The 51,379-nt window shown below is 42.6% G+C and overlaps 2 protein-coding genes across 12 annotated transcripts in view; one reads left to right on the top strand and one right to left on the bottom strand.

The window, feature by feature from the left end:
• Positions 1-26,794: 26,794 nt before the first annotated feature.
• On the top strand, positions 26,795-35,181 carry Gjb1 (gap junction protein beta 1). 2 transcript variants are annotated; one of them, XM_046467107.2, is made up of 2 exons: positions 26,795-26,915; positions 33,673-35,181. In XM_046467107.2, exon 2 carries the CDS (start codon positions 33,689-33,691, stop codon positions 34,538-34,540), a length of 852 nt encoding a protein of 283 aa, XP_046323063.1. In that variant the 5' UTR covers positions 26,795-26,915; positions 33,673-33,688; the 3' UTR covers positions 34,541-35,181. The 2 variants fall into 2 exon arrangements, with proteins under 2 accessions (XP_046323063.1, XP_046323064.1); XM_046467108.2 differs by lacking the exon at positions 26,795-26,915 and adding an exon at positions 28,961-29,196.
• Positions 35,182-48,438: 13,257 nt separating this feature from the next.
• The window catches only part of Zmym3 (zinc finger MYM-type containing 3), a 16,595-nt gene continuing 13,654 nt past the window's right edge, over positions 48,439-51,379 (bottom strand). For all 10 annotated transcript variants that reach the window (XM_046467065.2, XM_046467063.1, XM_046467064.2 and 7 more), the window contains 2 exons: positions 50,022-50,139; positions 48,439-49,932 (listed from right to left, as the gene is read on the bottom strand). In XM_046467065.2, coding sequence (XP_046323021.1) covers positions 49,740-49,932; positions 50,022-50,139 — 311 coding nt within the window. In that variant the 3' untranslated portion in view covers positions 48,439-49,739. The remainder of the gene's footprint in view (positions 49,933-50,021; positions 50,140-51,379) is intronic.

Here is a 51,379-nt window from a genome sequence, read left to right as displayed (position 1 = left end):
ATATGGTTTGGTAAAAAGTGGGTGTGGGCACTTGTAACAGTTTTACATCTCTGTAGGCAGATTGGGATCAGTCAAGCCATAGGATCTTAAATACAAAAGGATTCCTAGAAGAGGTGGGATTTAAGAAATAGCTAAGTGACTGAAACAAATGTCCATAAGTTATTTGCATCCTGAGATGGGAGTGGAATTAATGAATTGACTTTGATTGTGGAAACTGAATAACCAGGGATTGTTATTTCTTCTCTTCTTCCCCTTTCAACACACATTTGTTGAGTGCCAATTATGCCCTAGATACTGAAAATGTAAAAGTAATGTAAAATGATAGCAAATAGTTTTTGGATATTTATTATGTGCCAGATACTATGTTAAGACATCACAGACAGTCAGTGACTTATGACAGTTCAATTTAAGGATTTTAGATGGTTCCACTTAAGGATTTTTAAATATATTTTTGAGTTATCATTGGATCTTTATCTATTAATATGTAGCACTGAGAATCAAACCCTGTGCCTCTCACATGCTAGGCAAGCACTGTACCACTGAGCCACAACCTCAGCCCACCACTTAAGGATTTTAAGACAATCCCATGCTGTAAAAGCAATATACATTCAGTGGAAACCATAATCTGAATTTTGACTTTTTCCCAGGTTATCAATATTCTGTATATAGTTCAATACCCTTTCAGGGTGCTAGCAGTGACTCCCAGTCAGTCACATGATCATGAGAGAAGACAACCAGGACTCTACAGTGTACTAACCTATGATGTTCAGTAAGTTAGGTGTAAATACATTTTTACTTGACATATTTCCAATTTATGATGGGTTTTATCAGGATGTAACTCCATCCAGGGGTTGGGGGTGTAGTTCAGTGGTAGAGTGCTTGCCTACCATGCATGACACCCTGGGTTTGATCTCCAGTACTACAAAAATAAATAAATAAATAAATAAATAAATAAATAAATAAATAAAAACAAAATGTTAACAGAATGTAAACCCATCCATAAGTTGAGGAGCATCTGCATCTTATTTAAATCTCTCAGTGAGTTTGAGAGTATAAATTGATGGTGGAGCACTTGCCAAGCATGCGAGAACCTCTGAGTTCCATCCCCAACATTCCCCCAAAATCAATCAGTCAATCAATCTCATAGTGATCTTATGATGTATGTATTATTATCATACCCATTTTTCAGATGAGCCAACTGTGGTTCAAAGAGATGAAGTGACTTGCCCCAAAATCACACAACTGGCTGAAGTGGAAGACCTGAAATTTAAATCTTAGCAGTTAGAGTGCAGAGTCCTTGAATTTAATAAGTTTGTTTTTCCAGTATGCTTCTAGTTGACAGTTATAGAAATGAGACTTGTGTGGTGGCAGAGTGAGGGAGAGTCAGGAATTTAAGAGCACATAGATAGACCAGGGTAAATCACAAGATTCCAGAAGTAGTAGCAGAGGCCCTAGCCAGCTATTTAGATAGGCAGGTAGAGTAGCATCTGGGTAAAAAGGATGCAGCAGAAACTAGGAGAAAGCCCAGACTGGCAGATGGTTGGCAACCAGAGTGTCTGGCAACCAGTGACAGAAGTCCTGAAATGGAACTTGGGCATCCAGAGCAGGATGCCAGGTGTCAAAAGGTCTGGCAAGAGCTTGACAGAGCACTAATCCTGTGAAGACTGAGGTGCCACATAGGGTACCAAGGTAGGAATAGGGAGATGGGGGAATAAGAGCTTAAGGCAGGGTCTTTTATCCAACAAAGCAAAAAAAGCAACCCAGTGATTAGATCTAGGAACCAGTTCATTTATTCCCCCTTTCATTTATTCACTGAGTCTCACTAAGTTGCTGAAGCTGGCCTCGAACTTGAGATCCTCCTGTCTCAGTCTCCAGAATCACTGGGATTACAGGCATACACCACCACACCTGACTTTACAAAGTCCTCTTGAGAAAACCAGCCTGGTATCTGGTTCCCAGCCATATAGGTGACTAACAAGATCACATCATGGAAAGTGCATGAAGCTGGGCTGGGGATGTGGCTCAAGCGGTAGCGCGCTCGCCTGGCATGCGTGCGGCCCGGGTTCGATCCTCAGCACCACGTACAAACAAAGATGTTGTGTCCGCCGAAAACTAAAAAATAAATAAAAAAAAAAAAAAAAGAAAGTGCATGAAGCTTAGCACTTTTTGGAAGGGGGCTTAGGAAGAAAGGAATTCACCCAAATTTATAGGTACTACAGGTGAAATCTGTTGACAAATTCTTGGCTTGGCTTTCCAACCTCCATAAAGCTTTTAAAAAGTCCAATCTAAGATTCTCTGAAAATTGCCAGCAAGCCAGGTACACTGTCACAAGCCTGTGATCCCAGTGGCTCAGGAGGTTGAGGTAGGAAGATTCCAAGTTCAAAGCCAGCCTCAGCAACTTAGCAAGGCCCTAAGCAACTTAGCAAGACCTTTAGCAATTTAATGAGACCCTGTTTAAAAAAATTTTTTTTAAAGGTGGGGGTTGTGGATGTGGCTCAGTTGTTAAGTGCCCCTGGGTTGAATCCTTGGGAAAGAAAGAAAGAGAGAGAGAGAGAGAGAGAGAGAGAGAGAGAGAGAGAGAAAGAGGAGGGAAGGAGGGAAGGGAGGGGGGGAGGGAGGGAAAGAAAGGAAGGAAGGAAGAAAGGAAGAAAAGTACCAGCAAAATAAACTGAAAAGGCCTTTGTGGTCAATTGACATTCTTGCTGCACTTATGTAAACAATCAGGTCAAATCTAATGAGACTAGACTTATTTTGCTAACAAGAATAACCTTACTTTATTTATCTTTGATCAAAAGGGGAGGTGACTGTAGAGAGAAATTTGATGTTTGAATAGAAAACTTTAGCAACACCCTTGTGACTTATTAGATTCTAGTCCTGTTCATTGTCTTTGAGCTATTTTTTACCTCTTGGCAAACCACCATTTAAACTTTCTATTTGGTCTACCTGGACAGAGACTTCTGTCTTGAACATTTTGTCAGTCCTTCCCAAGCTCTTATTTTTTATGATACTGGGGATGAAACCCTAGGGGTGCTCTCCCATTGAACTACATCTCCAGCCCTTTTTCTTTCTAATTTGGGGACAGGATCTGAGAATCTTACTTAACTGCCTCAGCCTCCTGAGTAGCTAGGATTATAGGTCCCACTCCTGGCCAAATTCTCAATTCTTCGAACTTCCTTTAGTATCTAGCTACAACTGCCTAAACTGATGGTTCCAACGTTTTCCCCCACTCTCCTGACTTGATGCCACTGAGAACTAAAACCTGACTTCCCAGATTCTTATTGGGTTTCTAGGTTGTCTTGTAGCTGACTCCCCCCATCCCCAGTATCTAAAGAAGCCTTGTAAGCTGGAGCAAGATGACTTGATAAAAACTTCAAAGGGGTCATCACCACAGAAGATCAAATATGAGCAACCTTTGTTCCTGCTGTATGTGGGCCATTCATGAAGTTCATGGAACAACTGTGTCTTCCATGCTTTGCTCTGGGAAACAATCATGCAAAGCACAAATCAGATGATTCCCCTGGATTGCCACTTTTGTCCTCACTCCATCATCTAAAGATGCTTCAAGATCAATGTGCAAGCCAGGTGTGGTGGTGCATGCCAGTAATCCCAGTGGCTCTGATAAGGCAGGAGGATTGCAAGTTCAAAGCCAGCCTCAGCAACTTATCGAGGCACTAAGCAACTTAGTGAGAACCTGTCTCAAAATGAAAAATAAAAAAGGGCAGGGGATGTGGCTCAGTGGTTGTGCTCCCCTGGGTTCAATCCCTAGTTAAAAAAAAAATCAATGTATAGAAATCTTCGTGGGCTGTGGATGTAGTAGTTCAGTGGCAGAGCACTTACCTAACAGGTAAAAAGGCCTGTGTTGCACCAAACATGGAAGGAAAGAAGGAGGGAGGAAGGAGAGAAAGAAGGAGGGAGGAAGAAATCTTCTTAACTGGTTGCCCTCTGGACTCAGAAATTAGATTTATAGTCTGTTCCAATCATTAATCTTGTTTTTTTGTGTGTGTTCATAGAAGTCTCCATCATTAAATGCCTGGTGGCTTGCACCAACCAGCAAATATATTCTACACCCAACTCTCAATATATGATTCAGCTGGTCCTTAATGAACAAAAGGCAACCAAATGAGAAGTGAACATAAATTGCCGAGAAAAAAGAAGAATATGTCTTCTTTCCTTGAGCATGGGGAGGGACTTAACAAAGCTGCTCTCTTTTGGGGGGCCAGGAGGGCACCCATCAGAGATTGAACCCAGGTACACTTAACCACTGAGCCACATCCCCAGGCTTTTTTTTTAATTCTAAGACAGGGTCTCACCAAGTTGTTTAGGGCCTCGCTAAATTACTGAGACTGGCCTTGAACTTGTGTTCCTCTTGCTTCAGTCTCCCCAGACTGGGGATGATAGGGATGATAGGCCTGCACCATCACACCGGGCTAAGAATCTTTCCTTGATGAAACTTTAGTTAGTCTTCTCTGAGCCCTCTTCAAATTAAACCTCAACTTTGTTCCTTATCCTGTCTTTGGCCTCCCAGCACAATCTTAACAGAGAATACTGCTAAGACATCCCTCCACCCTTCATAGTTGATCACCCTTAATATCTGATCAAGTTCTTCATCCCCCATCTTTGATTTGAAAATCCTTGGCCTGCCTTTAGCTAAGACATTGAGGTCAGTTTAGCAAAAATCCGGCTACTCTGGATGCCTCCTCATTTCCATCCACCAACCCCTCTCACCCTGCTCCTTGACTATTAATCCCCACTTATCTTTGTTATATTCAGAGTTGAGGCCAATCTCTCTGCTATTGTGATAGTCTTGAGTAAAGTCTTTTCTACCAGTAAAAAGATTAACAGTTGGGCACAGTGGTATAGGCCTATAATCCCAGTAACTCGAGAGGCTGAGGCAAAAGGATTGCATGTTTGAGGCCAGCCTCCACAACTTAGCAAGACTCTTTCAAAATAAAAATTAAAAGGGATTGGGATGCTGGGCGCGGTGGTGCACGCCTGTAATCCCAGTGGCTCTGGAGGCCAAGGCAGAAGGATCATGGGTTCAAAACCAGCCTCAGCAAAAGTGGGGCATTAAGCAACTCAGTGAGACCCTGTCTCTAAATAAAATACAAAATAGGGCTGGAAATGTGGCTCAGTGGTTGAGTGTCCCTGAGTTCAATACCCAGTACCAAAAATCAAAATAAAAAAAGGACTGGGGTGTAGCTCAATGGTAAAGCACTCCTGGGTTCAATCCCCAGTACAAAACAAAAAAGTTAATAATCAACTGCCAGTACAAGCTGCCTACAATAGTGGTGCCTAGGAAATATCCAGGAGATGTTTAGGAAGTCCCTAGAGACACAAGTCTAGAGCTACCAAGGTGAGAGCAGCTCTGCCTTTGCCCTCATCCTTGCCCTGCACCACCAGTTCCTCATGCTCTTGCCTTTTTGGAAAAGGCTCCCTCAGCCCCTCTCCTGGAGACTAGCAGGTCAGGATCCAGAATCTGTCCACTCCCCAGTCAGTTGCTTTTTTCTTTCTTTCTTTCTTTCTTTTTTTTTTTTTTTTTTGGTACTGGGAATTGAACTCAAGGGCACTTAACCACTGAGCCACATCCCTAGCCCGTTTTTGTATTTAATTTAGAGTCAGGGTCTCACTGAGTTGCTTAGCACCTCACTAAGTTGCCAAGGCTGGCTTTTGAACTCTCAATCCTCCTGCCTCAGCCTCCTGAGCCACTGGGATTACAGGTTGCTTGTTGAGACTCAATACAACAGCATCTTGCCAAACTCTCCCAGTTCAGTTTAGCTCAGTCCTTACCTGAAGGCTTTTGCAACATTTCCCAACTTTTAGTCATATGAGTGTTACCATTACAATTTTCACTGTATTCATGTGACTATACTATTATTTACTTAACATTGTTCTTTAAATTGCCTTTAAATCAGGTTACTCCCTCCTTTTGTAATTTTGCCTCTTCATAAACAATAAACTCACCTTTTAAATATCTAGGAGGAATATATTACACTAGAGATCAGCATATTTTCTCTTAAGAATTTTATATAGCTTGAAACACATTTTTGTTTCTTGAGTTGAGTCCCTGATGAAGTCAAGAGCATGCAGTTAGGAGCCATGCTGTTGAAAAAAATCCATAAATTCAAATTCTATTTGGTGTCATTAAATTCCCATGGGGCTGGAAATCAATTAGGGGAAACAGTGGATCCACGTTTCCAATGGTATCTCACTACAGGGAACATACATACTGACTGGAAATCATCAGATCCTGGGTGTAGGAGGAGGTTGGGGGAGATGACCTAGACTATTTAAATATTTCTCTCTCAAATTTTTTTTTTTTTTGCACCAGGGATTCAATCCAGGGGAGTTTAACCACTGAGCCACATCCCCAGCCCTTTTTTGTATTTTATTTAGAGACAGGATCTTGCTGAGTTGCTTAGGGCCTTGCTAAACTGCTGAGGCTGGCTTTGAACTTATGATCCTCCTGCCTCAGTCTCCTGAGCTATTGAGATTACAAGTGTGCAACACTGCACCCACCTCTCTCAAAATTTTTAGGTGAGGGCCAGGGCTATAGCTCAGTAGTAGAGCGTTTGCCTAGCATGGGTGAGGCACTGGATTCGATCCTCAGCACCACATAAAAAACAAATAAATAAAAAATAAAGATTCAATTCTTTAAAAATCTTTAGGTGAGTTTATTCATCTCAGTTTAATGTACTTATAATGGATATCACTATATCCATAAGTGGCCACTGTCTGCAAACAAAGAGTGTCCAGCACCTTTGCCCTTCACCAGAAAGAACAGAATACAGATGAATAAAAATCTCTCCAGATGTGAGATGAAAACTAACAAAGAGCCGGGCCCAGTGGAGCATGCCCATAATCCCAGCAGCTCTGGAAGCTGAGACAGGAGGATCACAAGTTCAAAGCCAGCCTCAGCAAAAGCAAGGCACTAAGCAACTCAGTAAGACCCTGTCTCTAAATAAAATGGGCCTGGGAACGTGGCTTAGTAGTTGAGTGCCTCTGAGTTCAATCCGCGGTAACCCTCTCCCCCCAAAAATAAAACAACAACAACTAACAGAAATCCATTGGCTTCCAGGAGAAGAAGGGATGTCTACAGATAAATGGGTGGTCACATTGGGATCATTGGACAGAACTGGATGGGTGGAGATGGGAAGGAAATATAAAACCTGACATAGAGCTGTAGAAGTCATCAGCATACAGATGGTCCTTGAAATCAAGAGTCATGCTAATCAGGTAGTTAGAGCAGTGGGATAAAAAGACAATTGAAGCTGAAACTTGGGAGAAGAACATCTGCAGATGAGGAGAACCAGAGAAATAGAATGAGGAGGAAATCATAGCATATAATGGGAGCCAAAGGAGGAAATTTTTCTGGATGTGAGATTTGTTCATAGAATCAAATAGTACAGAGAAGTTTCCTCTGAAATGCATTTTTAGGCTTTTCCAATATGGTGGTCACTTACTAACATAATTAAAGCACTTTTTGTGGATGATGGGAGCAGAGGCCAGATCACAGTGGCCTGAATTATGACAGGAAGTAAGGAAGTGAAGATATTGAGTGTGGACTACATTTTCTGAAAATATGAATCTGGGCATTTCTTTTAAAAAAAATAGCAAGCCAGCTGGGTGCCATGGTGCACATCTATAATTCCAGCGGCTCAGGAGACTGTGGCAGGAGGATCGCCAAATTCAAAGCCAGCCTCAGCAAAAGCTAGGTGCTAAGGAACTCAGTGAGACCCTGTCTCTAAATAAAATACAAAATAGGGCTGGGGATGTGGCTCAGTGGTAGAGTGCCCCTGAGTTCAATCCCAGGCACCCCAAAATATAAAAGGTAGCAAGCCAGGGCTGGGGATATAGCTCAAATGGTAGACTGCTTGCCTTTCATGCACAAGGCCCTGGGTTCAATCCCCAGCATCACCAAAAGGAAAAAAAAGGTAGCAAGCCAGAGCTGGGCATGGTGGCACACACCAAAATTGTAGCAACTCAGGAGGCTGAGACAGGAGGATCACCCCCAGGTTTGAGGCCAGCCTCTGCTATTTATCAAGACACTCAGCAACTTAGTGAGACCCTATCTCAAAATAAAAAATAAAAAGGACTGGGGGTATAGCTCAATGGTAAAACACCCCTGGGATCAATCTCCAGTATAAAAATATCAATAATAAAATAAAAAGTAGCAAGCTGGAAGTGGTGGTACAGGCCTATAATCCTAGCTATGTAGTCATCTGATGCAGGAGGATTGCAAGTTGGAGGCCAGGCTGGGCAACTTATTATTATTTTGGGTACTAGGGATTTAACCCAGGGGTGTTTTACCACTGAGCTACATGCCCAGGCCTTTTTGTTATTTTTCAAATTTTGAGACAGGGTCTCACTGAGTTGCTTAGGGCTCTTCTAACTTGCTGTGGCTGGCCTTGAACTTGTGATCCTCCTGTCTCAGCCTCCTGAGTCACTGGGATTATGGCATATACCACCATGCCCAGTCAGCCTGGGCAATTTAGCAAGACTCTGTCTCAAAATACAAATAAAAAGGACTGGGGATGTACCTCAGTGTAAAGTGCCCTGGGTTCAATCCTCAGTTCCACAGAAAAAAAAAAGAAGCAATATTAATTGCCTTATGTTAAATAACAAATGTACAGGTAAGTATTAAAATTTATTACAACAAGGGTGTCTTGGCTGTTGGGAATATGAAGAGGTACAAAATGTGGTCATTCCCCACAATGTGCCCAGTATAATAGGAGTCAGATGTTGAGGCCCAGGAATATGGTATAGGGAACAAACTTTCTATTAGAAGAAGCTGGAAATCTGAGAAGTCTTCACAGAGAATGACTTTAGAGCTGAGATTTTAAAATAATAAGTTCTCCTGGTGAAAGTTGGAGAGGGCATTCTAGGTAGATGGACACATGAGCAAAGGCATATAGATATAAATATCTATGTCATGTTTAGGGATGACTAATGGATCAGTGTAGTCAAACTGTGGACTGTTAGGAACTAGGCTGTGAGGAGGTCTTTAGGCCATGTTAAGGAGTTTGGAATTTATTCTGTAATGGATCATGGAAAGACTTCAGGGTTTTGTTTTTTGTTTTTCTTTTCATTTCTTAAGCCAGATTGGTCACATGTCCAGAATTGGAAAGGGAAAACTACAAGAGGGGAGACCATTTGAGAGTCTTCAGTAGTTGTCTGAGCATGAAGGGATATGGGCCTGTTCTAAGACAGTGTGGAAAGATGTTGTGGGGGAGGGAATGAAGCAGAATGAGAGAAGGGAGGCAATCTGATTTAGGAACCAACCATAATGATCTGATTTTAGATCCATAATAGTGAAATTATTAAGCACTCAGGCTCTGTAATCAGGAAAAATACCGGCTCTGCAACATCCCAATTTAGTGATCTTAGACACATTCTTTAACATATCTGAGCCTCTGATTAATTATTTGCAAAATGGGAATAATAAGATAGCTACTTTGAGCCAGTGTGGTGTCACATGCCTGTAATCTCAGGGATTTGGGAGGCTGAAGCAGGAGGATCATAAATTTGAGGCCAGCCTGAGCAATTTAGCAAAACCTTGTCTCCAAATGAAATATAAAAAAGGACTGAGATTGTAGCTCAGTGGTGGAGTGAGTACCACTGGATTAAATGCCCAATATTGAAAAAAAAAAGAAATAGAAAATAAAAATAAGCTACCTATCTGATAGGATTATTGTAAAATGTAAAGGATATATATATGTAATATGCTTAGCACAGAACCCAAAACCGCAAGTTTTCAGTGTTAGTTATTATTATTAAAAATATTAGTTTAAGTGCAAGCTAAATTTCAGTGGTGAGTTGAAATGTCTGTTGAAAATGTGAACTGAGGTACAAAAGGAAGGTATGGGGGCAGTGATTTCTGATTCATCTTATAGAGATAATTGTTGATGTGACAGAATGACTGAGCCTCTATGGAGGGCAGAGAACCTAATTTTGCAGAATGTTCAGTTGGAGGGAGCAAGAGAAAAGTGTACAAAAAATAGTGGTCTGAGAGGGAGGGAAAGGTCCTTATATTGGAAAGGATCTTTAAATTGCTAAATACAGTGGCTTCATCTAATTCCTCAGTCCCTGACACTTCTGTGGCAATGGATGCAAATGACCTCTTAAAACCTTCTTTTAAAAGCTCCTCTTCAGTTTCCATGGTGTTCTGTTCTCTTCGATCTTCTCTGATTATGCATAGATGTCACAGCTGAAAGCCTTATAGTGCTTGCTTACTCCAACCCCCTCATTTTACAAATGAGGCGATTAAAGAGCCAGAAAAATGGAAGTAGCTTTATTAAGGTTTACAGTCAGTTGTTCCTTATTTGTCTCCTCCTTCCCTTTCTGACTTCCCATGATCCTTTGCTCTTTGTTTCCCTACACTCACTTCTTCTTTCTACAAACCCATCTGTTTGCATGGCTTCTAGTATTTCTTTTAGGTCTGATTGCCAAATTAAAATCTTCCACCCTTCCCTTTCTTCAGAGCTGCCAATCCACAATTCTTAGAGGTAGCTAAGTGTTCCACTAACACCTCACACTCAGGATGTCTGAGCATCATCTTTCTCCACAAGGCTGGCTTCCCTCATTGTTATGGTTTGGACCTGTAATGTCCACCAAAGGCTCATGTGTTGAAGTCTTGGTCCTCAATGCAGCAGTGTTCAGAGGTGAGACATTTGGGAACTGAGTGGATCATAAGGTTTTTGACTTTGTGGGTGGATTAATCCATCGATGAATCCATTGTTGATGGCATTATTGGGAGGTGGTGAAAACTATAGGGGATGAAGGTCACTGGGGGCATGCCTTTGAAAGTTATATCTTGTCTCTGGGCCCTTTCTCTCTATCGCTCCTCTTTTTTCTTTCCTTTCCAGCAGCCAAGAGGTGAGTGGCTCTGCTCTACCATGATGTTCTGCTTTATCACAGGCCCATAGGGATGGAATTAGCCAACCATGGAATGAAACCTCTGAAACTGTGAACTAAAATAAAGCTTTCCTCCTTTAAGATGTTTTCTCAGGTATCTTATCACAGTGACAAAAGTATGACTTATTGTCTCCACTATCCTATTAATGGTGCCTCCATTCTTCTAGACTGCTAACTCCTTACCAAATCTGGTCAATTAGTCCTATATAAATGTCCATGCAGTGTGTTGTTTAAGCATACACTGTAGTGGTTAAGTATGACCAAGTTGTAAGAGATTTAAAGATATCTTATTTCTCTAAGATTCCCCTTTTCAAGGAAAAAAAATGATTCCCTAAGAGGTAAAGTCACTCAGCCTGTCAATGAAAATCTAGGCTAGAAAGGAGTGCTGTTAGATCCCTGGTCCAATGCACTGCTTCGTATCACCTCCTGCAATCTTATTGGATCTGCCACTTCTTTTTCATCACTATTGCCACCTCTCTAGATGGAGTCTTTATTAACCCCATTCCTGGCTTGTTGACACAGCCTCCTACCTACCTTTGCAACTCTAGTCTCCTCCAACCCCAGTTCATCCTGCCAAGTTAATCTCGCTAAAGTATCATTTCCATCTTGTCATTCCCCACATTGAAAAGCTTTTAGTGGTTCCTCATTGCCTACTAAATAAAATTTTCATTTCCAAGCCAGGCATTAAAACTCCTCCAAAATCTGGTGCCAGCCCACCTTTTCATGCCTCATTATGCATTCTACCCTTTTGTACTTTTATACCCCATGGCCCAGCCATGCCCAATACTCTGTGTTCCTTAAACAGCTCATGCACTTTCATGCCCTGTGGCCTTTTTACATACTGTTCTCTCAACTCTGAATATTCTTGCTTTGATTTCCCTTCTATTGAATTCTTACTCATTTCTCAAGGTCCAACTCAAATGTCCTAGTACATGAAGACTTTTCAGATTCCCCTAGTCAGAACTAATCTCTGATAATATATGTGACTTTCTGCCATACTTAGGTGTTCAGTAAATGTGAGTTTGAGTTTCCCCTCTCCCTTGATTTTTTTCACCTGTATTGCCACAATATATTGCTCATATCTCTGTTTAACACTTATTTCCCTTTGTATTGGAGCTAGTTGAACAACCAGTGAGACTTGTCTCATTCATGTTTGCATCTTCCACAGCCCCTACAGAGATCCTGGCACACCATAGGTACTTAACAAATATTTATTGAAATGAACACTGTGCAGCCAAGACTTGAAATGTCATCTCATTAGTAATTCAGGAAGACCAACTCCTGTTGCTGAACATGGAGTGACATGAAAAGAGAAGAGAAATCTGGAAAGTCATATTGGCAAATCTCCAAGAATGTGCACAGGCGCAGCCTCAGTAACTTTCAACCTGACATTTTGCTTGAGGGTGATAAGCTAGAAAGGGTGACAGCTCAGATAAGGTCCTTGTCCATGTGTTCTTTAAAACAAACTCAGGTCAATGCAGGCTCGTCATCCTCATCCAATGGGTTACTGGCAGCTGGAGAAATCAGTGGCTGGTGCTGAAGAGGTAAGGAGGTGGGGGCAGAAACTCTAGATCTTTCCATGATCTAGAAATTAATCTTTCCCTGAAAATGGATTACTGACTAAGCTTCCGGGACCATTTCCCTTGGAAGAATGGATAATGGTGATGGATGATGTAGCCAAATGGTTGGAATGTGTGACACACCTTTATGGTCTTCCAGTAGCAGGATCTGTTCCAGGCCAATCTGGACACAACTTTTAGCTCAGGCTGCTGTGCAGACTATTTCAATTCTGGAAGTGCTGCCTGGTACATGGTCAAGATAAAAAGATGAAAAAAAAAAGATAAAAAGATGGTTACAGTCTCCTGCTGACGGCTTAAGGACAGATTAAAAGCTTCAAGTTATTTCTTTGTTGACCACTTACATTCACTAATCAATCATCACTTCTCAGACTTATTCTAAATACCTACTATGTGCCAAATGCATATGTACTAATAGAGTACATATGGTACTCTATAATGGTTTCTGCCCTTAAAAAGTATTTTGTCTAGCCAGGCATGCTGACACACACTTGTAATCCCAGAGGCTCAGGAGGCTGAGGGAGGAGGATTGTGAGTTCAAACCAGCCTCAGCAACTCTGCAAGGACCTAAGCAACTTAGCAATACCCTTATGTATTTTTTATAAATAAAATATATAAAAGGGCTGGAGATGTTGCTCAGTGGTTAAGTGCCCCTGGGGTTCAATCCCTGGTACCAAAAAAAAAAAAAATAGTATTTTTGTCTAATGGAGGAGACACACAAGTAAATAAACAGTATGGTAGAATATGATAATTGCCATCACAGAGATATATAGGGCAGAAGAGATGGAGAGGTCTAGAGGAAGCAGAGGAAATAAAACCTAAACTTCTAAATTTAGCACAAAAGCTTGCTGGCTACCTCATACCTCTCCTTGATTATTATATGTAAAGGGCAGAATATCTGAGATGAGTTTTGAAGGATGAAGAAAAATTAGTAAAGGAACATGGAAATGGTATAATAGGCAAATTTTATCCTAAAGGCCGTGAGAAGTCAAGGAAGGATTTTAAGCAGGGGAGTGACATGAAGCAGATACACATTCTAGAAAGATTACTTAAAAGAAAGTTTAGAGAATGGATTGGAAGAGGCCATGAATGGAGGTAGGGAGACAGTTAGGAAACAGATTTACTAATGCAGTTGGAAGATTACCAGTGTATGCACTAAGGCAGTTGAAGTAGAATAAAAAGGAAGAAAAGGAGTCAAAAGATAGGAGGAGAAGCCAAGCATGGTGGTTCATGTCTTTAGTCCTAGCTATTCAGGAAGCTGAGGCAAGAAGAAAGCTTGAGCCCAGGAGTTTGAGGCCAGCCTGTGTAACAGGGAGACCCCATCTCAAAATAAAACAAAAAGATATGAGGCCATAAGACCTACAGGATTTAGTTGTTTATTGAATATGGAGAAGTAGGAGGATGAAAAGGGGGGAAGCTAATGGTGACTCCCCAGATTCTTGGCTTGGGCAGCTGGGTGGATATGATACTCTTTAATGGGATATGGGAACACTGGAACAGTGGCAAATTTAAGAGCAGAAGAGATGAGATGGACATCATATGTATATTTGGAGAGCAGGAGTAAGGTCTGGCCTAAAAATACAGATTTGATGACTATTAGAAATTGAAGACATCAAGCTGGGGTTGTAGCTCAAGTGGTAGAGTGCTCACCTAGCACGTGTGAGGCACGGGTTTGCTCCTAAGCACCACATAAAAATAAAATAAAGATATTGTGTCCACCTAAAACTAAAAATAAATATTAAAAAAGAAGTTGAAGGCATCATACTGTATCCCATAAATAAGCACAAATATTATGTCAATTAAAATAAAATAATAGGTTAAATTTATATATAATACCTTGGAAATTTGTTCGTAACATATTGTTAAGTAATGAAGCAAAACTACTTTCCAAAATGCATAGATGTAGAAAATGTTGTTGTATATGTATTAAATTGGGTGGGGTAAAATTTAGAGGTGGAGTGCATGCTTAGTGTGTACAAGGCCATGATTCAATCCTCAGCACCTAAAAAAAATATTAAATAAAGTATTAAACTACTGAAAAGTGATAAACCATAAAAAAGGGGTAGAATGGAATGGGTACAGGATAATTATATTTTTATTTGATATAATTTTGAAGACTAAGGTCATGACAATTTCTACTTCTTTGGTTTTTTTCCTTATTTGATTTTTCTTTTTCTTCTCCTTCTCCTCCACCTCCTTCTTCTCCTTCTTTTCCTTCTCCTTCTAAGTACTAGGGATTGAACCCAGAGCCTTATATATGCTAGGCAAGTGCTCTATTGCTGGACTATATTCCTAGCCATTTTTAAATTTTGTTTTGAGGCAAGGTTTCATAAAGTTGCCCAAGCTGGCCTTAAATTCATGATCCTCAAGCCTCAACCTCCCAAGTATAAAGGATTACAGGCATATCCCACCATACCCAGCCTTATTTCATTTTTTTAATTAAAAAATTTAGCCACACACAGCGGCACATGCCTGTAATCCCAGTGGCTGGGGAAGCTGAGGCAGGAGGATCACCTGTTCAAAGCCAGCTTTAGGAAAAAGTGAGGTACTAAGCGACTCAGTGAGACCCTGTCTCTAAATAGGGCTGGGGATGTGGCTCAGTGGTCAAGTGCCCCTGAGTTCAATCTCTGATAATCCCCCCCATATTTAAATTTCAACATTAAATATTTTATACATGTACTGAATTGTCATACTGTTCCCCATAAATGTGTGCAAATATTATGTTTCAATTAAACACATGTATAAATAAACCATAAATATGCATATAATTTTTTAAATTTCAAAATAGCTAGAACAAAGGAATTTGAATGTTCTACCAAAAAGATAAATGGGGCTGGGGCTGTAGCTCAGTGGTAGAGTGCTTGCCTTGCATGCGTGAGGCCCTGGGTTTGATCCTCAGCACCACATAAAAATAAATAAATAAATAAAAATATATTGTGGCTAGGGATATAGCTTATTTGGTAGAGTGCTTGCCTGGCATGTACAAGGCCCTGGGTTCAATCCCCAGCACCACAAAATAAATAAATAAATACAATTTTAAAATAAATAAAGATATTTTGTCCATCTACAACTAAAAAGAATTTTGTTTATTTATTTTTATGTGGTGCTGAGGATCGAACCCAGTGCCTCAGGCCTGCTAGGCAAGTGCTCTGCCACTAAGCTACAGCCCCAGCCCCTTCTAAAACTTTTTTTTAAAAAGGTATGATAAATGTATGAGGTGATAAATGTTAAATACCCTGATTTTATTATTACACAATGTATACATGTGTTGAAACATCACACTGTACCCCATAAATATATGTAATTATTGTATATCTGCTAAGTTTGGTGGGTTTTTTTTTTGGGGGGGTACCAGAGATTGAACTCAGGGACACTCAACCACTGAGCCACATCCCTAGCCCTATTTTTTGTATTTTATTTAGAGACAGGGTCTCACTGAGTTCCTTAGCGCCTTGCTTTTGCTGAGACTAGCTTTGAATTTGTGATCCTCCCTTCTCAGCCTCCAGAGCTGCTGGGATTACAGGCGTGCACCACCGTGCCTGGCTAAATTTGTTTTTTAAATGTCCCCCAAAGGCTCATGTTAAAGGTTTAGTTTCCAGCTTAGCACAATTGGGAAGAGGTGGAAACTTTAAGAGGTGAAGACTTGGGAATGTCCTTGCAGAAAATAGTGGGAACCCTGTCCTACCCACCTCTCTCCTCTTACCATGGGGTAAATGGCTTTACTCTGCCACACACTCCCACCTCCCACCATGATGTGCTACCACAGGCCCAAAGCAATGGAGCCAGTTGGATGAAACTTCCAAAACTGAACTGAATTGATTTATCTCAGGTATTCATTACAGTAGTGGAAAACAGATACAGTGTCAACTACAAACAAAGTAAATTTTAAAAGGGGAAAGAGAAAAGAATTGATGCAAAAAAAAATCAAAAGTAAAGTAATAAAACATTTTTCTCTTAAAAAAGTTTTTTTGTGGGAGCTAGGGTGTGACTCAGCCGTAGAGCACTTGCCTCACATGTATGAAGCACTGGATTCGAACCTCAGCACCACTTAAAAATAAATAAACAAAATAAAGGTATTGTGTCCATCTACAACTAAAAAAAAAATTTTAATGTTTTTGTCCTGGGCGTGATGGCGCAAGCCTGTAATCCCAGTTGCTTGGGTCCCTGAGGCAGGAGAATTGCAAGTTCAAAGCCAGCCTCCATAAAAGCAAGGCCCTAAGGAACTCAGTGAGACCCTGTCTCTAAATAAAATACAAAATAAGGCTGGGGATGTGGCTCAGCGGCCTAGTGCCCCTGAGTTCAATCTTTAGTACCCCCCCAAAAAATGTTTTTGCCAGGCATGGTGATACACATCTATAATCCCAGCTATTTGGGAGTCAGAAGCAGAATCACAAGTTTGAAGTCAGCCTGGGAATGTTAGTGACACCCTGTCTCAAAAATTTAAAAAAGGGCTGGGGATATATCTCAGTTGGTAGAGTGCTTGTCTCGTAGACACAAAGCCCTGGGTTCAATCCCCAGCACCACACACACACACATAATAATAATAATAATAATAATAATAATAATGGGCTTGGGATGTGGCTCAGTGGTAGAGTGCTTGCCTAGAATGTGTGAGGCACTGGGCTTGGTCCCCAGCAAGCAAGCAAGAAAGAAAGCCAGCCATGGTCATAGACGGTACTGCTAAGAAGAGTTTGAAAAGTAAGAACAGAGAATAAATTCCAAGGAACATCAATATTTAAGGTACACAGTAAGAGAAAATCATAGGGCAGTCATAGAGACAAGAGATCAGAAAAGATGTGTAACAAAAGTCATAGGAAAATATGAAGCCCTAAAAGCCATATTTTAGAGAAATATTTAGTGCTATTCTAAAATGGTCATGATGGGCAAGTGAAAAAGCAGAATACAAACTAGCTGGGCATGGTGGCTCATGTAATCCCGGTGGCTTGGGAGGCTGAGGCAGGAGGATCATGAGTTCAAAGCCAGCCTCAGCAAGTTTGCGAGGCTCTAAGCAACTCAGGGGAACCCTGTCTCTAAATAAAATATAGAAAAAATACAAAATAGGGCTAGGAATGTGGCTCAGTGGTCAAGTGCCCCTGAGTTCAATCCCTGGCCCCCCTACAAAAAAAAGCAACTAATATGTATCCATATGATGACAACTATCTTTTTCTTTTCCCCCCCCCAAACCCAGGGCCTGGCTCATGCTAGGCAAGCACTGTGCCACTGAAGTGTACCTACCTTAAAAGTATATGTGTATATTTCTAATTGAAAAATGACTCTAATTTTCACACCTGTTAATAATAGTTATCCTATCTAACAATAGGATTGTTGTTATAGAGTATTTTTATTTTCATTCCCATGAGTTTTTGGATATGATTTTCCTATGAAGAGCCTTCAAACATAAAAATTAACATTAAAAAGTGAGAAATCAAAGGAAGAGAAAGTTTCAAGAAGCTGGGAGTGGTCAAATAAATCTCATTCCAAAAAGTTTCCATTAGATTTAGCAACAGGGTGACTTTGCAGGAAACAATTTCAATAGTGTAGCAAGTGGAGTTGGTAGCCAGGTTGAATAGTAGACATCACATGTGAAAGAGTCTTTCAAAAAAAAAAAAAAAAAACTGGTTAAGAAGAAAAAGAGAAAAGCCCAGCTTAAGATACCATCCAGTTTGGGAACCCTATCGTACTACATATGGTAGCTTTGAACACCCTGAAGAGATATAGGTTATGAAGACTTCTGATATCCAGATGTTCAGTGTAAGGAATACAGCACAGTGTGGAACTGAACATGACAGCTCAGGACATCAACATCAAAAACAGGTCTTTCACACTCAGAGACAATTCATCACCATTAAAACTTAGCAAGCAAGGTCGAGGCCACTGAATTTTGAAATAACCAAATAGCTCAATTATCTTTGTTTTTTGTAAGAGGAAAACCAAAATGGAGGCCATTTTGGAGAGTCCAAAGACCTTACTTTATACCTGGAGCAGGTATAAAATTGAATCCTATTCTGGATGTGCCTTCTTTTGTGGTGAACAAAGGGAAAAAGATCCCAGAGGCATTGAATTAGAAAAGTTTCCCAGTTTAGGGAGACTCTGTCTTCAAGTAAAAAAATAAAAAGGGGCCAGGGATGTAACTCAGTGGTACAGTGCCCCTGGGTTCAAACACCAGCGCTGCTAAATAAATAAATACTGAGCAAAATGCTGCAAGGTTGCATATGCAGACACATAATTTAGAATGAGAGTTATTCCTTGGAAAGAGCACCCCAAAAAGCTTGTGATGGATATAAGGAGTTGTGGAACTACTGTTGACTCATATAATAATAATGAGAGTGTCCTTATCAATGTGTGTAGCTCAGTTCCATGGGTAGTATCATTTCTCTAAGAATGATCCAAACTTCAGAGTATTCTATGGTACAACCCAGCCCCAACACTATGAGATGAATGTCAGCAAAGAGAAGTTTATGTTTATTGTCAAGCAGTAGCTCAGATTAAAAAATCAATAACTGCTTGACATTGTGCAAAGTGCCCTCATGCTGGCAAATCCAATGCCACTGAACACCCATTTCCTAGGAGACAATGAAGTAGCTACATATCCTTTTCTTTTGTAGGAGGAAAACCAAAATGGAGACCTCTTTGGAGGGTCCAAAGCCCTTGCTTTATACCTGAATTAGGGACCTCACATATTGTAGAAATTATATTCTGAATGTGCCTGTTTCTAGGGTGAACAGAAAGAGAATGATCCTAGGGGCATCCAACTACCAGAGGCTTTCGCCTGAGGAGGCCTGAGGCAGCAAACCATAGAGGAAAGCCATAATCTTCAATAAAAGGGCAAGAAAACAATAGATATAGAAGAAAGGAGAAAAAGATTTTGGCTGGGAGGCTTGGGATCAGGATTTTCCCATTCAGGTCAAGGAACAAATTAAGAATAAGTTAGTTATTGGACTGGGGTTGTGGCTCAATGGTAGTGTGCTTGCCTAGCATATGTGAAACACTGAGTTCAATTCTAAGCACTGCATATAAATCAATGAATAAAATAAAGGTCCACCAACAACTAAAAAAATTAATTTTTTTAAATAAGTTAGTTAGAGGTTGATGTGGTGGCACACGTCTAGAATCCCAGCAACTCTGGGAGGCAGGAGGATTACAAGTTCAAGGCCAGCCTAGGCAACTTAGTGAGACCCCCCCCCCATCTCAGAATAAAAAAATAATGAAAAGACTGGGGGTGTAGCTCAATGGCAAATCACTTTTTGGTTCAATCCCCAGTATCAAAAAGGAAAGAATAACTTAGTTAGAAGATGCATTTAAAGGATGAAATATAATAGAGTTACCTTCTTATAGGGTACTCAAAGCCTATAGCAGGGACTGAAGGGACCAAAGGAGGAATACAGAGCTATATTGTATATTCCCCTTGAGTTACCCATCCCTACAATGTGCAAACTGGGCTCTATGGAAAGTACAAAGCCTTTGGATGGGAGTTAAATTTGGACTCAAGCTCTTATGGGTAACTTTCTGGCCCACAATTTTCTCCCTGCACCAGGTGCTAGAATCCACCTTCATGAAGCTGTTCAGGGGACCCTGTAACCACATGCTCTGGCTCCCTATCCCTGATAGGGTAGATAGATGTATATGGACAGGGAGGTGGGCGGTTTCAGGCAGAAGACAATTTAGATCATGATTTCAAATAACTGAATGGGCTTAGGAATTAGTCCTCAAATTTGCAACAGTGCTGACCAAGGCAGGTGTTCCTACCTGGACAGCACACTATACCTCCCATGAGCAGTAATTGTTAACAGAAACCTTGACCTTCAGTGTGTTGTCAGCAGCCTGGCACTCCCTTAGATGTTGACCTGGTAGTACTGATGGTTCATGAACGTAGCAGGGGCAGTGTTTGAAATTAGTGAGGCATGGGAGTCTGGATGAGGCATTCACAGTGATATTGTTGGCTGACAGAGAGAGATCAAGGGAGTCCAAAGATTCTTTCAACAGGAAGGCTGAACACCAGGGCTTCTGTTTAGGGTGTGGTTTACATGTTTTATTAACTCAGTTTGAGGGAATGGGTGATGAACCAATAGATTTCTATTTGGAAGACCTAGAAAAGGAAAAAATCTCTCATATATGTATTAAGATTTCAATAATGAAAACACACTGAGAAAAAAAATTCAAAAATGAATGTGTACATGAAGAAAGAAAACTAGAAGGAAATATCCTTAACTATTAACAACTTAATAGGTAGGACGTCAGCTTATCAGGTTGGTTGGCCAAACTTAAACTATTAGCAGAGCAAGCTAATTCTTCTGTGTCATTTTCGCCTCACCCTTCAAGCTTGACACTTGGCCTCATTTTTCTAGCTCTGACCTGGACTCCTCTCTAATTCCTCACCCCTACCACATTACTTCTAATTCTCTTGGGTAAAAATTTAGGACTGTAGTCTATCTGGAAACTTCATACCCCTGTGTCACTCCATAGGTCCTACCATTCATTATACCCCAAGGGCAAAGAGATCAGAGGATGGTCACTAAGCTATAGGGCTCAATTACAAATATTAGGACAAGAGCCCAAAACTTCCAATTTCCTATTTCTCTTTTTTCACATGGCTACCTGGTCTGATGAAAGGAATTTCCTAGGGTCATTTGCAAGCATAGTTTCTGTTGATCCAGTGATCAAACATCAGTGAAATATAGAATCCTTTTTTGAATCATAGGATTTAGGATTTTTTTTTTTTGATACTAGGGATTGAACCCAGGTGTGCTTAACCACTGAGCCACATCTCCAGCCCTTTTTTGCATTTATTTAGAGACAAGGTCTCGATGAGTTGCTTAAGGCCTTGCTAAATTCCTAAGGCTTGCTTTGAATTTGCAATCCTCCTGCCTCAGCCTCCCGAGTCACTGGATTACAGGCTTGTGCCACTGTGCCTAGCAGGAATTAGGATCTTCATAAAACACAAGAATGGGGGCAAAATCAATTCCAAAGTGGAGGGAAGTGGGGGTATGGAAGTATTTTAGGCCCTTAATCCCAGTAAATCTCTAGCCTCCAAGGAATACCACCTCACTTTTTGGCTTTACTACTGACCATGACTGTGTGGGATTGGTTTTAGGATATTCATGCAATTAAGTTTTGAGGGAGGAGGGCTGAAATAATTTTGCTTTTGTTCCTTGCTTATGTTAGTCAGCTTTATGTCATTGAGACAAAACACCTGAGAAAATCAACTTAGAGGAGAAGATTTATTTTGGCTCAGAATTTCAGAAGTTTTAGTCTGTGGTGGGTTGGCTCTATTGTTTAAGGGCCTGTGATGAGACAGTACTCATGGCAGGAGCACATGGTGAAGCAAAGCTGCACCTCATGGCTGCTGGAAAGTGTAAGACAGGAAGGGACCAGGGTCATAACATCACCTTCAAGGGCACCGCCCCAATAACCTAACTTCCTTCTACTAGAACTCACCTCCTTAAGGTTATGCCACCTCCCAACAGTGCCACAGGCTAATGACCAAGCCTTTGGAGGACATAAAAGATCCAAACCATAATGCTATTCCAAACTGTCCTTAGGGCAAATGATATATGTCTAACTGCCAAATGAATTGGCACACTCTCTCAGTAATTTACTGTAGTTTGGTTCTGAAATTTCCCCAAAGGCCCAGGTTGAGATCTTAGTCCCTAGCCTGTAGCACTATTGGGAGGATGGGACCTTTAGGAGATAGAACCTAGAAGAAGGAAGTTAGGTCATTGGGGGTGTGCCCTTAAAGGGGATATTGGGACCCTGGCCCTTTTCTGCCTCTTTCATTTCTCAGCAGCTATGAGGTGAACAGTTTTACTCCATCATGTGTTCTCCTCACCACAGGGTTCAAAGATCAGGCTAACTGACCATGGACTGAAACCATGAACCAAAATAAACCTTTCCTTCTTATAGGTTGATTTTCTCAGTTTTTTTTTTTTTGTCACAATGATGGAAAGGTGACTTACATACAGTTCCTCAGAAACCCCCTTGGAAAAGATTGATAATTACCTCTTGGGAGAGGGAACAGGGGGAGGGAGGAGGGGAGGGAAAGGGGAAGAACTGGGAACTGAACGAGAGCAAATGATATTCAATGCTTTTATGACTATGCTAAAATGAACCCCAATATTTTGTATAATTATAATGCACTAATGACAAACCAGGTAAATGTGGAAAATTTCTTTTTATAGTCCAAGGACTGGTTTTTCTTTAACTGTATCATGTACATGTCATATAGTTACTTGTTAAATAAAATAGTCTAATGCTAAAAACATTTACCTCCAGTTGGCCTCTTCTGAGAACATGAATTCCTGGGGCACAGATTCATTCATGTAATTATGTGGCCTTTTGAAAAGGATTTGTGAAAAACAATAACCATTATGAATACATGACTGCTTCCATCTTTCCCTAGCAGCCCTTACTGGGAAATTTTGTACAATCTTCCATAGCCTGAGCTGGGGTGGAGACTTTAGAAGTTCTCTGCGTATTTTCCAGGTTAACCATATCCTTGATCCTATGGACTCATTTAGGAAGAGTTTTTGCCTGTGTATCATAAACAGCATTCACACTAGAAGCCATTTCCTTTGATTTCTGAACCATACAGCAATGCTATTTCATTGATCAAAGCCATTCAAATTGCCACATTTTGTTTGGTAATGAGGTCTAGGGACAGGCTGGATGATAGACTCCACACACAAGTCAGAGCTTCTGCCTATCATCAGAGAAAGCCTCAAGATTGCTGTGGCTGAGGCAGCTGGCACTGCTCCTATGATGTCACAAGTAGAATCTCTCACTAGGCTGCTGATTCTGTTTATGAAGTCCAAAACTCTGAACTATGATGACGTCACTGGTAAGAAATACTCCCAAATAATGTGATTCATCTCCTTGATCCACTGTCCTAGTCTCAGGTAGAACAGGAATGGGGAAAACCCTTGTTTGGACTGATGTTTGAACTGTGCCAGAGATGACAGACTTATTATGTTTGGGGTCTCTTACCTTGTATGTCTCAAGACCTAATGAAGATTTCTTTGAGTGATTTCCAGGAAATAAGCAGGCTGACATAAAATGTTTAGACATTTTCTCAAGCCAGGCACAGCTTTGCACACCTGTAACCCTAGCAACTTGGGAGGCTGAGGCAGGAGGATCACAAGTTGAAGACCAGCCTGGGTAACTTAGTGAGACATAGAAAATAGAAGAAACCAGGGATATGGCTCAGTAGCAGAGTGTCCTTGGGTTCAATGGCCAGTACCACACACACACACACACACACATAAAAAAAAAAGAATGGTCTACTCTGCTTAGGACTCAAGGGACCATGTATGTATAATATGTCAAAATATACTCTACTGGCATGATTATCTAAAAAGACAACAACAAAACAGGAGTCAAGGGAGCAGCTGAATTGAGCTGCTTAGCAGGAGCAAATGCATTGACATTGCTCACTGTAGTCATTTTCCTCTTCTCTCCATTTTCCTACCCTTGTCTCCCTCCTCTCCCCTCCCTTCTCTCTCCCTGCTTTACCTCTCTAGCAGCAGCAGCACCCAGCCAGAAGATGTACTCAAGTAGCAGTAAACAGGCCAAGGACAAGTCGATTCTAGTAACATATCTTTTGTACAGCTACAAACTACTCAAAGAGACTTCCTGTGGCCTAGAACTACAAGCACCTCAAAGAAACCCTGCCAGAACTCCCAGGAACAATGAGTACATACTAATATTGACCTGGACTTTCCTTCCCAGGAGTTCTGCTATAGGAGCTCTCTCTTCTGGTCAAACAGGTCTGCCCACCATTCCCTAAACACATCTCACAGTTTCCTGTCACCTGGAATGTTGGGCCCCCTCCATATCCTTTATTATCCAAGTCCAATCCTGCCTGTTCCATGAAACTTACCCTTTTCTCCTATCTCTGAACTCCTTCTAGCATATCATATCTTCATATGGCACTGATGAACTACTCCCTTGTAGTGACTCAGGTGCATGTTTCATCTCTCCTATTAACTCAGAAACTTCTGAAGTCAGCAGTCAGGGATCACTTTTTTTTTTCCAGTATTGGGGATTGAAACTACATTGTTCTACCACTGAGCTAAGCTACATTCCCAGTCCTTTTTATTTTTGAGACAGAGTCTCACTAAGTTGCTGAGACTGACCTCAAACTTTCAATCTTCCTGCTTCAGCCTCCTGAGTTGCAGGGGTTACAGGTGTGCACCACCACACCCAGCCAGGGACCACTCTATACACAAATTCTCAATGGAGAGCTTATCAGCTGTGATGTAGTGATAAAGATGTTCTAGAGCCAGACTGTCTAGGTTCAGATCTAGTTTTGTTATTACTAGCCAGGTGACCTAAGTTATGTCAGTTAACCTCTGTGTGCCTTAATTCCTCCACAATGTGGTAATATTAATACTGCCTACTTCATAGGGTTATTTTGAGGCTCAAAGTAGTACTTGCAAAGCACTTTGAACATTGCCTATGATGCATTAAATACTCAAGAAATGCTAGTCCTCTTTATTCACTCCAACTTGTGCTCAACAGGAATCATCAATTACTAAAGAATGGCATTCAGCTTGGTCTCCCCTACCATACACACACTGGGGTCTGGCTCAGTTTTGCCTTATATCAATTTTACCAAATCCTATCTAACTTTAAAGGTCTTCCATGCTCTGAGTTCTGTTGATGACCAATGGTTTCTTCCACAGCCACTCAATGGAGTGCCTCCTTTCTATCCCTAAGCATGCCTTACTCACTCCAATTCTCTTTTACTCATACTGTGCCTCCTCCATTGAATGCTAGTCCCACCTTTTGCCTTTCCTTCTGTTATCCATCCTTTACTTCTCTACTCAAACTTTACCTCCTCTCTGACTATCAATTTTTTCACCTTCTCCTTCTTTAAACTCCATGGACAGTCAAAGTTAGAACCACGTAATTGAACACAGCAATTTCTTGGGTCTTGGGTCTTGTCTCCTTAGGAAATTGATAAATGCCCCCCCTTTTTCCTTTTGCAGTGCTGGGGATTGAATCCAAAGCCTCACACATTCTAGACAAAGGCTCTACCACTGAGCTGCATCCCCAGCCCAATGAATTCCTTAAGAATAGTTGGGGTATGTTCCCCTTCTCTGCTTCTTGTCCCCTGCATGTGGCCATATGCTGGGATCCCATTAGGTGTCCAGTAAAGACTTATTGATCAGTGTTCAACCAAGGAAAATTTAGGCCCTGACTTTCTGTCTAGCAAGGGAACTGAAGCTGAGGTGAAGAGCAGAAGGTAAGGGACCAGTTTCTGCTGACTTTGCTTATTTATTTATTTAATTTTTTTAATATTTATTTTTTAGTTTTCGGTGGACACAACATCTTTATTTTATTTGTATGTGGTGCTAAGGATCGAACCCAGTGCCCCGTGCATGCCAGGCGAGCGCGCTACCGCATGAGCCACATCCCCAGCCCTTTATTTTTTTTAATATTTATTTTTTAGTTGTAGTTGGACACAATACCTTTATTTATTTATTTTTATGTGGTGCCGAGGATGGAACTCAGGGCCCTGCACTTGCTAGGCAAGCACTCTACTGCTGAGCCACAACCCCAGCCCCTGACTTCGCTTTTCTTCACTGCCATTCAGGTCACAGGATTAGTAGGGTCTTCAGGAAAGCCCTCCATGGTAGAGACCTTGAAAAAAGACTGATCCCTCAGTTAAGGGTTGACATTCTCTGTTTACCTAAATGATTGCCAAGATTTATTGCTTGCACATGATACTTTGCAGTTCAACTGCTTTGGCCCTAAGAATAGAAGACACTTTCTGAGGAGGTTTTAGGGTTCTGGGATGTGATTACAAATACTTTGGTCTGTCCTCAGCCACTCAGTACATGGACAATAGGCAGGTAGTCAAAAGCACCCTGATACTGTGATATGGGTGGGAAGCACTGTTATCCCCCACCTTGACCTTAGGTGCCATCACTCATGTCTTTTTCCTCCCATTGTCATTTAGTTTTAGAGGCTGGCAAGTGGAAGGGATGATACCCAGCATAGGAACTTGGCAACTTGCTCACACAATGGGTGAATCTACCTAAGGCCTGGAGGTGGGAAAAGGCTAAGGGATGTTGAGGAACCCAGGTCCAGCTCAGTCTCCCAGATAGGCCAGGCCTGGGCACATGACTGATAATGATGCCTCCCTCCTTGTGGGACAGGGCAATAACCCCAAGCAATATGATCTATCACTCCAAACCCATTGGGAACTCAGGGAATCAATCTTGTTTAATGATTGTGTGTGGGAGGAGGTGGGGCTGGTTAATGTTTTTCTGGTTCCTCTTGGGCCGTGGGCCATTTCTGGCTCTGGCCCTGGACTCATTGTCCCTCCCCCTGGGCTGGGCTGACAGTGCCTAGTGGTATAGGGCAGACACGCCTGCAGACATTCCCTGAGAAAGGGCGGCAGCAGCCAGGTGTGGCAGTGTCGGGGAGGTGAGCAGGCTGGGGACTGAGGGAGGTGGTCCTGGGACTGAGGGCTGGTGTGGCAGCTGTGGGGGCAGAAGTGGGGCTGGGGAGACACCTGATCTTGCCTTCTCTGAACCTCAGCACTCAGCCACTTAGGTCCCTTCTATGCTTTCCTCTGAGCTGAGCTGAGCTGAGGTTCCTCCTGCCAGGTGCCAGGCTTGCTTAGCTTCTCTCTGCAGCTTCCAACTCTTATCCTCTTTCAAGGCTGAAAGTTGCTTTTCCTCTCACCCTTTTTTTTTCTCTGACAAATATTCTTCTCACCCCCATAGGGTCAGATTCCCAGGAAGACAGACTAGAGTGACACAAGGTAGCCAAGTTTGTTCCTCTGTGACATTTTCTCCCACGCAGGGACAGGGTTCAGTGGGACAATTGGGCAATGCCAGATGCTGTTTTCCTTCCCAGAATACCAGGCAAACCAGGCATGCTCCCAACACAGGGGTGAAGGTGAATGAATAAATGTACTGAGTGGGCCACAGAGGGCCAGTCAAAGGGGCTGAGGATTTGAGAGCATGTGTTTCCATTTTCTTAAGGGAGGCAGGCAGACTCAAGCTGAGCCTGGGGTAACTGATGGTTTGGGGATCTATAGGAGGGATGGCTCTCTAACTGTTTAAAAGTTGTTCCAGCTGTTGGGAATGGCATAGCCGAATGCATGGGCTTAAAAAATGAGATGGAGAGAGGAGAATTTAGACAAGAGAAGTTTTAATGGACTGAAGTGTAGATGAAGATGCAGCATAGCAATATGGAAAGGACCCAGGCTTGGGTGAGGGGCTAATAGGATTTCCAATGAGTTCCAGCTCTTGTTTACCAGCTGTGTGATAAGTTATTTCACTTCTTTGAGTTGCCTTTACCTTATCTGTGGATTGAAGACAACAGCTCATGGCTCACAGGGTTGTTGTAAGAATGAGAGTTCATGATCATACAGTTTCTAACACATAGTAGGTATTCCATAAATGGTGGCTGTTATAATAAGCTCAAATAGAGAGCAACAGGAAGTGGGGGGGTGATGAAGGAGTAATTGGGGATAGTTCAAACAGTGATAAAGGAGTTAACATTAGTAGAAGTTTTATGAAAAGACCACAGCAGGGAAAGGGAAAAATGTAATGAACCAGACTGGATGTGACCAAGACTGGCCACAGCATATTGTATGGCATGGTGGAAAGCTATGTCCCATGACTAAAATTCTGTAGAACCACAGGGTGGAGGCAGGGAAGATAAGCATGGAAAGAGAAAGAGCTGGAGGAGTTTGGCCTTAACCCTGTCAAACTAATGAAGGCAGCCAGAAATTCAGAGGGAAATCTCAAGGCAAGTCCCATGTCCCCTTGTGACCACAGGCTGCCTGTAAAATGGGGGAGGGAGCATGGATTCTGAGAATGAATGTAAGCCCATCCAGCCCAGCCCAACTCCTCTTCCCCAACCCTCCAAATCACAAGCATTTCCCTGTAGTTGGAAGAAAGAGGTGGGGGCCAAGAAACAGACACAGACTTAACGAATGTGTTGTGTACATGTGTGTGCACATGCGAGCACATGCCAGAATGCACAGGAAGGAGTAGAGTTTTTTGAGATGTAAGCCTGGTTGCAGTTAAAATCCAAACTCCCTAAAAGAGTCACCAATAGCAGTGCTATGTACAAAGGCTATGAGGTCAAAGAAAAATAAATTTTGGAACTTGATTCTACCACTTGGCAGCAGTGCAATTGCCATTGAGACAAGTTACTCTGAGTGTCAACTTCCTGGTCTGAAAAATGGGGATAATATTACAGGCTTGTTGTAAGGACTAAGCACAATCTCCTGATTTGGGGCTGTTCCTGAGTTCTGGGGCAAACCTGAAGCCTGACAAGGCCCCAAAAGCCCTTCTTAATTAAACATGGGAGCAAAACACGCCTGGAGCAGAGTATATCAATACCTGGACTTTAACCCAAAGTTGGGAAAACAGTTTGGATTTCAAAATCAGGTCACTCCCCTAGATGTTTTTTAAATGCAACCCTTGAGTATTGATGTTGACATAAGGATCAGTTCACTTTCCAACTGGGAAAGCAAAAATTGAAATCCCAGTGCCCACACAAGGGTTCTTAGGGGCCCTGAAGGGAGTTACTGGCTATGTCACAGAGAGTTTAAGACGATAAGAGGCAGAAAACTACAAGAACCTAAAAACTCAAGGGTGGCCAGGATGTCTGTGGGGCACCTCTGAGGGGCAGAGAGACGAGAACAGCTAAGATTCACTTTGGAGTTGGAGAAAACAGCCCAGGAAAGGTAAGCAAGAGAAAAATATACCAAAATTGGGAGGCAATGGGAAATTCCAAGAAGAAAGGAGAAAAAAAAAGTGGTGTCAATTGATAGGAAAGAAGAAGTAAAAGGAGAATGAAAAGACAGGCCAGTTTTGAATACCCCTGTTCCTTAAAAAAAAAAAAAAAAAAGAAAAGAAAAGAAATACATGGAGAGCTGGGGATGTATCAGTAGTAGAGCACTTGCCTAGCATACAAAAGGTCCTGGGTTCAAGCCTCAGTACAAAAAAAAAACTTAAAAATTAATACCCATGGAGCCAGGCACAGAGGCGCATGCTTATAATCCCAGCTACTTGAGAGGCTGCGCAGGAGGATTACATGTTTGAGGTTTGCCTTAGCAATTTAGCAAGACCCTGTCTCAAAATAAAAAAAGGGCTGGGGAAGTAGCTTAGTGATAGAGTGCTCTGGGTTCACTCTTCAGTACTGGGGGAAAAGTACCCACAGACCTGTATTGGGGAGACTGAGGCAGAAGGATTGTAAGTTTGAGACCAGCCCAGACAACTTAGAGAGACCCTGTCTCAAAATAAAAAGTAAGGGCTGGGGTTGCAGCTCAGTGGTACAGCACTTGCCTAGTATATATGAGGCACTGGGTTCGCTTCTCAGCACCACATATAAAATAAAATAAAGGTCCACTGACAACTAAAAAATTGTTTTTTTAAAAAAAATAAAAAGCAAAAGGGCTAAAAGTATAGCTCCATTGTAAGAGTGGCCCTGGGTACAATTCCCAGTACCAAAAAATAGACACACACACACACACACACACACACACCTCCATGGAAAGAAAGTTGTAAATCTATCCAAGTCAGTGGAGTTTATGGAAAAGAATATGGGTTTGGAGTCATTTTGACCTGGCTCAAATCCCAGCTCTGTCACTTGCTTACTGCATGACCTCTAGGCAAGTCCCTTCACTTTTCTTTGCCTCAGTTTCTTCCTCTGTGACAGAGGATAAAAGCAATATCCTACCTTAGGGTGTTGTTCTGAGAATTACATGAAAGAGTATAGTGCATGGTCCTGGCATATAACAGGTGCTCAGTAAATGGTTATTCTTAACAATTCTCCTTCACCACCTGTATTAAGAATCCATACGTTTTCAATCCTCAGCACCACATAAAAATAAGTAGATAAATAAAATAAAGTTATCGTGTTCACCTACAACTAAAAAAAAGAATTGAAAGGGCTGGGGATGTGGCTCAAGTGGTAGCATGCTCGCCTGGCATACGCGGGGCACTGGGTTCAATCCTCAGCACCACATAAAATAAAATAAAGATGTTGTGTCCACCGAAAACTGAAAAATAAATATTTTTAAAATAATTTTTTTTAAAAAAAGAATCCATATGTTAAAAAAAAAAAGCTGGGTGTGGTGGCAAACACCTGTAATTCCAGCAGCTCTGGAGGCTTGAGGCAGCAGGATCCCAAGTTCAAATCCAGCCTCAGCACTCAGCAATTTAGTGAAGCCCTAAGCAATTTAGTGAAACTGTTTCAAAATAAAAAGGACTGGGGATGTGGCTCAGTAGCAAAGTACTCCTGGGTTCAATCCCCTGTTCTAAAAAAAAAAAGAAGGAAAAAAAAGAAAAAGGAAAAGAAAGTAAAGAAAAAAAAGAATCCATATAGGCCACACATCTGTAATTCCAGATGAGGCAGGAGGATAGCAATTGGAGAATAGCCTAGACAGTTTAGCAAGACCCTGTCTCAAAAAATAAAAAGGGCTGAGGATGTATTTTTTTTAAAGAGAGAGTGAGAATTTTTTAATATATTTTTTTTAAGTTTTTTTCGGCGGACACAACATCTTTGTTTGTATGTGGTGCTGAGGATCGAACCAGGGCCGCACTCATGCCGCTTGAGCCATATCCCCAGCCCTGAGGGTGTATCAGTGGTAGAGAGCCTCTGGGTTCAATACTGCCCACCCCCCCAAAAAAAAATCTAATATATCTCACTGCCTGAAGCATTTTTTTTTAAGTTAACTGAGGTAACTTCTGCAGCAGCTTTGCCTCCAGAATCCCAGACTTGGGAGAAAGGACACCCTTGCCCATGCATCCCCAAACTGGTTTAGACACTGAGCACAAATTCACCAAGGCTTTATTTTTTCAGCTAAATGAAGAAACGTTGTTGTTCAGAGAAAGACCATATGTCCTGTGGACTGTGCCTTCTTCCCCCAGTTTCACAGATCCCATTCCCCAACTTTTCCAGTTGCTGTTACCCTGCCCTTTCCCTCTATGACAGAGAGGACCACCCAGAAGTGAATAGAGGGCTTCTTCCACTGCCACTATTCCTGCTGTGGAGCCTGCATTAGAGGCAGGAAATGCCCTGCATTTCCTCTGGTCTAGGCCTGCAAATATTCCTCACACTCATTCCCCTGCTTCTAGCACAATCTCCTTGCAACATAATGGCAGAAGCAGTGGGAGGTGGGGAGAGGCCTTCTTTGCCTGCCTAAGGGATGGAGGAGAATTTCCTCTCCAGAGCAACTGGCAAGATCCTGAAAGGGAGGTTACAATTCACACTTGACTTTGGGGGCAGGGCAGCAACGGAGCTGGAGCTGTCTGTAAGTCAACAACAACATCTGGGAGGAAAAGGAGAAATCTTGGTTTGGCAGACCAATTAGCCCCCCAAGACGACATTGTTTTCTCTTCCTGAGAAACCCATCAGATCACCAACTGTGAAACCTGACCTGGGCTAAGAACTTTGTAGGTCATTTCATTGAGCCTTGCTGGATATTAACCCCATTAATAGATGAGCAAGCAAGCTCTGATAAATTCAGTAGCTAGCTCAAGGTCATATTAGGAGAAAGACCCAAGATTCAAATCTAAAGCTCTGAATCTTGCCTATTCCATCTCCTAGCTTGCTGTTTGCTTGGAGACCTTTTGCTTTCTTTTCCTGGCTTGTCCTTGCCATGTGCCCACCTGCCCAGCTCCTCTAGGGATTCCCTTTTCCGCAACTCAAGGAGGGATAGGAGGAGGGATAGTGAAGTTTGCTCCACGATACTTGAGTTGGAATGTGCTTACAGATGGAAGGCTTCCATGTTTTTTTGTTTTTTTGTTTTTTGTTTTCAGGTGCCTTTTTTTCCCCCCAGGTGACATTAGATGTTGCTTTCTTTTCCTCTTCTTTTTTTTTTTTTGTACCAAGGATTGAATCCAGGGGTGCTTAACCACTGAGCCACATTCAAGCCCTTTTTAAAATATATATATATTTTTTTTTTTAAATTCTGAGACAGGGTCTTTCTAAGTTTTTTAGGGCCTCACTTAGTTGCTGAGGCTGGCCTGGAACTTGTGGTTTTCCTACCTCGGCCTCCCTAGTGTCTAGGATTACCGGCATACACTAACAAGCCATACTTTTCTTCTTTTAAATGGCTAGCTTTTTTTTTTTTTTTTTTTTTTGCACCATCTGCAAAAGCATTAGGAGTCTATTGTGGAAAAATATACACCTCTGCTTTCAGACACTTTTGTTTCATCCTACCCTCCCACTTCTTAGGTGTCTGAACTTGAGTGAGTTATTTAACTGAGTTTTAGCTTCCTCATCAGGAAAATGGGTTAACAGGCTTGCTAAATGGTTCGAAAGAAAGAACGTGTGGGAAAATGCTTAGCACAGTTCCCGACAAGACAGACTCCTCCCTTTACTTCCTTCTAGCTCACCCATACCCTGCAGGGGATCTAAGCCTAGGAAAAATCCTGTGACCCTATGTTTCTGATAGACCATGGGGGAGGGCCCAGAGCATCTTGGTCCCCTGGGATCACCTTGTACATGCATTTGTCTGTGTTCCATCTCCCCACCATGGCCATTCTTCTGGTGGGGCCATGGGGCGGGTGCGGCGATGGACCGGGCGGGCACAGAACAGGTGGGTGCAGGCTGGGTGTCCGGCGCTGGGACACAAGTGCTCTGTGTGTAGGGTGGGCGGAAGTCAGAACGTTTGATCTGAATTCTAAAGGGCGTTGTTCAGAGCCCCACAAAGGTCCCATTGTGCAGACACTGGGTATAAAGCAGCATATGACTCCCCAGCACCGGGCAGCGATGAATTGGGACGCAGGCGCGGACCCAGGGACCACTCCCCCTACACAGACATGAGACCATAGGGGACCTGTCTGGGTGGCCTGGGGATAGGCGCTCCCCAAGGTAATGGCTTTGTTGGTTTTGCCCCAGGTTGGGAGTTAAGGAGCTGGGGGATGGGGAGCCAGAGGGGATGGCTGATAGCAGAACAAAATGGGCCTGATGAAGAAAGGGACTAGAGATGAAAGAATGTTGGATAAATGTGAAGAGGGGGGGATGGGGCTTAGGGAAGTCAAGTCAAGTGAGTGAGGAGGAGGAGATGCTGGCATGGGAGATGAGGTGAAGCGGAAAGCTGTGAAAGTCTTTCCTTTCCTGCCACTGGCTCTTGGAAGAGGTGGGGGTGGTCGCCCAGTTTCCTGCCCCAGTTTTCTGACAGTTTGTTTCACTCACACCTCATGTTTTGCAGGTGTGAATGAGGCAGGATGAACTGGACAGGTTTGTACACGTTGCTCAGTGGTGTGAACCGGCATTCCACTGCCATTGGCCGAGTATGGCTGTCGGTCATCTTCATCTTCAGAATCATGGTGCTGGTGGTAGCTGCAGAGAGTGTGTGGGGTGATGAGAAGTCTTCTTTCATCTGCAACACCCTTCAGCCTGGCTGCAACAGCGTCTGCTACGACCACTTTTTCCCCATTTCCCACGTGCGTCTGTGGTCCCTGCAGCTCATCTTAGTTTCTACCCCAGCTCTCCTTGTGGCCATGCACGTGGCTCATCAGCAGCACATAGAGAAGAAAATGTTGCGACTTGAGGGCCACGGGGACCCCCTACACCTGGAAGAGGTGAAGAGGCACAAGGTTCACATCTCAGGGACACTGTGGTGGACCTATGTCATCAGTGTGGTGTTCCGGCTGCTGTTTGAGGCCGTCTTTATGTATGTATTCTATCTGCTCTACCCCGGCTATGCCATGGTGCGGCTGGTCAAGTGTGAGGCCTACCCTTGCCCCAACACAGTGGATTGCTTCGTGTCCCGCCCCACTGAGAAAACCGTCTTCACTGTCTTCATGCTAGCTGCCTCTGGCATCTGCATCATCCTCAACGTGGCGGAGGTGGTGTACCTCATCATCCGGGCCTGTGCCCGCCGAGCCCAGCGCCGCTCCAATCCACCTTCCCGTAAGGGCTCAGGTTTTGGCCACCGCCTCTCACCTGAATATAAGCAGAATGAGATCAACAAGCTGCTGAGCGAGCAGGATGGCTCTCTGAAAGACATACTGCGCCGCAGCCCTGGCACTGGGGCCGGGCTAGCTGAGAAGAGTGACCGCTGCTCGGCCTGCTGATGCCACATACCAGGCAACCTCCCATCCTGTTCCCCATCCTTCCCTGGGCCTGCCCCTCCTTCTCCCCTGCCAGTGCACAGGCCTCTGCCTGCTAGGGATTACTCCATCCAAACCTTCCTTCCCTCCCTACTGCCCTTCCTCCCAGGGCCTTCTGTCTGGAGAGCTGGAGGAGTGGGGAGAATGAGGCCACCACTATGCCAGTGCTCAAGGTTACCAGGGGTGTGGGTAGCTCTTGTTGCCTGTACCTTTCCCCTCTTCCCTCTCTCTCTTCCTGGGATCACTGGGGACAAGAGATGGGATGCTCTGACAGTATCTCCAATTCTGAAACTAATCTTAACCCTGTGCTGTCAGATCCCCTATTTCTGGAGTCACATCAATGGGGAGGGATGTGGGCAAGCAGAGTGGAGGAGGGGTGCTGTGGATATGTGGGTGGAGAAGGGAGGGTAGCAAGCACGAGAAAAGGAGGAACAGTGCTTGCCAGCTGGCCACAAAAAGGAGACATGTCTGGGGGTAATGGAGTTAGGAAGGGAGAAGCAGGCAGATAAGTTGCAGTGGGAGTCAGTCAGGGCTGCCCGTGTCTCCAGTCCCCAAGGCCTCTCTCTGCCTGAAATGTTACACATTAAACAGGATTTTACAGTAAATGAAGAAGTGGCTTGTGTGTTTGTTGAAGTTCTTTCTTCCATAACCTCTGACCTCCCCCTGGATGAGCTGGCCTTGGCTGGCTTTTTGCTGATCAAGAAAGGAAAGGTCAAAAGAAAGAGTGATTTGAAGCTGTAAATGAGGAACTACCACCGTGCTCCTGGCCCCAGCAAAGCCAGATCCTGAGCCATTCTTTCCTGCTTTTTGTTGTTCTTGTTGGTTTTTCTTTCTTCCTTCTTTCCTTCCTTCCTTCCTTTCTTATTGTTTTCTTGGTGGTTGTTGTTTTCATTTTTAACAACTTTATTGGGGTCTAATTCACATACCTCTTTCCTGTGATTTTAAAAAATTAAAATGACACTTCCCTCTGGAGACACAGGAAATGATAGAGAAATTGAGTGAATGAGACGGAAAGGCACAGAGACAGAGACACTCTGAAACAGAGGCACGCAGTCCCTGGGTATCTTGCCGAGGTCCCTTCCCCTACACTCCTGGGAAAGCTGTCCCCTTACTCCCTATAAATTTAGCATTCCTTGCAAACCAGTGCCCCACAATCTGCTGATCAGGTATACAATGACTCTGGCCCCTTTCCTCTGGATATAGCCCTTAATTTCATCCTCCTCCTCAGTTTCCTTCTCCCAACTGATTTCTGAATTGACCACCCCTCTGCTATCCCAGAGATGCCTCCACCATAGTTCACACATACCATAGAGGCAGTCTCCTCACAAGCATCACCCCTCCCCCTGTCAGCTGCAGTAGGAAAAGCCCCAGCCTGGGACTCAACAAAGTCAGGTTCAAGTTCTCCTCATGTCACTTACTAGCAAAACAGTCCCTTCCCCAAGCCTGTTTCTTTGTGAGAAACAAAGTTTTATCCTAGCACATCTCTAAGCTCTCTTTGACACTCTGTGCTTCTGGGGTTCCTAAAAGACTTCCACAGTCTCACAGTGCTTTCCCCATCTCAGAGTCACTGTCTTCACAAGTGGACCCTCAGAGTAAAATTTCCCCACAGCAAGTTTCACTCCTCAGTTTTGCTACCTCCTTGCTAGAGCAAGTATTTGCCACTCCCTCTCTGAATATGTGGACTCCACATGGGAAGTATATCAGAAAAGTAGAGAAAAATCAGGGTGATCTCATCGGAATTGTTCTCCCTCTCAAAATAATTCTTCCCCTTCAGAGAGAAAGCATGGAAGGTTTACTCCTTGGAGGAGATTTGTCCTTTAGAAAAGAGAGTGTAGGTATTTTTTTTCCCCACCACACTTAGCAACCCCTGAGAGAGAGCTTCTCCTCTCTTAAAAGAAAAACACTTCTTGCCTGCAATAAATTTCATTTCTCCTTAGGAATTGACATTGCACCCTGTCAGAAGAGAGGTCCCCACTCATGGTGACAGAGACTCCTTTTCTTATGGAAAGACATCTTCATTCACAATGCAATTCAGCAAACACAGAGCATTTCCTCTCTGCCCAAAAGACCATCAAGAGAATGATTTTCTCTTTAAAATCCCATCCTGGTCCAAGAGGGAACCTCGAGCCCTCCTGACAATGAAAAATGTGAAACCCCTTATCACCTCAGAAATCTACCTTGTCTTCAAAAGATTCTATCAACTCCCGTAGGAAAAAGGTTCCAATTCCAGAACAGGCTTTCCTCTCCAGGGGGCAGTGGTGGGACAATAAAGCTATTGGGTTGGTTGGTAACAGCCTGAGGGAGAACATGTGATTCTTTTATCCTCTGCACCAGGTGGGAGCAGCATTCCTTAGGGAATGTCTGAATGCAAGGTTTCATGGAAATAGGGGTGAAGGGCAGGCGGACCCAGGACTGACTTTTTTTTGGTGAGGTTGGGGGAAGGGTTGCCAGGGATTGGATCCAGAAGTGCTCTACCACTGAGCCACATCTGAAACCTTTTATTTTATTTTTCATTTTGAGACAGACTCTCGCTAAGTTTCCCAGGCTGACCTCAAACTTGTGATCCTCCTGCTTCAGCCTCCCAGATAGCTGGAATTACCAGCATGTGCCACCATGCTCAGCCATGGACTGACCTGTCACAAGAGTATAAGGAAGAGACGCTGAAGCAAGTGGGGCTAGGGTGGAGAAGAAGGCATTGGAATTAGGAGACCTGGCTTTCCATTGATAAGCTCTATCCCCTCAGACACATTTACTCACTTGATCCAAGGCTCAGTTTCTTCATCTGCAATATAGAATTAATAATAACAGCAACAGAGTTTTTTGTGAGAATCAAACAAGATGTATTTCAAAGCTGGTTATAACTATAAAGTAAGGTAAGATACTCTTATAAGCACTGAGACCATGGCCTTGAGGCATAACTAGAACTCTCTATGAGCCAGAAAAGAGCAAGGCTGGTTCAACTAGGCTGAAACTAGTGCAAAGAACTTGGCAATAATAGGATTGGCTCTGTTAGGAAGCAGATAGAAGTCCAAACATCAAAGTCCAAGAGATGTTGCAAACTTGAACATGACACATCGAAGGGTCAATATTCAAGGGGTCTGATCTGGGTACCGAAAAGGCCTAAGAACAAGAGGTTCTTGCAGTCTCTCATGGTTGTGGTGTTTTTAGGAACATCTACAGCAATTTAGAGGTGTTTGTGTAAAAACATCAGGAGCAGGGAGAAAAGAGAGTCAGCTTGTGGATGAAGAGGCTGGCTGAACTAGGAGAGTAGTCAAGGCCCCAGCTGAGTTGAGATTTCAGAGCAAGCTGCAGTATCCATAGAGAATTGGCATGGCAACCACAAACTGGTTCAGATGCTCAATCAGATAGCTTGGTTGTACACAGTGGGGGATAGAGAGGAATGCTCACTCCTTTTACTGATTCCACAATACTAAAATGCCAGACCTGACCTGTGATAGAAAAGGAACTCTACAATTCTACCAAGCCAGGTTCCCTTCAATTCCCAGATGAGGCCAGGCCAAACCTACAGGGACAGGTGAAGAAAGGATGGAGATATTCCAGGGAAGGAAAATAAAACAGGCAGAAAATACACAGACATCTTATAGGGTGTGGTAAGTCTTCAGAGTTAGACAAATAATCTGCTGTGGAAGCTATATAGAATGGAATGGCTGGAGGGGGGAAAAAAAACTGTGAGCAGATTGTGATGCACTTTGTGTGTCACTACAAAGGGTGAAGACTTTCCATAGGTAGTGGGAAAACATTAAGCATGTTGAGGAGAGGAATCACACTTTCATACTTGTGCATTTGGATGTGCACTCTGACAGCCACATGGAGAATTAGATTGGGGATTAGGAACACCAGAGGCAGAATGGCCAGTTAAGGAGCTGCTGTGATAGCCCAAGTGAGTCCTATGGGACTAGGACAGTGGCAGAGGAATAATAAGAAACAGCTGGAACAGCCATTTTGGATGGAGAATATACAAGAGCATGTGGTAACTGGGTGTGGTGGGGAGGGAGGAGCCAAAGATCATTTGGAGGTTTCTTTCCTTCCTCTCCCTTGACTAGAAAAAACCTAATCAGTCAACATTAAGCTCAAATGTCATATCCTCTGTGAAGTTTCTAACTCTCTTCTCTCCACCCTCATGTTCTGACCAAGTCCCCCAGAACGAGTCTTCCCCTCCACTCTGAATTCTCACAGTACATCATGGCAGTGTATGTCTAAGAGAGTGCTTATCATATTGTGTGGTAATAACTTGCATATGCTTAACACATATCATGGGCTTCATAGCCTGCATTATTAATGGCAGCCAAGAAGAGGGTATAGGCACATGCAAAGGCTCAGAGTCTTGAAAGAAAAGAGTGTATTGACTAGAGAAAAGAAAGCATGGGATGGCAGGGAGTGGTAGTAAGAGATGAAGCTGGTGCCTTCAATAGCAAAGGAGGTTGGAACCAATAAATCATGGGTCTCATACAAGTACATAGAAGTTTGTTCAGGTGTTTGAACTCGAATATCATGTGTAGGGATGCTTCTGACTTAAAAGTTAGGCCCCTACTATCTAGGAAAGACATTCTATACTCATGATTATAGACTTAGATTGAAGATATTGAGGAGTTTCAGGTCAGGGCAGACATTTGTACAAACACATGCATTAAAGTTGAGGGTGAACTACGGAAGAAAAGCAGAATGATTTGACAGCAGACTACAAGGAGAAAGGAGAATTGACCAACTGTTCTACATTTCAACTGAAACCCTGTGCAAATTCAATGTAGTTTAGTTATTAAGAAAATGGTCTTAAAAAAAAAAAAGAGCACGGTCTATGCCGGGCAGAGCTGCATATGCCTGTAATCCTATTAACTTGGGAGTCTAAGGCAGGAGGATCACAAGTTTGGGACCAGCCTCAGCAACTTAGTGAGGTCCTGTCTCAAAAATAAATAAATAAGAGGCTGGGGTTGTGGCTCTGTGGTAGAGCACTTGCCTAGCATGTGTGAGGCACTGGGTTCGATTCTCAGCACCACATATAAATAAATAAAATAAGGGTATTATGTCCATCTACAAATGAAAATTTAAAATGAATAAATTAGAATAAATAAAATTTTAAAAATGTTTCTTAGTTTTAGGTGGACACAATATCTTCATTTTACATTTATGTGGTGCTGAGGATCAAACCCAGTACCTTCTGCATGCTAGGTGAGCACTCTACCACTGAGCCACAACCCCAGCCCAGAATTTTAAAAAATTAAAAAGTATTTAAAATTTTAAAAAGCTGTAAAATAAATAAATAAAAGGGTTGGGGGCTTAGCTTATTGATAAAGTGCACACACACACACACACACATACACTATATGTGTATATATATATATACACACACACACACACACACACACACAAACACATACATACATACATACATATGAGCATGGTCTACTTCTTACATATATAACTTTGGCCATGCAACTTGACCACTCTATGCTTCAATTTCCTCATCTATAAAGCAGAGATAATAATAAATAATAGTACTTGTGTCACATGGCTATAGTGAGGATTAAATGTTCTAATTATGTATAAAGCCCTTAGAACAGAACCTGGTATATAGTAAGCTCTATACAAGTGTATGCTGTTTTTCTTTTTTTTCTTTATTCTTTTTTGTACTGGGGATCAAACCCAGAGGTGCTTTACTACTGAGCTACATCCCCAGTCCTTTTTATTTTTAATTTTGAGAAAGGGTCTCCCTAAATTGTTGAAGCTGTTCTTGAAAATAGGATCACATGAGGAGATGAATCACACTTTCAGACTTGTGCGTTTAGAAGTGCACTCTGACAGCCACGTGGAGAGTAGATTGGGATTAGAAAGACCAGAGGCAGAATGGCCTCAGCCTCCCTAAATTTCTGGGATTACAGGCATGTGCCAGGGCTTCTGGATTTTATTTTATTTTTTAAAGTTTTTGTGGTGTTGGGGATTCAACCTGAGGCCTTTTATGTGCTAGGTAAACACTCTAACACTTAGCTACACTCACAGCCCAGCAAATGAATATTTGCTCTTTCATATCCACATTCTCATTTCACCATCTTGGCCATTCCTCCAGCTAGTCATCTACTCTCTCAAATGCTGAGCTAAACTCTTTCTCAGATAGTCATTGTGCTTTCTTTTTTATTCTTTTCTTTTTCTTTCTTTCTTTCTTTTTTTTTTCTTTTTTTTTTTTTTTTGGTACTGGGGATTGAACTCAGGGGCACTTAATCACTGGGCCACATCCCCAGCCCCACTTTGTATTTTATTTAAAGACAAGGTCTCACTGAGTTGTTTAGTGCCTCCCTTTTGCTGAGGCTGGCTCGAACTTGTCTCAGCCTCCCAAGCTGCTGGGACTATAGGTGTGCGCCACCATGCCCAGCTTCATTGTGCTTTCTTGACTATCTAGTTTTGGGTTGCTGTGTATGTTTAAACACATACACAGCAACCTAAAACTAGACAGTCAAGAAACATACACAGCAACCTAAAACTAGACAGTCAAGAAAGCACAATGTCGGGCTGGGGATGTGGCTCAAGCGGTAGCACGCTCACCTGGCATGCGTGCGGCCTGGGTTCGATCCTCAGCACCACATACAAACAAAAGATGTTGTGTCCGCCGAAAACTAAAAAAAATCTTTAAAAAAGAAAGCACAATGTCAAAAAACCAACTCTGTATTTATATTTGCTGCACATGTAGCAGTACATATGACCACATTGGCATATATGTGAGAGGATGGCTATGAGGGAGTGCCTTAATTCTCTTTTTTTTTTTTTTTTGGAGGGGTATCAGTGATTTAACCCATGGGCACTCTGCCCGTGAGCCAATCCCCAGCCCTTTTTTTGTATTTTATTTAGAGACAGGTTCTCACTGAGTTGCTTAGCGCCTCATTGTTGCTGAAGCTGGCTTTGAACTCTCAATCTTCCTGTCTCAGCCTCCCAAGCCACTGGGATTACTGGCATGTGCCACCACAACTGGCTTCATTCTTAACATAATTTTTTTTTTTGTACCAAGAATTAAACCCAGGGGTGCTTAACCACCAAGCCATATCCCCCGCCATATGTATATTTTAGTTGTAGATGGACACAATACCTTTATTTTATTTATTTATTTTTATGTGGTGCTGAGGATTGAACCCAGTGTCTCACATGTGATAGGCAAGCACTCTACCACTGAGCCACACCCAGCCCCTCTTAATGTAATTTTAATGAAAACGATGTATCCTAATAATAATATAGTCTGAAACTTTATTACTAGACTTAGAAATTACTTAGGTTGAAGAGAGTGGAAGAGTGGTCACTAGAGACAGGGAAGGGGAGGGATGAGAGGGTGGTTAGAAGTTAGATAACAGGTTCCAAAATACAGTTAGATAGGAGAAATTAATTCTGATGCTCTATAGCAGAGCAGGGTAACTCTATTCTACAACAATTTCTTATATATTTAAAAAATAGCTGGGGCTGGGGATGTGGCTCAAGCGGTAGCGCGCTCGCCTGGCATGCGTGCGGCCCGGGTTCGATCCTCAGCACCACGTACAAACAAAGATGTTGTGTCAGCCGAGAACTAAAAAATAAATATTAAAAAATTCTCTCTCTCTCTCTCTCTCTCTCTCTCCCCCACTCTCTCTCTTTAAAAAAAAAAAATAAAAAAATAAAAAAAATAAAAAATAGCTAGAAAACAAGAGTTCAAAGTTTTTCTAACATATAGAAATGATAAATGTTTGAAGAGATGGAAATGCTAATTACCTTGATTTGACTGGGATTACATGTGTGTACTTGTATTGAATTATCACATTGTACACCATAAATATGTACAAATATTACTTGTCATTTCAAAAAAATTTAAAAAGGGAAAAAGAAAAAGAAATTACTTAGGTGGATGAAAGGAAAGAAGACTTTTATGGAGCACCCTGTATGTGCCAGATTTGGTGCTAAATTAAGCACTGATATACATAATCTTAGTACCGGCAAGATAGCTATTATTATCCTAATACGTGTAGTTGAGGAAATGGGGGCTCAGAGAGTTTAAATAATACATCCAAAGATTGCACAGTTTAAAACTACAGAGCTAGAATTAAAACCTAGACCTATCCTAATTCCAAATTTGTGCTATATCTTCTATAATAAACACTCTATGCTGCTTTTGGACACATTTCATGGGGTTGGTGATGAAGTGGGGGTGGGGAGCTCAGTATATGAAAATATTCCTATATACTAATCTGCTGGAAAGCAAAATGCACATAAGGTTAAAAGATGTCAAAGTTAAAGAAAGAGCTGCCTGGGCTCAGACAGGGAAGGGCAGTCTGAGGGAGAGAGCCTCTCCAGGGATCTCTGCCCCAAGCAAGTTCCAGAAATTGTCCTTCCTCTGGGTTAATACAATCTGGAGCCTAGACACGTTTATTCGGAGCCCCTACCTAAGCTTAGGGGTTCTGAGCATACACTTTGTTTTCTAGCTCTAGCCCCTTTCTGTTTCCTCTCAAGCTTTTTTTCAAGGGACAAAGACTTTAGTTCCTCAATTTGATATAAATGTCTTGAAATACAGATACCTGAGAGAATGAACTTCAATGAAAATTTATTCACATTAAAATGTAATCAATTAACCTGACAGACAAGTGAGCTCTGGTAATTCTCCTCAAAATCCGTTCCCCTTCCTTTCCTTTTTCTATTTTTGCCATAATCTCCTAACCAATAATGTAGGCAATGAGAGTCAATGCTTATTAAAGCACTCACTCCATGCCAGGCACTGTGCTAAATGTTATGTTCTTTAATCCTCACCATTCATTGAAGAAGTACCATATTGTCCTCATTTTAGATGAGGAAACTGAGACACATATATAGATTAGGTAACTTGCCCAGGCCACATAGCTAGGAAAGAAGGGGCTGAGCCATAGAAGTGGAACTAGTCTGCTGGGTGCCAAAGGATAAGCGCTAACCACTTCTGTACCATGCTTCCTCCCTGTAACTGGCCTCCTGGGTTTCTTCAGTGCCCAGTCCTCCTATATCTCACCCAGATTTACTAAAGTCACCTTAAAACATGAAGCATATGCTAACAATTCTTTGTGAAAGTCCTTTAATGTTTTCCCACTGCTTTTAGGATAAAGTATGACAGGAATACTTTCCAGGATAAGATATGATCGCTCCAGCTTGCTGGAACTGAGGGGTTATTTGGTGTCTTAGCTTTTTTGCTACTGTGATCAAAAGACCTGCCACGAGCAATTTTAGAGGAGCAAAGGTTTATTTGGGGGTCACAGTTTTATTTATTTTTTAATATTTATTTTTTAGGTGTAGTTGGACACCATGCCTTTATTTTATTTATTTGTTTTTATGTGGTGCTGAGGATCGAACCCAGGGCCTCGCATGTGTTAGGTGAGCACTCTACCTCTGAGCCACAACCCCAGCCCTTGAGGCTCACAGTTTTAGAGGGCTCAGGCCATAGATGACTGACTCTGTTGCTCTGGGTCCAAGACATCATGTACATCATGGGGGAAGGTGAGGCAGAACCTCATGGTGAAAGGGCATAGCAGAGGAAAGCAACTCAGACATGGCAACAAGGAAGCAGAGGGAAAATAAGCTCTGTTCACCAGTGACAAAATATATACCTCAAAGCTACTCCCCCAGTGACCTACCTCCTCAAGCCGTCCCCTATCTGCCTACAGCTAGTCTATTCATGTGGATTGATGCACTGGTTAGGTTAAAGCTCTCATAACCCAATCATTTTATCTCTAAAGTTTTTTTTTTCATTTTATTTTAATTAATTAATGTGTCGATGCCAGGGATTGACCCCAAGGGCACTTAACCACTGAGCCACATCCCCAGCCCTTTTTATTTTTTATTTTGAGACAGGTTCTTGCTAAGTTGCATAGTGCCTCACTAAGTTGCTGAGGCTGTCTTTGAATTTGTGATCCTCCTGCATCAGCCTCACCAATCACTGGGAATATAGGTGTGTGCCACCACACCCAGCTACACCTCTAAATTTTCTTGCATTGTCTCTCTCATTAGCTTTTTGAGGATGCCTCATATCTAAGCCATAACATGTGAGATGCTAAACACTCATTGCTAAAACTGGGTAAGTTCTGGGTAAACCCTAATGACTGGTCACCTTAGCAGGCAAGATGGCGTTCAATGCTTTTTAAAACTTAATATCATCTATTTTCCCAAACAATACCCACAACCAGTACACCCTCTCCTCAGTCCTCTGCTGCCCAATCACTCTTTCCTTTAGACCTTCTGTGTTGTGTTATGCCTCTCTGCCTTAGTTCACACTGACCTCTGCACCTCCACTGCCTGGCAAACTATTGCCAACTCCTCATGAAAACCCACCTCCCATGTCACTGCTGTGGTTTCTAGGTTTTCTGGGAGACAATGAGAAACAATTAACATTCTGCCCTGGCTATTTTATTGACATGTGAGTCTTTCCAGAGTCAGAACATGGATGAGGTAAATGAGACACCTAGAGTATAAAATTGAAGGATTTATTTGCTCTTGAGGTCATATGAAAGCCAGCTCTGAACTTATGTAACACTGAGAGTAAATGCCCTTTTTTGGCAGCAGGGATTAAGCTCAGGGGCATTTAACCACTGAGCCACATCCCCATCTCTTTTTATTTTTTATTTTGAGACAGGGCGTCACTAAGTTGTTGAAGATGGCTTTGAACTTGTGGTCCTCCTGTCTCAGCCTCCCAAGTCACTGGGATTACAGGTGTGGGTCACCATGTCAGGTTAACTGCCTTCTTTTTACACCCATAGGTACCTTGGTTGCCTCACCCTAGTCCTATCCCTAGTCTTTCCTATCAGAGCAGGGACTCCTCAAGAGCCTACCTCAAGGGACTGGGGTTGTGGCTCAGTGGTAGAGCACACATCTAGTGCGTGTGAGGCACTGGGTTCAATCCTCAGTACCACATATGAATAAATAAAAAATAAAGGTATTGTGTCCACCTACAACTAAAAAACATATTTTAAAAAAAGAGCCTACCCCAAACCTGCTGCAGTGGCACATAACTGTAATCCCAGTGGCTTGGGAGGCTGAGGCAGAAGGATTGCAAATTCAAAGCCAGCCTCAGCAACTCAGCGAGGCCCTAAGCAACTTTGTGAGATCTGTCTCAAAATAAAAAAATTAAAAAGGGGCTGGAGATGTGGCTCAGAGGTTAAGCACCCCTGGATTCCATCTCTGGTACAAAAAGGAAAATAAAAGAACCTAAACCAAGCTCTTATTTATCATTTATCTATCCATAGTGACTAGCACAAGGCTGGGCACAGAGTTGAAATTTAGTTGAACAAATCACATTAGGTTCTTTTCTGTTCCAACAGTGGAAGGAAGCAAAAAGAAGAGGATAGCTTTGAGTCCTGTTGTTGGTGTAGGAGAAAGGAAATTTAACAGATTTTATGGTAGAGTGCATGCTTAGAGTTTGCAAGATTAAGGGTTTAATCCCAAGCAAAACACATCACACACACACACACACACACACACACACACACACTTAATAGACTTCACCTTGGCCTGTGAGGACAGATTTCATCTCATGATTATACCTTTGACATCTTGCAGATTTGGGTCTTCTTCCTACTGTTCTAGTCTCTCTTTCAGTTCCTTCTCTGATTAACCGTAAATATTCCCCACAGTACCATTTTTTGGTGCTGTTTTCTCTTCACTCTCCTCAAGTGACCTTATTTACTACTAGAACTTCAGTTAGAAGTTCTTTGCAGATGACCTAGCAGCCTGATGCACGCTAAGGTATACCTAGCTATTTCTGTCGTCTACACCTACAACTAAGCTATATCCTCGATCTTCCATTATTTGCTCTTTCATATTACATACATTAACTATATCCTGAGCCCTGAAAATGACTCTAAACTGACACCTTATCTCTCTTCTAAGCCTTCATACCCAAACTTCTTTTTTTTTTTTTTTTGAGGTACTGAAAATCGAACCCAGGGCCTGTGCATTTTAGGTAAGCACTGTACCTCTGAGCCACATACCAAGTCCTTTTTTAAAAATTTTTTAGAACAATTATTTTAGTTATTTTTATGTGGTGCTAAGGATGGAGCCTAGTGCCTCACACATGCTAGGCAAGTGGTCTCTGCCACTGAGCTCCAGCTCCAGCCCATATGAACCCATTTTTTAGGAGAAGCTTAAAAAGTTAGGCTTTCCCATTTCCATGGCAGAGCTATGACTAGAAGCTCATATTTGAGTGGTCTTTCTGCTCTGTCATGTTGCATGGCCCACTAATTGGGTGTTATTTTTTTTCATACTGGAGATTCAACCCAGGGGCAATTTACTGCTGAGCTACATCCCCAGTCCTTTTATTATATTTTATTTTTTTTATTTTGAGGCAGGTTCTCATTAAGTTGCTTAGGGCCTTGCTAAGGCTGAGTTGAACTTATCTTCCTCCTATCTCAGCCTCCCAAGCTGCTGGAATTACAGGTGTGCACCACTGTGCCTGGCAGAACCCCAACATTATTACCAACCTCCTTTTACCCGCAACAACAAATACAAATAACAAAGGAAAAAAAAAACCTGCCCTGTTTTCCCATTTTGATTAAGGGTATCTCATTCTCCCTGTCTTCAAGGCTAGAAATCTGGGCTTCATACTCAATTCTTCCCTCTCTGCCAAGGCTCACTCCCTAGCATTCATCAAATCATGTAAGTTTTACTTTCAAAATGTCTGAAAAAAGGCTTAAAATCTAAAATTTACTTTGAATCCACCTCTTCCCTATCCCCACAGTTCCTATAGAGGCCCCCAGGATCTTAGCCACACTCCTTCTACCTTTCTGTAAGCCTTCAGGCCTGCCCCCTCCATTCTTCCTATTGTTCTAGGTATCTTCTTCCTGAAGGAACAGGTCTGAACCTACCATTTCCTGGTGGGAAAATCTCAACCTTGTACTTCCCACCTTACAGCTGTGGTCTCCCAATTCCTCCTACCTTTTCTTTGAGATCCAGATCAAATGCTACCTCCCTCAATGAACCTCACTGTAAAATTGAAATCAGTTCCTGGTCCTCTGCTCTCCCATAAAAATTTTTCCTTCATTTAGAGCTGGGCTTGTGGCTTAGTGGTAGAGCACTTACCTTGCATGTGTGAGACACTGGGTTCAATCCTCAGCACTACATAAAAACAGATAAAACAAAATAAAGATATTGTGTCCATCTACAACTAAATTAAAAAAAATTTAAAAAGCATTTCCTTCATTTGTCTGTGTTATGACTGTACTTGTCAGTCTCTCCTCTAGCCTCGAAACCTACTTGGCACAAGAAACTAGTCTAATTAATCTTGGGTCTTTTCTGAAGCCTGTAACATAGGTTTTTAAACCTAGGCAATACTTAATAGATGGCTATTGAACACATTTTTTTCTTAAGTATTTGGAAACTTTTTGTTACTAGGGATTAAACCAGGGGTGATCTACCACTGAGCTATACCCTCAACCTATTTTTTAATGTTTTTTTTTAGTTGTCCATGGATCTTTATTTTATTTTTATGTGGTGCTGAGAATCGAACCCCAGTGCCTCACATATGCTAGGCAACTGCTCTACCACTAAGCCACAACCCCAGCACCCCTCAATTCATTTTATTTTTTGAGACAGGGTCTTGCTAAATTGCTGAGGCTGTCCTGGAACTTGCAATCCTCCTGCCTCAGCTTCCTGAGTCACTGGGACCACAGGTGTGCACCAGTGTGCCCAGAAAGTGTTTGGAAACTTATAAAAAGGATCATATTCCTAGTAGATTCATTCAATGAAGTGGATAGAGTGATTCTCAAACTGAGGTGGGACACCTGACTTCTTTACATTTTGAGAGATCTGAAGTTTCACAGCATTGCTCTTCTACATCCCTCACCCCTCCAGACACCTCTCCCTTCCCCATAAAAGGCAAAAGACAATTTTAACTCTTTATTTGAAACAAACAATTCCAGAGACAGAAGGTTAGTTGTGACAACAGCTTCTCACTACAACACAAGGGCGGGCATGGCTCACTGAAGGGACAGGCCAGGCGCCTCAGAACAATATATACAATTTAAACAGTGGCTAAACTGGTGACAGTTATAAAAACACAAAAAGGAGTCTGGGGAACAGCAAAGCCAACAGGGAAAGAGCTGGGTATCCCCTTTGCCAGACACTAATAGTTTTCTGGGCCTACAAAATCAAGATGGGGAAAAGAGAAGATGTAAGCAATAAGGGCAGGCCCCATGCCTACAACTCCTCACCAATATTGTGACCACAGACCCTATCTTGCATGACCCAGTCCCCCAAAGGCTTGGCCTGGCTCTTAAGATGGAGAGAGAACAAGAGGGGGAAACCAGCCTCAATCCAAGTCAGAAGGTAGTTTTTGCCTTGAGAGCTCTGTCCATAGAACTAAAGGGAGTCAGTTACAGAGGGGCTAAGCATGTTGACACCATGGCTCATGCCAACCTAAGATGGCAGAGAGAGACAAACACATAAACCAAGGGGACAGGAGTCTGCACAAAAGGAGTCTGCTCCCCATACTTAGAGTCATTCTCTGCCTTTGAGGAAAAGAAAGCATTTGGATCTCTTTAGAAATCGTAGCACCATGGATTGGTGCTTGCCAGGGTAGGGCGGGGAACACAGTGGTGAGAGGGTGCCAACATCCAATTATCTCTTATGGGAGGGGAACAGTGTCTAAGCTCTGTGTTTTGGGTAAATGGTCCCCTCATTACTTTTATCATTTCTTTCACACCTTTCAGACAAGACCCTTTTGTGTGGTACTGGGGAAGAGGGAGAAGGGAGTGGAGTGGGCACAGGGCAGAGAAGGTAGCTGAGTTCTTCCCTAGGTTAGACCTAGGAACAAGGGGCTTCACCAACACAGATGGGTCAGGAAACCCAAAGCCAACAGGATCACCAGAGCTATTAACACTCCACCAGAGTCTGGCCCCAGAAGAAAGGTTTTACTCTGAAGCAAAAAGAAAATGGGCTAACTAGATTTTGCCCATCACTGGGGGTCTAGCCCCTGAGTACAGAAGATTGGAACGCAGTGGTTGTCAAGTGGTATAGAAGAAGGTAAAAGCCAGGGGTTCCTAGGAAAGGAAGAGAATGGGAGAGTAGAAAGGGGCAGTCAGGGCCCTTCAAAATGAGTAGCATTGTTTCCTGGGCCAGTCACCCTGTGAGACGTGACCACAGGACAGACATTGATATGAAAGATGAATACAGGTGGCACATAGACTCAGTCCAGGTCTTCCTCCCCAGGACGACCCAATTCCTCATATATCTCACGCACAGCCAGGATGCGATTGAGCATGCTCTCCAACATGCTGCGGTCCATAGGGATCACAGAATACCAGAGAGGTGACTCGGCAATGCAGGACCGTTCAGGTTGCAGGTAGAACACATCATTGCGAGTTCGGAGGCTTTCAGGACTACAATGGTGGGAGTGGGAGAACAGAAGATTAGTGCCAAGGCAAAGTACATCCCTTGGGTCCACATGCCTGCAAACCCACCAACTTACCATTTTGAGAGATAGAATTCATAGAACTTCACAGGGCAGCGGAGGGGATTCATGCGGTTCTCACGTTGCTCTAAGATAGGGGCTTCATCTTCTCTCTTTCGTTTCCCAGGACCTGTGTCTATAGAGGGAAATGACTTAGACTCATTAAGAGCACATGCTCAATGAGCACTTCCCAGAACACAGTCTAGGACAAAAGCAGAAAACCTCAGGATACAAAATATAGTCTAATAAGGAAATAAAGTGGAGGGGTGCTGGGGTTGTAGCTCAGTGGTACAGCACTTGCCTAGCATGCATGAAGCTCTGGGTTCAATTCCCAGTATCACACACAACAAAAAGGGAGAAGAGAAAGAGAAAGTAAGCAAGGGAGCCAGGGATATGGCTTAGTGGTCTACCACTAAGCGAGCAAAAGACCCTGAGTTCAATCATAGTACCATAAGGAAAAAAGAAAAGAAACAGAAAGAGAAAGAAAAAAGGGGCTAGAATGTAGCTTAGTGGTAGAGCACTTGCCTAGCATGCATAAGGCCCTGGGTTCTACCCCAGCACTGGAGAAAAAAAAGGGCAGGAAAAAGAGTCAGCCAGTCTCTCCATACCAACTAAACATCCTGTAGGGGTATTGCTCTGCAGCCTCCCTAATTCTTGCTGTCAAAATGTCTTTTTATGATCTCCTCCAGTTGACATCTTGAAGAGGTGATCTTACAAGTTATACAAACAAACTGATTTAAAAAGACCCTGTTGCAAGGTTAGGCTTGCCTTCCAGGACAGCAAAACCATGATGGCCCCAAGCCCCTGTACATTAGAGTCCAGCAGAGGTTCAGATCTAGAGAAGGGACCTTGGGAGCTGTGCTAAGGATGGGACAGAATTCCAGGGAAAAATGTGAAGGAAGATGTAGCTTCTGAATCACAGAAAGCCTGTTATTTACTCTCTAAGGGCACCTCCTCCTACTTATCCACCACACCCTCCCCCAAAAAAGGGCAAGTAAACTGCCTTAAAATGAGGAAAGGTGGGGAACAAGCAGCTGAGTGAGCTCCTGTTTATGTAACAGCTACTGCCCATCATCTAGAAGGATTAGCTAGCTATCTTCTTTCTTTCCTTTCTTCCTTCCTTTCTGGTACTAAGTATTAGGGCATTTGCCACTGAGCTACATCCTCAATATTTTTTTATTTTGAAACAGGGTCTTGCTAAGTTGCCCAAGCTGATCTCAAATTTGGAATTCTCCTGCCTCTGCCACCCAAGTCACTAGGATTATAGGCATGTGCCACTGTGCCAGGCTTTTTCTTCTTCTTTTTTTGCAGTAATGGGGACTGAACCTAGGGCTCACACATACTAGGCAAATGGTCCACCATTGAGCAACATCCCT

Source organism: Marmota monax, unplaced genomic scaffold (assembly GCF_021218885.2).
Source record: "Marmota monax isolate L192 unplaced genomic scaffold, Marmota_monax_Labrador192_F-V1.1 WCK01_AAM20220418_F8-fsc00284, whole genome shotgun sequence".
Taxonomy (NCBI): Eukaryota; Metazoa; Chordata; class Mammalia; order Rodentia; family Sciuridae; genus Marmota; species Marmota monax.
The sequence above is the reverse complement of the archived record's forward strand: the minus strand, read 5'-3'. Positions and strand labels throughout refer to the sequence as shown.

What these genes read in the sequence shown, in the direction of transcription:
- Gjb1 (XM_046467107.2), top strand. Translation starts at nt 33,689, where the DNA reads ATGAACTGGACAGGTTTGTACACGTTGCTCAGTGGTGTGAACCGGCAT.